Raw genomic sequence first — 71,576 nt, forward strand, 5'->3', positions numbered from 1 at the left:
CATTTTAAAGGAAAGATGTTAACCCCTGAAGTCTGAGGAAATCTCACTTAATCCCTACAACAACCTTGTGAAATAGGCATCTTTACATTTCTGAGATTGGAAGCCTGCAGGTCACAGAGATTAAAAACTTGCCTCAGGTCACAGACTTGATTTCAGAGAGGGAGAGTTGGAAACATCAATGATGAGAGAGAGTTCTTGATTGACTGCCTCCTGCATGCCTCACACTGGGGATTGAGCCCGAAATCCAAGAATCTCAACTGTGACCTCCTGGTTCAGAGGTTGATACTCAACCACTGAGCCAGCTAGCCGGGCAGGTTGCAGATTTTTCAGGAGGGGACAAAATGGCTCTCAGTTGGGTTATCTACTCCTCCTTCCCTATGAAATTCACACTGGCTCTGTGTGTTTGCATCTCTCTGTCTCTGGGCGGTGGAAGATCTTTGAAAGCAGGACCAGGCCTTCATTGTCTGCATGCCCCAGGCCCAGTGCCTTCCCAGGGCTCAGTTGGGTTTACTGAGGTTCAGTGGAAAGAATAAAGACCTGGAATGATTCCCAGGGCAAAGCATCTTCACCAGCATTTGCATTTAATTCTCTCAGCATTCCTGGAGAGAAAGGATTATCACTACCATTTCTGCTTCCCTAGTGCAAGCACTGATGAAGGTCAGTCTTGCCTTCGAGGAAGGGTAGAAGCTAGGGACATTCCTTGGGAATGGAATAAGAAAACTGAGACAGATTTCTGGACAATCTGGCTGAGCAGTTTACAGTCAGGTACAGAAGACCAGGAGGTGGAAAGCTCCCAAGGCCTAGCAAAGGACAGTCAGTTGAAGGGTGGGTTATGAATATATGATAAGACAGTAGGAGAAGAAGCCTCCTCCTTGAGCAAGGAAAGACTTGGGGCAAATCCAGTCCCCCAACTGACATACTTCCTGGGGGAAGGGGTCATTCCAGTTTGTTAGTGTTTTCCTTCATTACTTTTTTTTAATTTTATTTATTTTTTTTACTAGTGACAAAATAATGTAAGTCATGGTCAAAATATTGGGAGGAGAGTAGATTCATATACATGTAAATCATAATATAAATGGAGCCACTTCAAAATGGAGTCAGAGCTGCCATCCCCGAGGAATAGCCTTGCACAGCTAACTCCTCAAACCCTTAGCCGAAAGGACCTGTGGACAGGGCTAAAACAGCACTACATTCCAAACAGCTGCTGTTATAAATATGGGAGTGACAGAGGTGTCCTTGAGAATGGGCATCACTATGTTATCTTATCTGCACCCATAGAAAACCTTCCTTAGCTTCTCAGCCGTGGAAATTCTTTCCTTCTGTTCCTATAGTTGTCCCCCTCCCCTTTCTCCTAAACAATGCCTGCCTTCATCTCTGGATCAGAACACTGTTTGGCTTTCTGCCTGAATCACAACTTCCCCAACAGCTCCTGCTCAGCTCAACAAATGCTTCTGCCTCTCACTTTGCCATTTTAGTTTTAGGTTAATAAGATATATATATATATATATATATATATATATATATATATATATATATATATATAATTTACTTATTTATAATTATGTAATATATAAAAATGTATGATACATACATATAAAATTTCTATAAATATTTCTTACCACCCAGAAATGATAACATTTTTGCGAGTGTGTAGAATATGGAGGATAAGTAGAATGGAGGGCTAGGGAGGAAGAGAGAAGAGGAGGAGGAAGGGAGAGAGGCTTAATATTTGCTCTTTCCCATGGCAGAGTTCTTATAAACATGAGTTAGTGATCACCTGCATCAGAATTGTGGTTGCTATGCATTATTTTTAAAAATGCAGATTCCTGCCCAGTTGGTATTGCTCAGTGGTTGAGCATCAACCCATGAACCAAGCGGTTACCATTCAATTCCCCATCAGGGCACATGTCCAGGTTGTGGGCTTAATCCCCAGCGGGGGGCGTGGAGGCAACTGGTCAATGATTCCCTCTCATCGTTGATGTTTCTATCTCTCTCTCCCTCTCTGTCTCTCTGAAATCAATAAAAGCATATTTTAAAAATGCAGGTTCTTGCCCTCAAGCTACTGAAATGCAGTCTCTAGGAGGAGCCTGGAGCTCCACAGCTGAGAATATTCTGGAACAAGTGCCTCACAAAAGTCATCCTGGGGAGAGGGGGGTGGAGGGGATTTTTCGTGGTGAAAACCCTCCTCAATGTTTATTCCCAGGCCTGCCTGGCCACCTGCAGTTTTGAAGAAAGAGTCCATTATTCTTCACAGGAAAGGGTAGGTGTGCTGCCATGGCCTGCTAGGATGTTCGCAGATTTGGGGCTTCCTCCCTGGACACCGGGGATAGAGTGTTTGGAGATCCTTGGGGCTGAGGGTAGGGGAAATTGAAAGGAGGCTGAGATCTGAGAGGCTGAGCACCAGGGAGGTGAGCTGAGGAGAAAGCCGGACATTTGCAATGCCGGAGGACAGAATTCCTGGAGACTCACATCAGTGGGAACACAGCAGGACTCAAGTACAAGGTGAGTGTGTCAGGTCTGCAACTGAGTATGCTGACAGCCCCACGGCCATGCTTTCCATTCAAACCAAACCTGTCTTTGCAGGAAACAAAAGAACACAGAAGCCCTACCACATCTTCTCTCTTACTTCCTTACTTTTGTGCATTAGTCACCTGCCTGGGCTGAAAGTGAGGATGTTGAAGCAAAGGCAGCCATAGTTCCTTCACCGCTCTTCCTTACTCCTCAGTGAGGTCAAATATCCATACAAATGTGCACGCACCAGGGAATGAAATCAAACAACTGAGTGAGTTCTGTGCAATGTCCCTGCTGCTCCGGTAGCAATGAAATACGAGCAATGTGATTTTATCAAGTCTGCATGTAAAACTGGCCTCACACAACACAAACAGAAAAATCCATGCTAATATGTAAATTTTATAAAGAATAGTCTTACAGATGCTCAATGGTGTGGCTTGCGGTTTTCTGACTTATGGTTGTGCGGAAGCAGTATGCCTTCAATAGAAACCAGACGTGGAACTCTTGAGTTTGGATCTGGCCAGATGCAGGGAGCTACAGCTCTGTCAGCCACACGACCATGAGAGTAACCAACCCTCCACAGTACACTTAGTGTGTTGCCGAGTTTTATGGAAATTGTGTTGAGCATATATATGAGGCTAAGCTAGGCTGTTCGGTAGGTTAGGTGCATTAAATGCATTTTTCAACTCATAACAAACTTTTAAAAAGTCAAAAAACTAGAAAAAGAGAAAAAAATAAAAGGACTAGGCCAGAGAGACCACAGAGGAGCCTGTAGAGCATTGCAGTAAGTGAAATAAGCCAGTCAGAGAGACGAGTACCACATGACTTCACACATATGTGGAATTAATGAGCGAACTGAAAAAACAAAATAAAGCAGGCAGACAGCTGATGGGGGAGCTGCTGGAGGGACTGAGGGGAAAAAAAAAAAAAAAGGCCATGGAGAGGCTGGAGGAAAGGACAGCTTTCTACCTGTCATGCCTGTAAGGGCACTTTACTCCTGCCTTTTGACCAAGGGGACCAACAAATTATGTAGCTGGCCCTGGGGGTGAGTAGTAACATTTGAGGGGGAAATGGCCTCACATGTTTAGTAAACAGTTCAAGTGGGACCTTATTTCCCAGTAATTGAAAGCAACACACTCTTTGGGGGTTTGATCACCTTTATTTTTCCCTTCCCACAACCAGTTAAAAAAAATACAATCAATACAGGTACAAGGATCCAATTTGTAGAATACAAAGAGGGCCGCAGTTTTTGTATTTACAGGGAGGCATGGGCAGAGCTAACAGAGACGTGTTGAAAAGCCAGCATTACAAAATACAGAGGGTCTTGTTTCCCTTGACATTTCCAAATGAGAGCCCCAAACAAGTCCCACTACTATTACTACATAACTTATAAAAACGCTGTACAGGTGCACGGCTATAAATATGGCGTAGAAATGGCTGTTAGTTAGGGAATTGGTATCTACACGGGGGAAGGCCAGGGGAGGGCTTGGTTTGGTGTCCCGGCCTGTCATGACAGATGCGCTGTGGCATAGCTCCCCCTCCCCGGACCTGGCTGAAGCTTCCTCTCCAGGGAGAACTAGAGGTGAGGGATGAGGAGGGCAAAGGGGTAAATACTGGAGCGCTAGAAGGCACAGAGGGCATGTGGAGCAAGAAGGAGCACTTCCCTTGGACACACACACACACACACACACACACACACACACACACACGGACCCTGCTGACACCTGATCTCAAGAGGCAACAGGTGGGTCAAAGTGCATCCTGACTCCTGGAAACTCAAAGACTCAGCAGGTAAAAATGCTTGGACTAGCCAGACCTGCCCAGGAGAGGGGGCTTTGGGGGCCACTGGGAAGAGAGCAAGGTCCATGCCTGTGTCCTCCTCCAAGGCCTCTTGCCCTGAACTGGCCTGCTCTGGGGTGAGGACGCCTGGGTGGCAGCTGCTCTGGGTTGCAGCCAGGCTTTGGTGAAGGAGAATTTTATCACAATAAGAAAAGCCTAGGTGTGTGCATCTTTGAGAACCTTCCATAAATTCTTCCCTTGGGACTTCAGAAGATGGTTCCGTCTGAGAATAAGTCCCATTGGCCGGCCCATCAGGAGTGGGTGGGTGGGTGGGTGGATGGGTGGGTGGAGGGGATCGTTATCTAGCCAGGTGTCATTGTCTAATTCTTTCTGCACCTTCCTGGGAGTGGGAGACCCAGGGAGAAGGGGTGGAGCCAGAGTGACCAGGCAGGCTGACACATGCGCAAAGGGGAACGAGAGTCAGAGTTGATGTTGATGCCATTTCTCAGCAAAGTGGAGAATGGCGTTGCAGAACCAAGGAGGGAGCCAGGGAGACTTGGGGCCCCTCCTCCTACCTAAGGGCAGCCCCTACAAGGCTGTGAGGCTGGAGGTGGTGTTTGTGTTCAGGGTGTCCTCTTGGGACTTGGGTTCCTCTGGGGACTTGAGGACCCCTTCCGGGACCTCCACAACCACAGAGATGGTACGAAAGGACTCGGGGACCTTGATTTGGGTTTCCTCCTCCTCCTCTGTGGGCTCCCGGCAGCACTTGCTGCAGCGGCAGCACCTGGGGCAGCAGAGCGAGCAGCAGAAGCGGCAGCAGATGCGGCAGCAGCAGCAGCAGTTCCTCATGCAGCAGCCGGTGGCCAGGGAGATGGCAACGTCCCAGGGCTTCAGCGAGCGCATGCACATGGGCAGGAAGTTCCAGGTCTGGAACACCTTGGGCAGGATGCGGGGGCAGCTGGCCTGCAGGAGCTTGAGCACCAGCACCAGAAGGATCACGAGGACGATGGGCACCCCCACGCCCACTAGCACTGGCCAGCCAGCCAGCGAGAGGCCAAACACGGCCAGCGGGAACAGGAAGAATAAGATGACCAGGTAGAAGACGGCAAACCAGCGGTACTTAGCTGAGATGTTGCCCAGTCCCTTGGCCAGGCGGATGGGCAGGCGAGTGTACGGGATTGGGTACCACAGAAGGATACCCGTGACATTGAAGAAAAAGTGGCACAGGGCGATCTGAAATACAAAAGGTTGAACAGGTGAATGGTCTGTCGCATGGTGGTGTTTGGGGAAGGTCGGGGGGTAAAGGGATGTCACCAAGCTGGCTGAGGTAGTAGAGTCAAGGGGTCTGTATTGCCTGAGGGCCTGCCATATGTCAGGTTGAGGGGAGGAGTGTGTGTGTGTAGGGGTCGGGGGGAGTGGAGAGGAAGGTTTACTAGTTTAATTACAGCACAGTTTTCAGAAACTGAAGTCCTTTAGGCAAACTAACAATGCACCTCATGCATGTGCCCACTGCTAGCCTGTGCATTGGCCCTGCAGTTTCCAGCTGGGCAGTTAAGAGCTGGAGGGGCAGAGGGCAAGGCTTGCAGGATAGCTGGGTTCCTTGGCTCAAAGCCTCATTCCAGGGAGAGGGGAGGAAAGGAGGAATGGGGACAGTTAGCAGCATCAGCAGCTGAAGTTTATAATGTTTACCAGGAGCGAAACAGCTGTTCCAAGCACGTTGTGTGGATTCCTTCAATCCTCAAACAATATCCTATGAGGTGGCTATCAATATTGTCCCCATGTGATATTAGCAATAATGGAGGCACCTTGGGATTAAGCTCATTTTCCCAAAGTCAAACAGATGAGAGAAGGTAGAGATGGGTTTCAAACCCAGGAAGCCTGACTTCAGAGGCCACTCACTGTCCTATGTCCTCCCACAAGGTGCCAGCCATCATGCTAGGGACTTGAACCAGCCCTGGCTAATAGAGTAGACACGTGTGGCAACTGAGCGCTTGAAATGTGGAAGACTTAGTCCAAAAGAGAATGTAAAATATTACATTTAAAAATAATGATTACATGTTGAATTGGTAATGGTTAAATAAATACATCATTAAAATTGATCTTCCTGGTTTTTTGTTGGTTTTTTTTTTCCTCATTTTTTAAATGTAGCTACTAAAAATTTCAAATTACATGGGTGACTTGAATTTGTATACTACACGCACATTATATTTCTATTGGACATCATGGCTTTAGCCAGAACCTCAGGTCTTGATAATGCCTATGATTCCAAAATACTCCTTCTGTCTCTATCATGTGGCCATCCCACTTTTGTTTAATCAACTGCCAGTGACAGGAGTCTCACGGCCTCTCAAAGGAGCAGATGGCTTCTCCTCCACATTACCATTTTAGACTTAGGAGAAGCAGGTTCTTGTTAGAAACCATCTGCTTGCAAGACCACAGATATTCTTGCATCCCACCCCTAGAGCCCCTGTCCCACAGCATTTCCTGACCTGGAGTGCAGACTTCAAGGTCTTGCCTGGACTGGCCAAGGCGGCCATGATAGCAGTGGTGGTGGTGCCGATGTTGGCCCCCAGTGTGAGTGGATACGCCCTCTCAATACTTATCACTCCAACACCTGGGGGGAAATACAAAGTCCATCACATCAGTTCCAGAGGATGACAGGAGATGGTGACGGTGCCAGGGGGAGAAGCCAGAGAGAAACTCACCGATCAGTGGGGTCAAAGTAGACGTGAACACTGAGCTGCTCTGCACAATGAAGGTCATTCCTGCCCCCACTAAGATAGCCAGGTAGCCAGTCAGCCAGGAAAAGGGGAAAGGGAAATCTGGAAGACAGAAGGAAAAGTGATCTGTCACAAGCCTTCTAGGAAGGTATGGGATGGAGGCCTGGGGGAGGGAGGGGAGGTGGCATCTCCACAGGAACAGAGTGGGTGCACGTGCTAGGGTAATAAACCTGTGGGAAGGCTGGTTTCACAGTTCTGGATTTGAGCTGGAGTTTTCAGGATCTTGCAAACATGAGATGCAAGTTTGTTCTTGCTCCACAGGTCCCACCCAAGACACCAAGAAAGATTTTAAGGGCCAAGGGTGTCTTAGTTTCTGCAGCTTTTCAAATCCAAAGATAAAATCCATGCAGAGGCCACTGCTAGATAAGAATCTAAAGGAGCTTCCCTGAGGTGGCAACAGTGATGCCACACCTAAAAAGCCTAGAATGGGGGAGAGTTCACCTACCAGTATTGATGGTCTTCTTGATGACAATGGCTACTTGTCCCTTAAGCACAGAAGCCAGGAGCCTGACGATCATGATCAAACAGCCACAGAGCATCAGCACGGAGATAACCAGAAGGATGACGCCAACAACAGCATCCATGAGATTGGCATTCACAAAGAGGTGCTGGCCTGAAGAAACCAGGGTAAGACCTTATTAGAAGAGTCCCCCAAGCCACAGATTGTTATTAGGCCCTAGCTTTACTCCTTCTGTCTTATAGTGACATAATCTTGGTTGTTCACCACAAGCACTCCAGACAGCCCGTCCCAATGGCTGATGCTCTGAGTTCTACTCACACTTGGCAATATTCTCCTTGATGGTCACATTCTTGATGGTCCAGGTGTAGATACCATCTGTCCAACAGAGGTTGGGCGAGGTGCAGTTCTGAATCGAGGGGACGGTGACATTCACCTGAGTCTAGATGGCAAACATAACACTCAATTTTAGTGGGGAGAATGGGGAGACCATTAGTGGGGAGAATGAAGACAGAAGCAGCCAGAAAGTCGAGGGACATGAAAATTCCAAGTGAAGATAATAAATCTGTGTTGTGGGATGGGGCAAAATCTACTGCATTCTGTCTGTCCATCCAGCATGCAAGGACTTATTTCCTTATGGACGCTCACAGGCCAATTTTGATTTTTCAGGAATCCCATATTTTCTTTTGCCTGACCTTTTATTTTCCCACTTCGAATGAAAGAACTTGCTTAAAAGTACAAATGAAAGAGTCCACCCACACATCAATATTCTTAGAAACTTACCACGTTGGTCAAAGTTTTGCACCAAATCTTGATCAGACTCTTGTTCTTAGCTGTTGAGTCATTCAATGCAATCTGGTTGATAACCTTTTTATCCAGCTGAGGAAGGCAATAGACAGAAGAGAGTCAGCACATGCTCAGCCCAAACATGGGAGGGACTCGCAAGGGCTGCTGCAAACAGGGCCTCAGAGGAGGTGAACAGACGGTGAGGCCCTGCAGAGGTGGGCTGGGACTCGCCCTCTCAGCATCTAGACATCAGCAAGTGCTTTATAAATGAGTGAAGATGTGAATAATGAACTGGTACCTAGAAAGTGTGTATGTATTCAATGGGTGACAGATGGCAGAGAAAACCAGAAGTGAGAGTGAGAGGGCAAGGTCTAAGCTTGCCCCTTCTCCAAAGGCAACATTCACAAAGCCTTCTTTCATTTTAATAATATGGACAGACTCTGGTGACTAGAGGGGAAGATGGATGGGAAGGGCAGTAGCCTTTCTTTTTTGCTAGAAGTAGGATAATACTTTTCCAGTGATCCCACTGGTGCTTAGGTCAGTACTGAGACCAAAGTGGCCCCAGGTATCCAGTGGGGAGTACTTGAGCCTTGAGAAGACTCACCCTCTCCCTCCACCCTCCAGCATGACACACATGTGGAGGTCAAGGAAACAAGAAAGGTCTGTTACTCTCCCTAGTGTTTCCCCAGTTTCGTGGCTACTTTCAGAGGCAGCCAAATAGCAGTGTTCAGAGACTCCCTCCTGTCCATCCCAGGCTGAGCGGGGTGAAGGGCAAGGGGGAGGGAGTTGGCACTTGGCCCTTACCCGGATAATGAGATTTGTAAGGGGTTTCGTGATAACTCTAAGAAGTTCCGGGGCATCTTCTCCACTTCTGAAATTGAAGGAGTCCACTATCAGGTTGGTCAGGGCCTCCAGGTAATGGGTGGAAACCTCCACGGGCAGAAGCACCAGCACGGAGAGCCAGTTGAAGAAGTCATGAATGGTGGCCCCTGCAAAAGCCCTACAGAAGGGAACCCCAAGCCAACAGCCAGATTAGTCAATGAGCAAGTGGGCACCAGTCTAGGAAGGTCAACCTATTGAAATATCTCCCACAGGTAGAGCGTCAGTCTGCAGACTGAAAGATCCTGGGTTCGATTCCAGTCAAGTGCATGTACATTGGTTGTGGGCACATCCCTGGTGCGGGGTGTGCAGGAGGCAGCTGGTCGATGTTTCTCTCTCATCGACATTTCTAGCTCTCTATCTCTCTCCCTTCCTCTCTGTAAAAAATCAATAAAATATATTAAAAAAAAGAAAAATATCTCCCACAGGGGTGAGCAAAGTCAACCACATTCCTATGAGCAGGCACCGCCATAGATCACATGCTTATGTTTATGTGTCATGGGTCATCCAGAGGCCAAAAATCTGAATAAGAAAACCTTGAATCCCAGCCATGCCCCTCAGCAAAGTTACTTAGCCTCTTTGCATCGCTACATTAATAAGATGAGGCATAGGAATGCCCACTTGGCTCCTTGAGAAGATCAGATTAGCAAAAAACACCCTGGTAGTGTTTCATCTACTACTACTACTGCCCTCAACCAGTCTGCCCAAGGCCATCTGCCTAACCCACAGCACAAGCATCATTCAGGCAAGCTGAAAACTGCCTCTCCATCTTAGAAGGTTTTTTTAAAAAAAGAAGAAGCTGTTATCTGTTAGAAGAGAGGCCAGGAAATGTGCTTATTTTTTACATTAAACTTTTGGAAGACCAGGGTTCCCTTTGCCTGGTTCCAGCCCGCCCCATTTCATATCTCACACAGCCAGATCCACAAAAGCTACGTTTTGCCTTTCAGTAGCAGGTGAGTGAAGAACAAAGAAAAAGTGGCATGGGTTGAGCTGGCCAAGAATGAAAGCTTCGGGTTATAATTATTTCTGACCAAACAGGACAGGAAACCACCGCCTAGCTGGCCTTGTCTTCACTGCACCACGTTGCAAGTAAGCTTCCACCGTGGGTATTTAGGGAACCCTGCCTCTGTGCCAGGCACCTTGCTAAGTGTTAACCTGTATGGCTGTGTTTACTCCTTTAGACACACCACAGTGATGGTGTTTCCATTCATGAGCCCTACCCTCAGCTGCACTCTGTTATGGCCAGGAATAAGCGACCCAGGTCTGACAAGCACATTCTCAGTGGTGATCTAAAGGTAGCTATGACAAGCTGGCCAACCAACACCGAAGGGCCCGTAGGTGACAAGGGCTGGTTCTGAGCCTCCTACCTTCGGAACACATTCCGGTCTCCCACCTGCATGAGCGCCACGAGGGTGTTGGTGATCGAAGTTCCAATGTTGGCTCCCATGACATAGGGGATGGCAGTCCGCACCGACAGCACTGGGTAGAAAACAGGAAGTCAGCAGGGCAGCGAGGGTAGGTAGGCAGCCTGGCCAGGTTCCTGGTGTGCCAGGGGCAGGCTGAACCCATCAGGCTAGTCGCTGCCTAGAACTGCAGCTCTTTCCCTGTATGCACCTTGCGAAGAATCTGATAAAAGCTAGGGCAACTCATGTAGAAATACTAACATGGATCAAAAAGATTTCTTAGCACATAATTCCAGGGAATCCACAGATCCCCCAAGAATCCACAGCTCCCTCCTGATCTCTACTTTAAAGTGTCTTTCTCAATTTACTCATATGCAAGGCCATCTTCAAGGAGACTAGAAAACAAATAACAAGCATGGCAAATTCCTTTTTCTAAACAAGATTAATATAGTGCCTCAATGTTCTGGCACATAGTTATTTTAAAGAAATAATATCTATTTCTAACTGGGCCCAGAAAAGGCTTCAGTTAATGTTGGCTAACACGCTGGTTTGGGTTGAAAATTCATAGGTTCACACTTGTCCCACTCAGGGAATCTGTCTCCACTGTTAGTCAAGTTCAAGTTTGGAATGGCAGCTGCTAGCCACATATGACTACTGACCATACAGCTAGTGCAACTGAGCAGCCGGGCTATCTATTGTATTTTCAATTAAAATAATTAAGGTTAAATAAAATTAAATAGCCACATATCGCAAGTGTCTGCCGGACCAGACAGCATAGCACCAGATAATTCAGGGTCTATTCTCAGTCTGGGCTGTAGAAATAAAAACAGGAGGCTGCCTGAGGTTCAGGCGAACACATCATAGTAGGACACGATGGGGAAATCATGGTGACAAAAGCCGGGACACATGCAGAGTAAATCCTGGGCTACCAGCTGCTAGGGAAATGCCTGGAATACATCTGGGTTCATGGGTACTCACGTGAGGAGGCCACCATGCTGACGATGATGGATGTGGAGGTGCTCGAGCTTTGCACCAAAGCAGTCACCAGCACGCCGATCATCAGACCCGTCAGGGGGTTGGATATTATAGTGTTGTTGCTGAAGATCTTCCCAGCCATTTTTCCTGGAAAAACAAAACAAATCATGGCCACATGATAGGGGGTTAGGTGGGCACCAAGTGGCCAACATTGGCTGTGGGTTGTGGATCTCTGCCTCCAGCTCTGTTGGCACCTGTGGCAGCTTGCTCTCTCACACATTTCCCCTGTACTGCCTTGATGCCAGGAGACATGCCCCACTCACCCCCAGACCCTGTTCCTCTTGTGGCTTCATCCTGCACCCTCCCTTCAGCTACTAGCCTTCTGGTCTCAATTCTGTACTTGGCCCTATGGGTGCCAGTGAATTTCCTGTCTCAATTCCTATCTCCGGGATGTATTCTCAATTCATAAGATTTGTCCTCCAGGAGGGGATCTTCTCCTCTTTCCACTCTCCCTTTCCCAAGCCCTAGACCTAGCCCCAGCCCCAGCCTGTAATTGAATGCTGAAGGTGTCATTTCTGTGTGTGCCTCTGAGACCACCAATCCATTTTTTAAAGAAGACTGAAGCCCAGAATGTAGAGGTGAATTGTCTTGAGATATTGACAACAAAGCCTCTCCCTGCTATTGCCTCGGACCAGGGGGACAGAAGTGGCATCCAGAAAGTTAGTAAGTCACTTTACCCCAATTCTCCCAGGACACAAAGATGAGTTCTCAAGAGAAGCACCAAGGAGTGCAAAAGTCCACGTGCCAGGTGTCATCCAGAATGCTGTTATGAATGCTGTTATGCCAATTACAGGCTGTGAGCCTTAGGACCTCTTTGAGCCTGGGCCCTCTCCTCTATAAATAGGGAGGGCTTGGGAAGGAATGTTCAAGACAGTCCCCACCCCCTGAAAATGCCCGGACCCAGGAGGGATTCAAAGTGCTAGCTGTCAGTGTCATTGCCCATTTTGGGTACAAAGGTGACCAAACCAGTGGTGATTTCACACTTCAGGGCCACACAGGGCCATTCTCAGTGCTGGATAAAGGTTCTCCCAGTCTGGGGACCCTGTCCTTCTCCAGCAAAAGTCCAGCTTTGATTCCCTTAGTTGCTTTGGCCTAAGATGATTCTTATCCAATACTCCCCTCAGATGGCCGTCACCAAGGGGAAAAAAAAAAGAAAAAAGAGATCCCTTTCAGGCGTCCTCAAACTTTTTAAAGTGGGGGCCAGCTCACGGTCCCTCAGAGAGCTGGAGAGCCGGACTATATGAACTACTAATTCCTACTGTAACACCTCGGCTGCACTCACTGCCCAAAAAACCTGGCAGGCCGGATCAGACTCCTCTGCGGGCCGCATGTGGCCCGCGGGCCGTAGTTTGAAGACGCCTGCTAGATAAACCTATGTCAAACAGCTTCCTGTCTAAGGTTTGTGCACAAACACAAGGCGTTGGGTGCCTGGAACTGGCTCCAGCCCTGGCTCCTGGCCTTGGCCTCCTAAGCCAGCCAGATTCCTGGAGGCCTTAGCTTTCTCCTCTGTAAAATGGAAGATGAGCTGAGGTGGCTCCCAGCCCTAAAATGCAGCTGGAGAGGGCTTGATGCCTTGTGAGGATCTGAACCAAATGAGAGCACCCTTACCCCAGCCCTCCAACCCTTCCATCCATACCTCCAAGCAGCTGGAAGGCACTGCTGAGGATGTCCAAGGAGCACACGAACAGGTAGAGAAACATCAGGAGCAGAACGAGCCTCCCGATCTGTCTCAGGGAACACAGAATCTTCCCTTTGGTGTCTCTCTCTGGGGGAGGGAAAAAACACAAAGACTTTCAGTATCTGAAACCCTGAGGAGTTTGGCAATGAACTCTGAACCTCCCATCCCCCCTCCCCTAGCCAGGGGCCTGTGAGCACTTATGGACAGCTAGGCCCAGAGATGGTGGGCAGCTGTGGCTGCAGTTTCAGAGAAATTACCACTATCGCCCACTTAGTTGAAACCCCTGAAGTGTCTCCATGGAATGTGCACTGGCGAGGAGGGGTTCCGTGTAGTCTGGGACAAGCAAAGCAGGCTCCATGCTCAGCTGAGCCCGTGTCCCTGAACGAGGCGGTGAAGAGCACTTACCACCTGCTAAGTGTGGGGTCAGAGATAATGGCTCTCCTAAGCTCCTCTGAACAGCAGACTCTTTTCTAGGCTGTGGCTGCAAGGTAGCAATCACCGCCTCCATTTGGGGAGTGCTGGGGCAATGCTATGCCCTTAATGGCTATTTTCTCCTCTCTTAAAGTGGTTTGCACTCCCCCCCACCCCAGTCCTGTGAGCCACACATCACCTTACACCCTGAACCAGGAAAACAATGCAACATTTGCTTGCCCGGAAATGCTGACTATACTACCTCTGTCTTCTACAAGACTGCTCTGATGCTTGCATTTAGGAAAGGGGACCCCCCCACCCCTCCCATCCAGCTTTCAGAGCAGGAACCTAACTAACTGCTCACTGCTGCAGCCACAGCACCATGACAGTACCCAGGAGCTGGTCAGCACACAACAGGTAATTAAGGAGCAGCACCGGTGTCCAGCATGGTTATAACCCCAGCAAATGGCACGTCTGCCAAATGAACAAAAGTACAAAAGGGTTCCCTAACCATCACTTTGTGCTTTCACTCCACGCCTCCTAGACTGTCGGGTGACAACCCTGGCCAGGCCCTTTGTTCGAAGGGCATCAGGAGTGGGAAGAGAAGCGATGCTGTCCTGGTGATGAGCTCACTCCCTTGCCCAGCTCTTGACCACTTACCCGACCACCTGATCCCCTTGGGCTGAAGCTCGGGCAGGTCCCAGGGGTCTTCAACGCCAGAGTGCTCCTCTATCAGGGTGGCGGTGGAGTGGTATGACTGAAGTTCAACCTTTGTGTCAGCGGTCCCTGCGACATCTGGCCAAACAAACAACAAAGGTCAAGGAGAAAGGCGGAGGATCAGCCCGGCGTTTCTTGGGGTGCCCACAGGAGGCCCCTTGGGGCTGGATGAGCAGCACTTACTTTTGTTGGGATCCTTTCCTTTTCCATCTGTGGGGGGCTGTTGGCCATCTGTGATGCCTCCGATATATTTACCTGGGTTGGGCTGGGCGTTTTCCACCTCAGGCCAAGGAGCCATGGTCTGCGGGGGGGAACAGAACTTAAAGAAGCAGCCACTGAAAGGAGGCCACTCAGATGTCATGGCTGGGAGAGCTAGCAGCTGCAAGATTTGGATAGAGTGGATGAGTGTTGTGCTTACACCTCTAAGTGTGGGCTCTTCGGCACCATATTACACTCCTCTGCAGGCCTCCTTCAACCACTTCTTAACCTGTGCTTCTTCCATGTCAGCCTCAAATCTCCATTTCAATCTACCCATCTTTGATTTCCCTATGCCCTGTCTTGTTCTGTCTTGAATGTCCCCTTCAGTCAGAAAGAGAATGCAAACTCATCCATCCTCATTGAATCTCCATCTGCCAAGTCCTCACGACCCTCCAAGGTGCCCCCAGTGGACTAACATATATGCTCATATACATTTCACCTGCTTTTACCAACCATCAGGTCTTCTGCGATAAGCAAGACACCTTGGACCAGGTTTAAATCCTAGAGCACATGTGTCAAACACAAGGCCTGCGGGCCAAATCTGTCCCGCCAGGCCTTGCAATGTGGCCCGCACCGCGCTGTCATCACTGCACTCCGCTGCGTTTCCATCACAATGACAGTTTATGACTGTTCAGTAAACCATTCGGCCCGCGATTTAGGCTGGATTTTAGATTTTGGCCCCTTCTCTGATTGAGTTCGACACCCCTATTAGAGCATGCTCGCGCTACCTGCCACAGGGGCCGAGAAGAGTGAAGGCATCTATGTTGGCAGTTCTGATACCCAGAAAGGTGCTTTTGATGGCTGAGCATGAGGCTAGGGTTTATCACATAACCACTCCTTTACTTCGCACCACTAGTCCCTACAGCCAATCTGGCTGTGTTGATAGTCCTTTTGGCTCACCTTCCTGCATCTACCCGTGCTCCCCATGCCAAGAGGAAGTCTTGCAGGCTAGGAAAGGAAACGTCCTGGCTCTCTCAGACCTGGGTAACCAGGAAATGTAGGGCACCTGGCAGTCACCCAACCCCTACACTCTGCTTTGTTTGGGTCTTTCCAACCCGGACCTGCTCTGGGGCTGCCTGTGCTCAGCCCAAGGACATCTGAAAAGGTGGAGAGAGGAGGCATGAGGCAGCGCCCTGAAGACAGGCCAAGATACTCACACCTTCTTCCCCTGCGCGGAGGCCCCAAGCACAGGGAGAATGAGCTCTGCAGCCCAGCACGCAGGGCACTTAGTAGGCTGCTTGCTGAGTGCACTGTGCCAGGCTCTGCTGCAAGCCTCGTACACAAGTTAACCCCATGCATCTCACCCGCACTTCAAGGGACTTATGTTCTTATACTTTGAAAAAATGATCAAGACTTCAAAAATTCCCAAGAGGGTGGTGGCTACTTTTCTTTAGCTTCCTTTAGCCACCACAAGGCAAAATAACCCCAAGGACCCGGTAGTGGTGGGAGGGAGGGGTGTGGGGCAGGTGACAGGGAAGCAATTGGCCTGGTTTTATGTTGTTGAATAGCTTTAGACTTTTAATATGCACTAAAATGATGTTTAAAGACATTTGCCCTCTCTTTGAAGTAGGGCCCATGACCATACCACGCTCCCAGTGTACTTTAAATTTGGATTTAGAGCATTTTAAATAAATCCTTGTAATGATAACTATATCAATTATTTTGCATTGCATTGGGGAGGGGTTAAAGAGCTAATTTATAATGATAAACATTTAAAAACACATTTCAATCATTTTGCAGCCCTCTTTTTTGAACTCTTCTGCATGTTTGAAGTCCGTTGGGATGACTTAACTCACTGGGACAGCCTGCTTGCTCCCTGCTGATACAGCCATTCTGTCCCAAGGGTGGGGGTGGGTTGGTATGGGAGGAGGGGGGTGAGGAAGGTGAGGTGGAAGGTGGCTGCCTTCTTTCTTAAGTTGAACTCGGGCTATTTTTGTCAACTTTGTATCTAACAGTAATAACCCCCAGGTTCCCCTACCACTGGGGGCTTTTTTAATGAGTGGTTGAGTGATTTGGGGTGGATTTTGGAAGCATGCCCTTCTTGCCAGCAGATCATTATCAGCTGGTTGGCTGGCACAAACCAAGAGATTCAAGCATGTTTAGCACTCCGGAACAACGGTCTCCTAGGAGGCACACAACTTTGCAAGACTTCCCAACAAAGAGCAGCCAATGAACTTCAGCAAAGGAGGGCTAACAAACCCAACACGGGGGCGGGGGGGGGGGGGTAGGAGTGCGGGCAGGAAGAGGACTATACGTGATGACGTGATGAAACAGACAAGCTGCCTCCTTGCTAAGGAGCAGGAGAGGTTCTACTCTGTTCACCTGAGTGCCAGTGACCCAGGCAGGCATCCCCCAGGGGATCTGAAGACTGAATTAATGCCAGTCCACCGCCGCCCTCTTTCCGGCCTGGAGAGCCTGGGTTTCTCCCCCGTTCAAACCCCCCCCACACACACACCCTAAGCTGCACCCGTGCACACCTATCTCCTGGTTAGCCATTCCCCTGGTTATCTGGCCCAACACCCTCAAAACCTTGAAAAATTGTGGGCTCTGTTTTTCCAAGACAAGATGAAGGACAGGCCAGCCCTCTCCTGATTCTGGCCACCTGCCCCGTGAACAAGTTTGCACTATATCTAGCAGACACTTAAAGAAACAACAGCTTAGCAGGGGAAGTCGTGCTTGGAGGTGGGGGGGGGGGGGTGTGGGGAGGGGGCGTGCAGCATTGGACAACCACACAGACCTACAATTTCAGCTCAAATCTCAGATGCCTGTTCTTGTAAAGAAGGGGACACAGAGGCCCAGCGACTGATAGACTTGCCTTGGGTCACACAGAGAATCAGTTACTACACAGAACACCTAGCCCTCCTGATGCCGCGTAATACTTTCATTCCCCACCCCCTTTTCCTCCCCAAAACCAGGAGCCCCAATACATCTACTATTTTAAAACTCCCCACGTGTGGCTCATTCATAACTACCAGTTAGCAGGAGTATACTCAGGAGCTGAGAAAGAAATCTGAAAAATTGGAAGCTTATCTTACCCCCCCCACACCCCCTTTTCCTCAGCCCAAAACCAGCAAAGTTCCTTGAGGTCTTGCAGGGAGGGATAGCTAAAAGAATTCAGGAGTTTAAGGTGCTCTCTCCAGGGTGAGATGGGGCGGAAAGTGCCCTGGCCGGGCGCGGTACTCACCAGCGCTCCCTGCGCAGGCAGTGGACCAGGCAGTCACCCAGGTGCAGTGCGGCGGCCGGTTATATAGCCAAGGTGTTGCGCAAAGAGGCCAGTGGCAGGGGCTGTCACCACGCCCCTCGGCACATTCCAGGACCGCCTGTGGCCGCCAAGGCTCTGCCTACCTGCTGGCTTAATGAGCCCAACGTGACTCGCCCAGCTGCTCTGCTCAGCCTTTCCCAGGAGCCGGCGGGCAGGGCAGCGAGCGCGCTCTGCTTGCGCTCTGCTCTTCCCCAACGCAGGACACAGAAGATCCCGGCACATGGGCGCTAGTGGGGCTCCGGGTTCCCACCTGTCCCCTCCCCAAGAACCTGAATCTGCTAGTTTAGCTGCTCTGGAGCAGAGGAAGCCAGATAAAGACCAGCTAGAAAACTCAGGGACAAAAACCTTTCAAAACAAAGCCAGGATTGTTCGGCCCCACGGGTCTTGGGGATGCTTTCTGCATTAGTAGCCCGGGCTGAGCCATGGACACTAGGAGCCCTGGGTCTGAGGCGGGACTTGGCTGGATGAGGTAGGTTGAGGAAGCAACCCATGGCCCTGTTTCACCACCTGAGCTGCCTGTGTGTACCCTATGTCGTCCCTCCTCTTTTCCATTCTAACCCGCGCCAGGGAGAGCCCATCACCACACTTATCCTAACAGCAACCGACCAGGCAGACACGTTTCCAATGTGTACACAAGCTCCTTCCCTGGGCTCAAAGTAGCCCCTAAGGAGGGTTTAGCGTGGTGGGAGGCATGACATGGGATTGCTCGGGATTTGCTGAGCCAGGATCAAACCTGGGTCTCATTGCAAAACCCAGGTCTTACTCCCTCTGCCACAGGGCCCTGGTTTTACAACCGAAGAAAATGAAGCTTAGCAGCTAACTAGCGGACGGGCTGCCCACAGCTAATATGTAGTGGGCGTGCCTTATGGGAGGTAGGCTGGTTTCACTCCACAGCCAATAGCTCTCTCCGCCTCCCCCCCACCCCCCTCCCGCTCCGGGGAGAAGTCGGGAGTACTGCTTCCAGGAACCTGCCGAGCAAGCCAGGATCTCCCTGGGGCTGACTGGCATCACACTGCCTGAGATCAGTCCCATCAGTCCCGGGTCTTGCCCTTTGCTCCCCCTGCCTTCTCTTGCTCCTGTGTGAAATAGAAATGCTGGTCCCTATCTGAATAAGATGAGCTAAAGTACCTTAGCACATAGAACAGTACTGGCTCCGGATGAGTGCTCAGTGCTAACCATGTCAGTTTCCCTGGGAAACTCCCATGTTGGGAGATGAATGGAAAGCTTTGATTAGACTCATCTAGAACCTTGAGGCCATTTATTACACAGCCTCAGATGCTGGTTACATCGGTCCAGAGGCCAGGACATACTGCTTGGAGAGTGGGCATTTCACATCTTTTTTTTTGTTGTTTTTTGTTTGTTTGTTTGTTTGTTTGTTTTTGTGATTGTCTGAAATTTCTATGACCTTGCTCCGGATGCAGCAGAGCAAGGCCTCAAATCATTCCAAAATGTTCTCGCAAGCACTGTAGGAATGCACAGGGTCACCCCAGACTCAAGCACGCTGGAGGCTTGCAGTTCACATCTCCTTTATCACCCCCAACAAGGAGCTAATAGACCAAAATTTCAAAAAACTTGGAAAAAGAAAGGCTTCCCTTTTATGTCCCAATTGAAAAGGCGAAATGCTGGTCCAATCAGGAGACCTTTTTAAAAAGGTGTATGGATCTTGATAATAGCTCAGGGCTGATGTCTGTCTGACTCTCGTTTTGAATTGTAGTTTTTGTATTGCTTTTTGTACTGCGTTGGGGAAAAGTATACTGTGTGTAGACTCTCTCCCTTAGTTTGATGCAGAATATTTTTGTCTTTATTCCATCTCAGACACAGAACCCTATCACCTCACGTTCATACTTGTTTGTGCCTACTGCCATCCAATAAGGCAGAATTGGTTGAATTAAATGGTATCATTAATTTGATCTTGAGCATCTTGCCTCCAGGCTATAAAACTGTGAGCTAATTAGTATAGGCCCACACTCCTTACTGAGCTCCTGGGGCCAGGCATGCTCCACATTTGAGAACTTTCCCATTCTGGAAAGTAAGATGCTGTGAGGAACTTCCTGAGTTATCACTATAACTATATGTAGCAGTGACCTCCCTGCTTTAGCACCCATCATTATTATATTGGTATTTCTAACCTGTTGTGGATTAAGAGAATAGCTCACCTTTCTCAAGTCATAAAAGCTGTAAAGCAAAAGTAAGTAAACCCAAAAGGTCTGATAGGTCTATTAGGTCTATTTCTGTGCAGCTTTGACAGCCTAGACTAAAATCAGGGCATTCCCAAATGATGTATACACATTTTAACAACTGGTAGCTCAATTGGTGTTTCTTCCTTTTCAGATTAGCCTATTGGGATGAATAATGGCAGCCAACGTGTGCATCCATTTTTTGAGGGACACCCCATATTTACTATTAAACTACTATTTACTATTATAAGCAGGAAACTTTCTTACTACATAATGCTGGGCTAGGTTCTAAATAATTGAAGCCATTGGCACTAAACTCCCACTTCCCAAGGACACACATATTAGAAACAAGACTAACAAGTTGGGCTCTGCAGAGGGCTGTGATAACCAGGATGGATCGGTCTCACAACTTGGGTGAAGACCAGGAGTCCACGGTGAAGAAAGGTGATTTCTATGCCATTTGGACCTTTTGCTTCTGTCACTGTGTTCTTGCTATTCCTGTACCTGGGACATTCTCACATTTTTACATGGACATTCCTGTCCTTCAGGTCTCAGAGAGCTTCACTGAGGATGTCTCTTCCCCACAGTCATTATCACCCTATTTGTTTTTCCTTCATAAATTATGGTATGACCTTTGCAATGACAGACTTCCAAATACATTGTCTCTTCATGGGTTGGGGGGTTGAAATATAAAGGTCTCAATTGTTCCCTCAATATTTCACTTTCTACTTCAACATTTTTAACTTTAAGTTACTAGAATATATAATTTTTATCACAATTCCTAATCACGTAATCAAAGTCAGAAGATGTAGTAAAATTAAGCAGTGACTCACAACTCTGAACATCTCCCCAGAGGCTGAAATCCTCTCGCTTCTGTTCTCCGTGGAGTCTGGGTCCAGCAAGCCTGTTGGAGAGGTTAAAGGAAGACATGTTGAGTGACTCCAAAGCACCTCACCTCACAGCCCTTTAGCTTCTTCGGGGTCCTGCGACAGTGCTGGTAATTCTAGGGGTGCTTAGTCAGGCCTACTGACAAGCTATGGACCCCCTTGGATGCAGCCAGAACTCAGGAAATGTCAAATAACGTTACCTCGCCGTGAAAAAGCACAGGTTTAGATAGAGAATGGAACTTGGGCTGACATAATTATAGGCTGTTTTCAACTTGACTTAAATATGTACACAACATTCAGGGAAAAGCAATACACAAAAATGTTCACAGTGGTTATCTCTGGCAGTGGGAGCTGGTGGCTCTATTTCCTATCTATTTGTATAAGGCTCCAAAAAGAATTCAAGACAGTTTACAGATTGACAAAGAAAATTAATTCAAAAATAAGTGCAGAGGTCAGAGGGGGGGGGGGGGGGGGGGGGGGGGGAACTGGGTGAAAGGTTAAGGGATTAGCCAAAGAGCATATATGCATAACCCAAGGCACAGACAATAGCATGGTGATGGCCAAGGAAAAGGGGGAGGGGGCCTAACAGGAGGGGGGCAAAACTCAGGGAGGGATGAGAACATCAGCAATAATGTCAATTTTTTTTTTTTAATAAAAGAAAAAGTGAAAAGAGGCAGAGAAATGTAGGGAGGTGAGAGGCAGGATCCACACCACAGCCAGGCTGGACGTGAGAGGAAGGCCAGGTGTAACCGAAGGCCTCAGAACAGTGGACTGACCCACTTACTCCCCCTCAAAGGGGCAGCAGATGCTGCTGCTGGAAATGAGGGCCAGGGCTGCTGTTCCACATTTCAGAAGCCAGAAGGTAAGACCTCTAGGTAAGATTTCAGAATGTCTGATGTTGGTTCAAAACTTTCTTTAAAACCAGCTGGTGTTGTTCAGTGGTTGAGCATCGACCTTTGAACCAGGAGGTCACAGTTTGATTCCCAGCCAGGGCACAGGCTCAGGTTGCAGGCTCGATCCCCAGGGTGGGGCGTGCAAGAGGCAGTTGATCAATGATTATCTCTCATCACTGATGTTTCTAAATCTCTCTCCTTCTCCCTTCCTCTCTGAAATCAATGAACATATATTTAAAACTCCAAGAAACCAAATGAAATTTCATCTCAGGCCAAATGCACTAGCTACTCCCTTGTTCTCTCTCCACCAGCATCACTGTTTAAATCTCCCTAGAACCTAGGATCTCGAGAACAATACAGTATGAGCAGCATGAAGCCAGGGGTGTTTTGTCTCCTGCCGCTGTGTTCCACAAACCTTAGAGGGATGCCCAACTCAGAGCACAACTGACATTGTGGAATGAATGGCAGAGGACATCCTACACCAGCATCATCGTGACCTGCCCCTTTGTGCCTGTTCCCTCTATCAGGTCCTGGCTCTCAGCAGGAGGAAGGCCCCCAGGAGCTACCTGACCGCAAGCATCACACTCCCACCCTCCCTCCAAAGCACCTGATGCTTCCCACGATTAATGATCATTAGCCTCGGAGGGTGAGGAGGGGCTCCGTGCCCCGTGTTCATGTTTACACTGGGCAGGTGTCCAGCGGACTGTAAGCTGGGAGCAGCCGCTAGTTATCAGAACAATGCAAGCTTCTGTCCTTAAGGGAACTCAATAAAACAGATCTCATAACCTCTGAGAAAGGGCAAGCAGGTTTGCCATTTTTAACTGCTACCTTAGCTGTTATTTATTCTTTGGGGTCTGTAGGAATGGGGAGGGGCACAATTGAATGTGACTCAGAAAAAATGCAAAGGCAACCTGGCCAAGGCAAAAGTGGGCCCCTCCCAATTTGGGGTCAATTCCCACGATCCCTCCTTTATGGTAAATCTGGCCAAATTTCACTTCTTCCCTTCTGAGATGGTCTATGGAGATGTGAGTAGACCTGCTATCATGTGATATATTTGCTTTGATTTCCCCGTTCCTCCCGTTATTAATGTTGTGAGCAACCGAAACCGGTTTGGCGCATCAGCTTGGGGACTGAAAGGTCCTGGGTTCGATTCCGGTCAAGGGTATGTACCTTGGTTGCGGGCATATCCCCAGTAGGGGGTGTGCAAGAGGCAGCTGATCGATGACTTTCTCATCGATGTTTCTAACTCTCTATCTCTCTCCCTTCCTCTCTGTACAAAATCAATAAAATATATATTTTTTAAAATGTTGTGAGCATTTGTGTTTGTCCTTAAAATTTCTTGGAAGTGATTGACTCTAAAACTTGGAAATGCCTCATGGATAGGACCCGTCACCCTGGTCTTTGGGAAGAGCTGTTTATGGGGATCTCTGAACCTGGTGGTTCCACTCTCATCCTAAATCCAGAGGAGTAAAAAAATAAAGAACACATAATATAGCCTGGAGGCAATGCTGTGAGCACCTTCCAGGCCCCAATTTCCTTCCACCATGTGCCTGGGGGAGGTGGATGGAACATCTCAGTAAACGGATTAGCCCCGAGGCTCTGGAAATCACTATTAGCCAAGTGTGGAGTGACATATGATAGCCTAGGTCAGTGGTTGGCAAACTCATTAGACAACAGAGCCAAATATAAACAGTACGACAACTGGAATTTCTTTTGAAAGCCAATTTTTTTTTTAAATATATTTTATTGATTTTGTACAGAGAGGAAGGGAGAGAGATAGATAGGAACATCGATGAGAGTCATCGATCAGCTGCCTCTTGCACACCCCTACTGGGGATGTGCCCTCAACCAAGGTACATGCCCTTGACCGGAATCGAACCTGGGTCCCTTCAGTCCCCAAGCCGACGCTCTATCCATTGAGCCAAACCAGTTTCGGCTGAGAGCCAAATTTTTTAAACTTAAACTTCTAACACAACTACTTCAAAATACTTGCTCAGGCTGTGGTATTTTGTGGAAGAGCCACACTCAAGGGGCCAAAGAGCCGCATGTGGCTCTCGAGCTGCAGTTTGCCAACCACGGGCCCAGGTTAAGCCTTTATCGGTTTGGGCTAATGTCTTTTTTCATGAGTCCTCTTTTTCTCTTTTGCTTGCTCCCTCCACCCTGCCCCGACCAGAAGATGTTTGATTTTGATTTGAGACAGAGGAAAGGGGGGGGGGGGGGGGAAAAGAAAAAGATAGAGAGGGAGAGGGAGAGAGAGAGAGAGAGAGAGAGAGAGAGAGAGAGAGAGAGAGAGCTATCAGTGGGAGAGAGAAATATCAATCCATAAGCACTCTGACCTGGAATAGAACCTAAAACTTTTTGTTGTTTGGGACAACCTGGCAGTTAATCTCATTGAGGTTATCTCATTTAACCTCCTAAGTCACCTTAAACCTTGATCCTATCAATAACCACATTTTTTCTGATTACCGAAATCACACAGCTAGCAAGTGGCAAAGCACCCAGGATACCCAAGGCTATGATTTTTCCTCTCTTAACTGCAGCAAGCCCCAAGACTCACTGCTTAATTCTCACAACAATCCTAGGAAATCTGCTCACTTAAATCCCCACTTTACAGATAAGGAGCTCAGACAGGCTTCTGATATTTCGCTCAAAGTCACAAATGTAATTTCTTGTCTCTTCAGGATTTAAACCCCGATTAAACATAACCACTGTTCCACGGCACCTCTCACAGCCTAGTATGAATCTCTGCACCCATCTGTCCATGGGACCCAAGGTCTCCAGCAGGCAGCCCTAGCGGGGAGCTCAATGACACCCAACAACACCCATTCCAATGAGCACAGGAACCCACCCACCTTCTTGCTCTACTTCAGTGTTTCCCAAACTTTTGACATATGTGTACCCCTTCTATAATTTTCCTAACGCTGAGTACCTCTTGTACTCATGAGAACGTAGAATTAGGCGCAGCTAAGCACGTTGCAGTGCATATCCCCACCAAACTCCGGTGCAACGCGTACCCCCACCAAACTCTTCCCGTACCCCTGAGGGTACGTGTACCACACTTTGGGAAACACTGCAGTCCCACCACACAGAACCTGCTAGGGCTACAAATTGGAATCGCTGACTTTTTCTTTCTTTTTCTTTTTTCTTTTTTCTTCTTTTTTTTTTTTTTGTAATCCGCACATGATTTTAGAGAGGGTGAGAGGTAGAGACAGAAACATCGATTGGTTGCCTCCTGCTTGCGCTCCAACCAGGGCCTGGGCCGGGGAGAAGCCTGCAACCAAAACACATGCCCTTGACCAGAACTTGAACCTGGGGCCCTCTGGTCCGCACGCCCGACACTCTATCCAGTGGAGCCAAACCTGCTAGGAACTTTTTTTGTTGTTAAACCTCATTTTTCCATGGACTTTTAGAGTAGAAGTGAGGGGGAAAGGCAGAGAGACACATCCATTGGTTGCCTCACACATCTGCCCCAACCAGGGCAGAGGATTGAGCCTGCAACTGACAAACGTGCCCTTGACTAGAATCAAACCCGGGACCCCTCAGTCCGATGCTCTATCCGCGGAACCAACCTGACTAGAGCTCATTGACTTCCTTCATCACTCCCTGCCAACCGGGAGCATCGACACCCCACCACCACCCTCCCAGAGCCCAGCTCTGTTCACCAGGGACTGGAGGATTCTAAGTCGACTGTGGCGAAGACTCTTAGATCCCTCGGACCCCACCGCAGTCCCCTTCCTTACGTTGGGAGGTTGCAATCTGGAAGAGCTGCTCTCAGAGGAAGGAGAGGCCAGAATGAGCCAGGAGATAGCGTAGGCTGCAGTATGTGAGCCTTTTTATATCTACCCTGCCAAGCTCCTCTTTAGGGCGGGACAGCCCCTCTCATACCAGCTCCTCCTTAAGCCTATTATTGCAGCCCCCTCCCAGGGCGGATTTCCTCCTCTCCTCAGGCTTAGAAACCTGGCCTTGGGGCTTATTTTGGGGCCTGTTCATACCCTCCCCCCTTGCTCTAAGGACCCTAACTGAACAGGCCAGTCTGGCTCACACACTGCTAATGGGGGCATTAAAGACCTAAGCCACTTGGTCACCTAGACATCCCCTACCCGGGGAGAAGTTACGGACATTGGCAAGAAAATTCTAAAACTCATGGGAGGAATAGCAAAAGCAAGAATAAGGAAAAAAGTTCAGAAGAAAGAATTGAGATGGAACAGGCTCTGAAAGATATTAAAACATACTAAAAGACCACAGTTATCAAAACAGTATGCTAAAAGAGAACAGGAAGGAAAAAAGGGGTTGGCGGGGGGGGGGGGGGGGGGGGGGACAAATAAAACCCAGTATGACAATAGTCTAAAAGCAACAAAATCGATTAAATAAAATAGCCCAGAAACATAAAGAAGGAATGTCAGCCCTAGCTGATTTGGCTCAGTGAATAGAGCATTGGCCCGTGGACTGAAGAGTCCCAGGTTCAATTTCAATCAAGGGCACATGCCCAGGTTGCAGGCTTCAGACACAGGAGGGGGCCTGCAGGTGCGGGAGGCAGCTGATCAATGATTTTTCTCATTATTGTTGTTTTCGTCTCTCTCTCCCACTCCCTTCCTCTGTGAAATCAATAAAATTATATTTTTTTAAAAAGAAACACAACTCTATTTTTATTCTTTGGCCTAGTCATTATACTTACAGAGAGACCCATCATATTTTCAGGCTTTAATAACATATGATAATAACCTGAAAGCTTATTGTTTCTTAGAAGAGCAGGTACCTTCCAATGGGAATTCAAGCACCTTTTTCTCTCTTATGCTGTAGTTAGCATCAAAGAGCATTACTTTCAAGGAAGAAGAAAAAAATAGAACAATCTTGTATTTTGAGACAACTGGTTGGAATTTTTACCTTCAGGCTTTTCTAGGTCTAATCTTGTTTAGGCTGTGAGGTTATTTTATGTTGATCCATGAGTCCTATGATTTTCTGGTGAGAAATGTGGTGAGGTGGGTGAATATGTGTGCAGGAAGCTAAATAGTCTAAGGGTTGTAGTCAGCAAACTGCGGCTCTCAAGCCACATGCGGCTCTTTGGCCCCTTGAGTGTGGCTCTTACACAAAATATCACAGCCTGGGCATTAGAAGAAGATTAATTTTTAAAAATTTGCTCTCAAAAGATATATCAACAGTATTTGGCTCTGTTGATATTTGGCTCTGTTGACTAATGAGTTTGCCAACCACTGGTCTAGGGTGTATCTCCTTGATTCTCAATGAGTCATTGAATTTTTCTGGTCTTCCATTTCTTTTCTTTCTTTTTTTTAATATATATTTTATTGATTTTTTACATAGAGGAAGGAAAAGAGATAGTTAGAAACATCAATGAGAGAGAGTCATCTATCAGCTGCCTCTTGCACACTCCCCACTGGGGATATGCCCTCAACCAAGGTTCATGCCCTTGACCAGAATCAAACCCGGGACCCTTCAGTCCCCAAGCCGACGCTCTATCCATTGAGCCAAACCGGCTTTGGCTGGTCTTCCATTTCTTAATCCTATATAATAAAAGAGTAATATACAAATTGACTGTACACCCACAAAACACACCCACAAGCCATGCCCACAAGCCAATTAGGACTGAGTATGCAAATTAACCCAACCAAGATGGCTGCAGCCACAGAGAGAGCAGGAGGGAGGCTTGGGTTTCCCTGGCAATGGAGGAAGCCAAACTTTCCACACACCCTGGCTGGCGGAGGCCTCCACTCCAGGGCTACAAAGTTTCAATTATATGAGATAAATAATCTCATATAATTGAAACTTTGGTGGCAACCAACAGAAATGGTTGCCACCAAGGAGCAAGCAGGAGGCTTGGCTTCATTCCAGGCTACAAAGTTTCAATTGTAGAAGATAAATAAATCCCAGATACCAGGGCCTTTACTTGGGTTGCCGGGGGGCATGGCCAGCCTGCAAACCACCACAGGCCCCTTGCCCAGGCCACCCCATACCCCAAGGGAACCCCCACCCTGATCTGGGACACCCTTCAGGGCAAACCATCCAACCCCCACCCATGCACCAGTCCTCTATCCCATCTAACCCTATACAATTCTATCTAATAAAAGAATAATATACAAATTGACCATCACTTCAACACACAAGATGGCTTCCTCCATCTGGTCAAAGATCCTGCCCCCATGTGGAGGACACAAGATGGCCACCACAAATGGCCAGCAGGGGAGGGCAGTTGGGAGGGACCAGACCTGCAAGGGAGGGCAGTTAGGGATGAATTTCGTGCACTGGGCCTCTAGTTGTAAAATAAAGATGCTAATACTGAAAAAATATATATATATATTCATCAGAGTGAAAAGAATAAAAGCAGGACCATACTATGAGTCCAAAATGAGAGCATGACAAATAAGTTATGACACTTTATCGATAAATGAGACTATTTGAGACCACTCTAAACACTAGCATGTGGAATATGACATAGCAAGATCAAAGTGTTTGATACAATACAACAAAAAAATGCTGAATTCAAAACAGAAACAGATGGTAAGAGAAAACAGGGTAAAATCAGCTAAGTCAAAAAAGCTAATCATATTCAGATTTATAAGACTGGTTGGTTGTAAGGGGAGAGAGGTAGTACTATAGTGAAAAATGGAGCAGAGAAATAAAATGGAGTCAATCTAGTCATGCTGCTTTCGATTGAATGAGGTAGGAGGAAACATTTCTATTCTTGTTTTAACTAAACTGGGGATTTCAACAGTTGAACTTTCCAGTCCTGAAACCATCTGATTATGCCCTGAAGGACTAAGGAAGGGAGCACATTCACCTACCCAGACCCCCTTATCTCCAGCATCGAGACCGCCTGCCACATGGCATGCAGACCCTCAGTCATCTAGAGGAACACCACCCTACAGGCTAAGAATGTAGAACTGACTCTTCTCAAGAATGTTCTTTTTGCTATGCAAACCTGTAATTATGCACAGACCCAGTGTCAAGCCCAGAGACTGAAAACCTGCCTCCATAAGGTAAGGCAGGGAAAACAGAAGAAAGAAGACTCCAGTCTAGCAACTAAGAGAGTTTATTAAGGGAAACATACATATGAGGTGCATCTTGGGGGCTGCAAACAAGGTGAATATTCGCTGCACTCCTTGGCAGGGGCCTGAGAGTGAACCAGAGTAAAGGGGGGAATGGTCATGGGTACTAGTGAGTGAAAGCTGCCGAGTGCGGAAATTACATGCTTGAGCAGGACAGGACAATCTGTTCCAGGAACCAGCACATGACAGGAGGTAGGAAAAGGGTGCTGATTTATGTCAGAATGAACACCGACTACAGAGTCTCTAAGGAGGCCTTGGGAGTGAGAAATCTCCATTCTGGCCTGGTCCAGCTTGCAGGTCTGACCATGATCAAGTCATAGAACAGTGTCTGCCCTCAACCATTAGCTTTTCTTTCTTCCATGGAATAGACTGGAACACTTGGGTATTGCCTATTGTGATTCCTGTTTGCAAGCCCTAAGAGTCTTGAATAACTCTTTTTTTTTTTTAAATCCTCACCAGAGGATATTTTTCTATTAGAAACCCAGTGCACATATTCGTGCACAGTGGGGTCCCTCAGCCTGGCTTGCACCCTCTCACGCTCCGGGACCCCTTGGGGGATGTCAGACTGCTGGTTTCATCCCGATCCCCGCAGGCCAGGCCTGTAGTAGTGCACGAAGCAGCAGGCAGCCAGGGAGGAGCCCAAGCCCTGGCTGGGTGCTGCACTGCTCCACTCATCCCAGACCTGCTACACCTACTGCAGCTGCTGCTCTGTAGCACTGCTGCAGAGGCGGCAGAGGCTCCTGCCTCCTCAGTTGCACTCACCAGCGGTGAGCCCAGCATCTGGCACCCATTGGTTAGCTGAGCAGGGCTCCCACTGTGGGAACGCACTGACCACCAGGGGACAGCCCCTGCATTGAGCATCTGCCCTCTGATTGTCAGTGAGCATTATAGCAACTATTCAAATGGTTGTTTGGTCATTCGGTCAACCAGCCACTTAGGGTTTTATATATACTATCAGTCTGGTGCACGGCATTCCTTCACTGGGGGTGGGGAGGAGGGATCCCCCTCAGCCCGGCCTGAGCCCTCTTGCAGTCTGGAATGCCTCAGGATTATCTGACTGCTGGCTTAGGCACACTCCCCATGGGCCTAAACCAGTAGTCAGACATCCCTGAGGGATCCTTACTGCTGCCACAAAGGCACAAGAGGCTCCCACCACCATTGCACTCACCAGCCATAAGCCTGGCTTCTGGCTGGGGGGCACTCCCCCTGTGGGAGTGCACTGACCACCAGGGGATGCTCCTGCATTGAGCATCTGCCCCCCTTGGTGGTCACTGTGTGTCATAACAACCAGTTGTTTGGCTGTTTGGTTCATTTGCATATTATGGTTTTATTATGTAGGATAGATTGATGTTTTGAGAGAGTGGAAGAGAGGGAGGAGGGAGAGAGAGAGAGAGAGAGAGAGAGAGAGAGAGAGAGAGAGAGAGAGATGAGAGATACATATTGATTGGTTTCCTCCTTCACAAACCTTGACCAGGGCCAGAGACCAAGCCTGCAACCAAGGTATGTGCTCTTGATGCAGAATCTAACCCTCAACCCTTTGGTCTGAGAGCCAATGCTCTAACACTGAGCTATTAGCTCGGGTTGAATAAACCTTTATCATTCATTTCTAGTAAAGCCTCTATACACTGTTTGTTTGTTTGCTTGCTTGCTTGCTTGTTTTAATCCTCACCAGAGGACATGCTTAGAGAAAGGAAGGGAGTGAGAGAAAACATCAATGAGAGAGAGAGAGAGAGAGAGAGAGAGAGAGAGAGAGAGAGAGAGAGAGAGAGAGAAACATCACCTGGTTGCCTCCTATACATGCTCAACCAAGGATTCAATCAGCAAACCAGGTAAGTGCCCTAACCAGGAATTGAGCCAGCAACCTTTTCGTGCACAGGACAATGCTCAGTCAACTGAGCCACTCTGGCCAGGGAATCTCCAGACTCTTTTTGAGTTTGTTCAACAAAGGGAACTTTTTTTTAAATATATATTTTATTGTTTATTTACAGAGAGGAAGAGAGAGAGACACAAAGAGTTAGAAATATCAACGAGCGAGAGACATCGATCAGCTGCCTCTTGCACACCCCCTACTGGGGATGTGCCCGCAACCAAGGTACATGCCCTTGACAGGAATCAAACCTGGGACCTTTCAGTCCGCAGGCCGACGCTCTATCCACTGAGCCAAACCGGTCTTGGCAACAAAGGGAACTTTTAAAGCATCCCTTATTTTTCCAAATTTTCTTTGATAGAATTTTTGCTTTGCGATTTGATAGTTTTTAAAGAATGTACCATAAATCTTTTATTAGGTAAATGTACCTCAGCAAATAAATGCCAAAAAATGGCCAGGAAAACAAAGGATGAAGAGCAAAAGAAAAAGGGGTTGAGATGCTAAGAGACAAAAGCAGGCAGAGAGGAGATGCAAGAGAGAAAGATGCCCGGGGGAGTGAGACCAACTTGTAAGGCAGGGAAGGTGCAGGCAGGTCGGACAGATACTGTGATGGAGCCACTGAGATGTGGAGAAATGAGCGGGATCCAAGGACAGAGGTTGAAAGAAAGTGAAGCAGAGGAGCGAAGAGTCCATTTGGCTATCATATCTATAAGTAGGACTTAAAAAAAAATGGCCCTCCAGATTAAAAAAACTGAGTGGGTAGTTGCTATCAAGTTTTAGACATAATAATTCATTCATTCTTATTTAAAGTAATTGAGCATCAACCTATGAACAGGGAGACCCAGCTAATCTGTCCCCAGTGCCGAGGCTGAGGGAACCCCTCAGGTGTGTCCTGTTTTCTTCAAACCCAAGAGGCCTGTCGCTTTCCCATGTGTGCCCTAAATCTGTGATCTGTCTACTTTGTGGCACCGCCCTCACTACTGCTCAGGAAACTGACAGTGCTGAGGTTAATGAATTCCTCTCTGCAAGAGACACAGACATGACCTGAAGGAGAGTCATGGTCCATTTCTGCTTCCGTTCCCTCAAATAACGGACTGAGGGAGTTTGAAATTTGAACTACCTGGTACAATAATATGGAGCCTGTCTCTTTCACTCTAATAATTGCTCGGAAGATCGAGAAATTCTAACAGCTTTCTGGCAAAGGAGCTCCGTGACCCAAAGAATATTGGCCTTTGTGCCTGGGATCAGAGAAGCCTCAGCTAGCGGTCAAGTTCAGGCACCAGGCTCTTGTAATCCAAGAGATTTCTGGTCTTTCTGACACTCACCCATCTCAACCTTTCTGTGGTTTTAACGTCTTTTATAAATGCTCCCTGTTTGAGACTCTGTAATCTTGGCTTCTGTGACCTTGTTGTTCTGGTGTGTTGATCGCTGCCTCTGGGTTGCCACTGTGGTTTTGTGAGACCTGTGAGAATAAACAAGCAATCTTTTCTATCAAAGAAGGGCTTTTAGGCAACTACCATCTTGAAACTGCAAAGTCCAACCCTGTGTTGGTGGACACCCTCCTGAAGGAGTAAAGATATGTGCCTTAGTGTCTGGCTCCTTAGCATCCTTTGTGTTTTGGAAGGCTTGCCTTTTTTTTTTTTTTTAAATATATTTTTATTGATTTCAGAGAGAGAGAAACAACAATGATGAGAGAGAATCATTGACCAGCTGCCTCCTGCATGCCCCACCCTTGGGATTGAGCCTGAAACCTGGGAATGGGCCCTTGACTGGAATTGAACCCAAAACCCGTCAGTCATCAGGCCATAGCTCTATCCACTGAGGCAAACCAGCTAGAGTGGGGGTTGCCTTCTTTCTAACAGTTTGACCCCTACCCTGACCTCCCTAACCCCCTTTGAACAAGTTGCCTTCTCTGCTTTCTCTACATTCAGCTGTTAACACCATGCAGGAGCCATAACTGGGGATCCATGGGCCTCATACAGCCCGTTGCTCTCAGGCCTGGCTCTAGCTGCACGTGACCCTGGGCTCCTGGAAGCCTTGAGAGAGCCCATGGGACATGACTGGGCTTTCTGTGAGCTCTGGGTGCCATCAGATGTGAGCAACACAAAGGAAGGAAGAATCCCATCAAATTCAAGGTCTTCAGGGTTAGACAGAAAAGACATTTAAATATCCTAAGAAGAAAGACACAAAAACCCACAAAAATCAAATCCACTTTAAAAATGTAATAGGATAATGTAGAACCATGGGTGAAGCTGCAGACTTCTGGGACTAGATTAGAGGACACTTCCTTAAGAGTTTTAGAGCCCTTGGCATAATGACAAAAGGTTTATTACTGAAGGGATTTCCCCCCTTAGATGAGTAAGCAAAATTAAACCCAGGGAGACCCAAGATTAAGAAGAGCTGCAAATTCAATCAAGCCTACAATGTCCATATTTTTGTGATACATTTAGAAGTAATCTGTACATATCTATTATTCTAATTTCTTGACATGATAAGGAAAATTTAGCATGATAGTATTTATAATAGATCCACTTAGTCATTTTGCTATAAAATAGGTAATTGCATAATTGATTTAGACTTGAGAAATTAAACTGAAGTTGTATTAAGTTTGTAAACCACATTGAAACACTTGAGAGAACTGAAATTCAACACTTTAAGGTTTAATTTGCTAGATTTACACAAACTATTTAGCTATTTTGGGCAGTTCGATGTTATATTTAACAACTGCAATAATTCAAAGAAACAAAATATATTGAAAGCATAAATGAATTTTAACATGTAAACAAAGCATTTTTTAAATTGGTTGTTTAAACTTTGGTAGATTTATAAATAGTGCAAAGACACTTGTAAAAGGAATTTAAGAAGATGAGAGAAGAGAAGTTTTTAACAATTGGAACTTGAACAAATTTAAAATGATTTTTAAATATATTCAGAAGAACCCTTTCCATGTAGAAAAAAGCCTACACGTAAAGAAAAAACAAAGAGCCAAAATTGGTTTGGCTCAGTGGATAGAGCATTAGCCTGCGGACTGAGGGGTCCCAGGTTAGATTCCAGTCAAGGGAATGTACCTTGTTTATGGGCTTGTCCCCAGTGGGGGGGTGCAGGAGGCAGCTGATCAATGTTTCTCTCTCGTCGATGTTTCTAGCTCTCTAACTCTCTCCCTTTTTCTCTGTAAAAAATCAATAAAAATATATATTTTTTAAAGAAAAAAATAAAGAACACTCACTTGACCTCTGTGTTGATCTTGAATGTAAGTTTTTTAGTATGTGACCCAAAGAAGTTTAGAGCTTCCTGATGAGGCAAGAGTGCCTTGTACCTCTCTCTCCAGTCCCACGAGCCTAGTGGCTGACATAAAGCACCCACATGCTATTGCACCAGCACCCCACTCACAACAGTCTACAAAACCACTGTGTTGGAGTGACCCTCCCACCCAGGTCCCTCTCACAGAGATCCCCCTCCACCCAGCAGACTGTCAGCTTTCCTATGCCTTCTCCTTTGCCAAAAACATCTGACCAACTACCTTATTCAATTGCTCTTCCTATTGAATTTCCAAATCCTATTGATTTCTGCATTTGCCTACTTCATTGCTCAATTCAAATGGATTCTATTAGAAATCAACATGAATTAGGTGATAGGTTGGATAGTTCCTCCCACTTTGCCACGAAGCTCCAAACCACCACAAAGCCCTAGAATTTCTTCCCTCTGAATGGTCCTTGCATTTGGACCATTCCTTTCTCCCAGTCTGATCTTCTTCCCCTTGCTGCTCACACTAGCGTAGGCTCTTCGGGGAAGGCACTGGGACACCATGACAGCCCATCTGATAACCACGCCAGCTGCTAAGTGATGAATGACGGGAGCGTCTGCACTGTGCAGCCGCTGGACAAAGGGATGTGTCACCTCCTGGGGAAGGACAGAGCTGATGGCACAAGATCACACTACTCAGAATAGCACACAATTTAAAAAGCACACATTGTTTGTTTCTGGAAGTTTCCATTTAATATTTTCAGACCACGGTTGACCCCAGGTAACCAACACCAGGGCAGGTGAAACCACGGATGGGGGAGACCACTACAATGCATGTTGGACTGGTGTGGCCATAGCAGGTTAGAGTGATCACTCACTCACCCTATTTGCCTGAAATGAGGGGCTTCCTGGGATGTGAGACCATTAGTGCTGAAATGGGACAATTCCTGGCAAGCCAGACTTCCCTGGCCAAGAAGGTGAGCCGCCTCCCCAGGGTTAATTCTCCTTGGGGTCTGAATTCCAGATTCCACTGACAAGCGGCTTTCTGATCACCTCAGATAGGCCAGGAGACCCTAGGCCTGGGAGTTTTTCCCTCCAGGCCTCACGTGGTTCAGGTTCAAGAATAAGCATCACAGGACAGCTCGCTCCAGGGGAAGGCAAAGGAGTTGTAACCAGCCTGACCACTCTCTCCTCTCGGTTCACTGGAGGGGAAGAAGGACTATCACAGGCAATCGCTCATATCTGGGATTAACTATGGAATCCAAGGTGACACCAAACCCAAGGCCATTCTGAGGGAAGCTCATTTTTTTCCCTTCTGGTCGGGTGACCAAACTCACAATAAAGCACTATTTCATTTTGTTTTTAATTAATTTCATTTTTTAACTTAAAAAAAAAACTCTAAATTGATTTTTTTTTTTTAATGTGTGTTTATTGATTTCAGAGAGGGAAGGAGAGGGAGAGATGGGAACATCAGTGAATCAGTGATTGGCTGCTTCCTGCACGCCTCCTATTGGGGGTCGAGCCCGCAACCAGGGCATGTGCCCTTGACTGGAAGCAAACCTGGGACCCTTCAGTCCACAGGCTGATGCTCTATCCACTGAACCAAACTGACTAGGGCAGTGGTCGGCAAACTCATTAGTCAACAGAGCCAAATATCAGCAGTACAACAATTGAAATTTCTTTTGAGAGCCAAATTTTTTAAACTAAAACTTTCTTCTAATGCCACTTCTTCAAAATAGTCTCGCCCAGGCCGTGGTATTTTGTGGAAGAGCCACACTTAAGGGGCCAAAGAGCCGCATGTAGCTCGTGAGCCGCAGTTTGCCGACCACTGGACTAGGGCCTTTATATTGATGAGAGAGAGAGAGAGAGAGAGAGAGAGAGAGAGAGAGAGAGAGAGAGAGAGAGAGAGAGAGAGAAAGAGAGAGAAAGAGAGAGAAAGAGAGAGAGAGAGAGAAAGAGAGAGAGAGAGAGAGAGATTTGTTGTTTCACTTATTTATTATGCATTCATCGGTTGATTTTTGTATGTGCCCTAGGGACCAGCTGTTTGAACCTATAATCTTGAGGATCAGAACAATGCTCTGACCAAGAGAGACACTTAGCCAGAGCCAAAAGCATTGTTTTGAAAAGCAAACGTGGAGATGGTACCCTGGAGTGGGGAATGCCCTAGGCAAAGAATTCAGAGACTAAGGTGCAGGTCTTGGCCTTGTCACCCTCCCCGGGCATTGGGTAAGGTTCCACATCTCTGAACCTCTGAATCTGGAAAATGAAGTTGCCCCCTCAGTCCCCTCCTGAGCTTTGACATCTCTGTTCTGGGCTTGTCCGCTAATATTCTCCTCCCTCCTGGATCCACAATCTCGCACCCCAAGAACTGGAGTCCCCACCAATTGGCAGTGTGTGGGAGCACTGCTCCCCGAGACAGGGAACAGGGCCTGCTTTCCTTTGAACGTCACCTCACGGAACACATAGTCCCCAGTTCTGCCCAGACTGCCTCTCCCTCACTCTCCCTCCTCCCTCAAAATCTCTAGGATGTTCGCTTCTGCCTCTAGCTTCACAGTACCTGCTGGGGATGCAGCCCGCAACCCAGGCATGTGCCCTGTCTGGGAATCAAACTGTGACCTCCCGGTTTATAGGTCAACGCTCAACCTTCGAGTCATGCTGGCCGGTGGTGACAAGTGTCTTGTGGTCATCTCTTTTATGCTGAGCTGGGAGAGTCTGGAGACTGTTGATACTGGAGATGACCCCAGGGTGGGGACTGGTCTGGAGACCCAGCAAGCTGAGATGTTATCAAAAGGCACATTAGTACAGTCCTGTCAAGTGATCCCCTCCCTCATTCCACATTCCTAGAGTGCTCATGTGGTCTCCACCCGATGGCCTCAACAGATTGGGCCAGAAGTAGACACATGATCTGAGTTGGACCGATCAGTGGCTTGCCTCAAACAGTTTTTGTTGTTATTTGTTGTTGTTGTTTTTGTTTTCTTGCCTGGAAACACTGTGATGAGGTAGCCCTGCTGTGGTTGAATGGGCCAGGAAACCCTGAGGCTGTGCACAGCCATTTTCTACCCAGGAGGCAGAGAAAGTCCATTTTCCGGGAAAGAGAGAGATGGATGAAGCAGGGCTCAAAATGACATTTGGGGCCAGCATGGCTCTGTGGTTGAGCATGGGCCCATAACTAGGAGGTCATGGTTAGATTCTCGGTCAGGGCACATATCCCAATTTCCAGCTGGATCCCCAGTAGGGAGCATGCAGAAGGCCGCTAATCAATGATTCTCTCATTGATGTTTCTATCCTTCTCTCCCTCTCCCTTCCTCTCTGAAATAAATAAAAACATATTTTAAACATGATATTTGGAGGAAGTCTTGTGGGCATTCCTGTTCCTGGTCAGTTCATGGTCAAGAGCTGGTGAAGTGCAGGCTTGTGTGTTTTCGGATGTCCAGAACTCATCATCTTCCGAAATATCTTTCCTTTTCCTCACGGGGAGTGACCTTTCTTCACTGTGAGTCACTTTGCAGGGACCAGTCACTTCAGGGGCCTGCCTCACTATGTTAGATTCCCTGCCCACCCCAGGAACCGCCGTGTACCGGAGCATGTCCTCGGCCAGATGAGCACAGAGGCCTCTCCCAGGACATGGATCTGGGCAAATGACTGATGGATCCATTCACCCCAGTGACCGAGAAGGTGGCTTCCTGCCCATGCAGTCCCTGCCAGACCCCCTGACTTTGTCCCTCCAGGCTGCTGTGGGGCCCGCACCATCTGCAGTTGGACACAAGCTCCCTGTGCCACATCAACCTTCCTTATATTCCCTTTGTGTTAGCAAAACTGGAGCTGGGCCGAAACCGGTTTGGCTCAGTGGATAGTGTGTCAGCCTGTTGACCGAAGGGTCTCAGGTTCTATTCCGATTAAGGGCATGCACCTTGGTTGTGGGCACATCCCGGTGCAGGGAGATGTGTGTGCAGGAGGCAGCTGGTTGATGTTTCTGGCTCTCTATCCCTCTCCCTTCCTCTCTGTAAAAAAATCAATAAAATATATATTTTTAAAAACAAAGAAATTGGAGTTGGTTTCTCTTATTTGCAACTGAGAGACCCTGACAACAGTTGTATCACTTGTGTGTGTTTCATGAGAAATCCCGTATACACCCCTTTAAATGAGCCCCAGTGGATTTCCATTTCTTATGACCAAGAGTCCTTACAGGTTAGGGGTGGGCCCTGGACAAATCCCTTTCCCTCTCTGAGCCTGTGTCTTCATGCTGAAAACGAAGCTACCGATTCCTGCTGTGCAGAGAAGTTGGAAGGATGAAATGCAGCAACAGTAGTAAAGGTACTAAAGAACAAGTGTTAGGTAGTTCTTAACATGCTCCATGAGTTCCTCTAGTCACTGCACGCAGTGACTCATTCAACCCTCACAGCAACCCTGAAAAGGAGACACTTTCAGCGCATTTGACAGGTTAGGAAAGTGAGGAACAAAGAGGCTCAGTCACTTTCCCAAAGCCAGGCAGCTAACCAGGGCCAGGCCGCCTCAGTAAATGCGTTTTGTTCTTCAGTAAATGGCAGCACTTATGTGTTCTTGTTAAACGATTTCATGAGTCCAGAAAGTCAGTTTATGACTTGGGTAACAGTCCCACATGAGGAGGAGGGCCTGGCTGTTCAGGCTCCCACGAGAACAATGGCCAATTGACTGTGGAAGGTAGTTGCAAATCGTAAAATCACTCTCTCCCTCTCCTTTTATAGAATCCTGCCAGAGCTCTCCCAACTGCCATGAAGCTTTCACTGTTCTCTCTCTCTCTCTCTCTCTCTCTCTCTCTCTCTCTCTCTCTCTCTCTCTCTCTCTCTCTCTCTCTTAATATATTTTATTGATTTTCCACAGAGAGGAAGGGAGAGGGATAGAGAGCTAGAAACATCAATGAGAGAGAAACATCGACCAGCTGCCTCCTGCACACCCCCCATCAGAAACTCAGCGAGCTCATCCTCTCACTGCCTGCTGCGCTATGTCAGTGGCCCATGGGCACCACAAACTCAGCATGGCCAAAGATAAACACTGCATCTGTACCCCAAGTCTGCTCTGCTTCTCAAGTCTCCTGTTTCTGTGAATAATGTCAATGTCATCATCTGCTAAGCTTCCTAAACCAGCTGCCCAGAGGCCTCTCACTTCTTCCTTCACCCCAAATCCAATCAACCCACCACTAACCCCAATCTACCCTGCCTGGACTATTCTCATCTCTCCACTCTCCTAGAGCAGACCCTCATTCTTGCCCCATCACAAACCACTGATCTCCAGTCTCTCAAGCCACCCCTCCTCCCCTCCCCCCCTCCCTACAGACACACAGACACATACTACAAACCGCATTGCAACTGAAGTGATGCTTCTGAAATACAAACCTGGCCAGTCAAGGCTCTGCCTAATTGTCAGTGGCTTCCTCTTGACCCCAAGATAACGTCCAAATTCCTTTCTATACGTCCTAAGAGACTCCCCGATATGGGCCCTGCCTACCCTCCCATTTAAGCCTTGAGGCTTTTTCCCTCTGACACTCCCTATTTCAGGCAGAGAATGCTCAACATTCCCCTGGGCTTTTCACTATTCATTCACTTATTTATTCAGTCAACAAAAATTTACAGGCACCTGCTGGGAGCCAGGCACAGGGAGAACAATAAGACAAACATGACTTTTGCTTTTATGAGGCCTACACTGGCTGGTGGATCTGTTTCATCATTGAGATCTCAGCTTAAATGTCAGTTCCTGAAGAAAAGGTGTCCCGCCCCCTGAACCAGGCTAAGCCCCTTGGTATGTGTTCTTAGCATGTTTCTTTTTCCTCTGTTATAACATATATTACACCTTACCATTGTTTAACCTCTTTCCTGCCAGGTTGTCAACCCACAAGTATGGGCACTGGCTATCTTGCTCATCCCCAAGCCTGGTACAAAATAGACACTCAATAAATCATTGATGAATGGATACATGAATGAATAGCATTATATTCAGCAAATCCTCATACTCTTGATTTTCCTAAATGATGGTAAGCTTTGTCTTTTAAAACAAGAAAGATAATATCGTGTCTATATTTTTCTCCAAATAGCCTCCACCTTCGCACTTAATGAGTCTTGGTTGAATGGATGGACAGTGTGTCTCCATGTAGGAAAATGGAGTTAGTGAGGATGGCTAAAGCAGGAAGATAGATCTTTGGAAGGCTGAGGCTTGTGGGGAACCCCAGGAATGTGCAGTTACATGGTCTGATTGTTCTACAGAGGGGCATGGAGTTCCTTGGGTCTCTGCTTGCTGGACAGTGGTGTCATGCAGGGAGGTTGACAAAAGACTGGCACACAGGCCTCTTCCCAAGACTGCAATCCGATCAGGCTGGGTTGAGGCCTGGGCAATGGGAGCTTTTTTTATTTTATTTTATTTTTTTTTATTTTTTTAACATTTTATTGATTTTTTACAGAGAGAGGGGTAGAGAGTTGGAAACATTGATGAGAGATAATCATCAATCAGCTGCCTTCTGCACACCCCCTACTGGGGATGTGCCTGCAACCAAGGCACATACCCCTGACTGGAATCAAATCCGGGTCCCTTCAGTCTGCAGGCCGATGCTCTATCCACTGAGCCAAACGGGTTTCAGCTGGAAGTTTTTTAAAAAAGCTTCTCAGGTGGTTCTAACTATAGCCAGGTCTGGGAAAGTGTGGAGCCTCCTGGAATTTATAAGGCCTTGGCCAGATCTAGGTCCTCAGGTGTATAGGTAATCTGTTAGAAATTTCTGGGTATTGGATATAGACTAAGACTTATAATTAGAGGTGAAACCAAGAAATGAAGACAGAAGAAAAAAAAAGCCAGGACTGCCCAACTGGCATGGATCAGTGGTTGAGTGTTGACCTATGAAATAGGATGTCACGGTTCAATTCCCGGTCAGGGCACATGCCCAGGTTGTGATTCAATCCCCAGTAGGTGGTGTGAAGGGGGCAGTCAATCAATCAATGATTCTCTCTTATCATTGATGTTTCTATCTCTCTCCCCCCCTCCCTTCCTCTCTGAAATCAATAAGAATACATACATATATATCTATATATCTATATATCTATCTATCTATCTATATATATATTTTTTTTATTATTATTATTTTTTTTTAAGAAAAGAAAAGAAAAAGCATCCAGGACCAATTAACCATCCCTCCTAGCTGTACACTTCTATGAGCCTTTATACTGTGAGTTCACTGGGAATAACTTTATGGATAATTGAGCTAGTACCTAGTCAAAGGCAACCATGAAAAAGTTCCTGAAAAGATTAAACAAATTTTAACCATTAGAATCTTCTGATATCATAGAACCCCCTCAAGGGCTGCAGGGGCATCCTCTCATCCTCTCATCCTCTCATTCAACAAGCATTAATCAAGCACCTACTATGTGCCAAGCACTATTCTAGATAGCAGGAAGGATGCAGCTTGTTTGAGGCCAAATTGTGTTCACCGGGAACTCATATGTTGAAATTCTAACCACCAGTATCTCAGAATGTAATTGTATTTAGAGACAGGGATTTTGAAGATGTGATTAAATTAAAAATGAGCTCATAGGGTTGACCCTCTCCCAATGTAATTGGTGTCCTTATATGAAGAGGAGGTTAGGACACAGAGAAAGACCATGTGAAGACACAGGAAGAAGATGGCCATCCACAAGCCAAGGAGAGAGGCCTCTGAAGAAACCAACCTGCCAACATTTTGATTTCAGACTTCCAGCCTCCAGAAATGTGAGACAATAAATTTGTGCTATTTAAACAAGACAGTCTGTAGTCCTTTATTTGGCAGCCCTAGAAGTCTGATAGACAGCTAGCTGTAAACAAGACCATGTCCCTGTTTCCTAAAGCAATGTTTCTGGGGGCTCAAGGAATGCCTTGGGTCTCAGTGCTTGCTGTACAGTGGAATCATCTGACAAAATATGATGGCCAGACCTCTCCTCCTGAGACTTCCATCCAGTCAGGCTGGGTTGAGTTTACCTATTGCTATTTTTCAAAGCTCTGTAGCCCCTGTTGACTTTAATAAAATCCACATTCATTGAAAGAGTTTCTTAATTCTAAGTGGCATGTACTTTGTACTCCACAAACTCTCAGGTTATATAGTTTAACCTAGCTTGTCCTTAACAATTCTCTAAGACTTGCTAAGCTCCTTGTATGAACAATAGAAAAGAGGCCTCAGGCTCAGAACCTTCCCCCTGCAGAAATATCTGGCTAGTACTGAATAAGATGGCTACTTTATTTCCCCCATTATAAGTAGTTTCAGGGTTACTTATATTTAATAGCAAGTTTAATGAGGTTCCATTTTTAACAGTAATGAGATGTTTTCATTTCAGAAAAAAAATTAGGCAAAGAATAAGTGATTAGACGTTGAAAATAAATATTCAATAAGTCATAGCAATGTAGTTTGTACATAAGGCAAAAAAAAAAAATGATGTTGGTTTGTAAATGATAAAAGCTTGAAAACCACCCAATGAAGTGATTTCATAAAAATTACTAGTTTTACTATTTTCATTAATTCACTCACTTTTTAATTCTACCAACACTGAGCACATACTAGCTTCTAGGCATTGTGCTAAGCATTTTCTCATAAAATATTTTACTTAATTGCAGAAATATATGAGAAGACGGGAACCACATCTGCCCATGCATTGCTGTAGCCCCAGCACTTACCACAGCTCAAAGGCACTGAAAACATTGCCTTTGATGATACACACATATTTTTGAGGCAAGATCTAAAGTACTAGAGGATGAATATTCCAACCCAAAGTGCAGGTCACTAAGAATTGCTTGAAATGAAGGGTCAGTTATTGATTATATAATTAGTTCCCTAATTATAGTCTCTTTAAAAATATATATTGTTGTAGGGAGAGTGTTATTCAACAAGAGTTTGGTGCTTTCTTGAAATATTAGATGAGCTTCCCTATAACCTACAATGGGTCTCTTTCTATCCATCAGTCATCCACCATCCATCCATCTCTCCACCATATATCCCTCTACCATCCATCCATCCATCCAATAAAAAACTTTGGGGGAAATAAATCACAGGAAACTGACATTTTTCTCCTAAGAAAACTTGGTTGTCATCTGCAAAACAATTGATAGAATTCTGCCAATTGCCAGGTGGGGAAAGGTGAAACTGGCTACTACTTCTCCCTTTTTTCACCTCTAAGGAACTGGTCCAGTTCCCACACAATCCTCAAGCACTGTGGGGCCTCCATCCTGCTAATTAAGAGTTTGGAATTTGTAACAGGGATAGGGGTTGGATTTCCAAGTCTACCAAAGACTAGCTGTGGCCTCCTGTCCCTACATTTTCTCACCCATAAAACTGGAAATATCCTATATAATAATGGCCAGCAGGGGAGGGTAGTTGTGGGAAACCAGGCCAGCAAGGGAGGGCAGTGGGAGGTGACTGGGCTAGCAGGGGAGGGCAGTTAGGAGTGAACAGGCCAGCAGGGGAGGACAGTTAGGGGGGACCAGGCCTGCAGGGGAGGGCAGTTGGGGGCAACCAGGCCAGCACAGGAGAGCAGTTGGAGGCGACCAGCCTGGCAGGGGAGAGCAGTTGGAGCAATCAAGCCAGCAGGGGAGCAGTTAGGCATTAATCAGGCTGGCAGAGTAGTGGTTAGGATGATCAGGCTGGCAGGCAGGCAAGCAGTTTAGAGCTAGCAGTTCCAGATTGTGAAAGGAATGTCCCCCGAGGGGTCTCAGATTGGAGGGGTGCAGGCTGGGATGATGGACAACCCCTCTACCCCCCATCCCCCGCCGCCCCCCCACACACACACCCCCACCCGCCACCCAGTGCACAAATTTCATGTACTGGACCTCTAATGATAACATAAAAGAGGATTAAGAAAAGATGCATAAGCTACTAGACGTATACCTGGCATATGATCAGTGTTCAACAAATTTCATTCATCCTTATTGCAGTATGCAATAACAATAATATTGCTATGGAATGACTGGCCTGCAGGCTCACTTCATCTGGGATTTAGCATTTAGGCACATTTCTAATTGGATTATAGGTTTCAAAACAAGATTATGGCATTTTCACAAAGAAATAACAGCAGACCTGCCTGTGGTCACTTTCTATTTGGAAGGTAAAGAAGATAAGTCACACCTTCAAGACCAGGTCCTTCTGCACTACCTATAGTAAGTATTGATTAAACATTGCTGATTGATTTCTGCTCTTCCTACTAGGTCAACTGTTCAGATGTGGATGTCACTCTAAGTCCCTCACTTGGCTCATACAAGGCTCAACCTAATTTGGCCTGACCTGCTTGAGGCATCCAGCTTTACCTCTTACTACTCCCTTTCTGGAAACTTCTACTACAGACAGACCCCTTTACTTACTTGCCCCTGAAAATGTCACACAGGATCCTGCTTCATTCTTTTGCTCATGTTGTTCCCTGAGGTTTGATCACCTTCTCACACACACTGCTCTCTTCTTAGATGAATTATAAGCACCCCCTGGGGCTCTAAATCCAATCACACCTTTCTTACAGCCTAATGTGGTGTCCTCAGTGGACAGGGATCTCTCCAGCTTCAGAATTCCTCATTTGTAGTCTACTTAATTAATTTGGAAACTCAGAAGAAAGAACATTATGGTGCCACTTGTATTATTGCCTGTGACCGTTTATTTTTTCTGACAGCTTGACTGGGCTCAGAAATGCCCCGATAGCTGGTAAAACTTTATTTCTGAGTATGTCTGTGAAGGTGCCTCCTGGAGAGATTAACTTTTGAATTGGTAGACCGGATGGAGAAGGTCACCTTCACTCATATGAGTGGACATCACCCAGTCTTCTGAGAACAAAAAGGCAGAAAAAGGGACAATTTGCTTTTACTGCTTGAGCTGAGACATCTATTTTCTTCAGAGATCAGCATTCCTGGCTCTCAGGCCTTCAGACTTCTACTAAATTAAACCAATAACTTTCTTTTTTTAAATGTATTTTTTATTTTTGTTGTTGTTATTATTCATCCCAGGGTATTTTTTCCATTGGTTTTTAGAGTGAAAGGGAAGGAGGGAAGGAAGGAGGGAAAGAGAGGTAGAGGGAGAGAGAGAGAGAGAGATCAATGTGAATGAGACATCCATTGGTTGCCTTGCAAATACAATAGGGATTTAACAAGCAACCTTTCGGTGTGCGGGGCTAACACTCCAGCCATTGTGGCCAAGGCCAATGACTTTATTGGTTCTCCAGCAATGTGCAGATCCAGTGTTTCCTCTGCCTCCATAATCACATGAGCCAACTCTTAGAGTAAATATTTCTTATCTGTCTATCTACCTATCTATCTATCCACCCTATTGGTTCTGTTTCTCTGGAGAACCTTGACTAGTAATTACCTCAAACTAGTTTTATCTAATTTCTTAATGTAAACAGTAAACTCCTTGATGACATGGAATTCTTTTAATTCTATGAGCTCTCGCACTGGGTTCCAAAAAATTCACCCTTTTCTTTTCTTTCTTTCTTTCTTCTTTGTTTTCCAAACACTATTTATTTATTTATAAAGTCACAGACAGAGGTAGAAAAGGTGAGCAAGCAGGGTTTCATGGGCTGAGGAAATGAGTTACAGAGGCAAAAGAAGAACCCTTGGAACTTAGGAGAGAGAGAGAGCAAGAGAACAAAGGTGTGCTCCTTGAAGGAAGAAGAGATTCCCCTTTATTCTTGAGATAACCAACATCATTTTTTTTTGTGGTTGCTTGCAATCAAAATACACTTAATTTATCATCCATTAATTAGTCATGGATTAAGTAAAATAAATGCCACCAAGGACATTTTTAAAAAATATATTTTTATTGATTTCAGAGAGGAAGGGAGAGGGGGAGAGGAATAGAAACATCAATGATGAGGGAACTATTGATTGGCTGCCTCCTGCATGCCCCTTACTGGGGATCAAGCCTGAAATCCAGGCATGTGCCCTGAATGAGAATCAAATCATGACCTCCTGATTCATAGGTCAATGCTCAACCACTGAGCCATGCCAGCCAGGCCCAAGGACATTTTAACATTTGTATGTAGCCAAGAGATTCTCTTACTTCTAGGCAGGACCTATTTACTTGTGTGTGTATGTGTGTGATTTTTAATTGATGAAGGAGAGAAAGAGAAATGAGAGAAAGAGAAAGAGAGAGAGAGAGAGAGAGAGAGAGAGAGAGAGAGAGAGAGAGAAATGGACTTGTTGTTCCACTTATTTATGCATTAAATAGTTGATTCTTGTATGTGACCTGTCCAAGAATCAAAACCTCAACCTTGGACTATCAGGACGATGCTCTTACCCACTGAGCTACCAGGCCAGGGCATTGTATTTTACATTCATCTCTCCTAAGTTAAACTGTACAGTTTCAGCAGTTACAAATGAATATTAGGGGAATGGTTGTTGTAGGTCTCAGTGATAGAAAGAAAAGAGCTGATAGCCAAGCCAAAATGAAGTGAGAAAAGCCAAGAACCAAAGCTTCATCACAATGGATTGACTAAATGCAAATTCAACAAATCATGCTCCCTGTAGGATGGGATGAGAGCCCAGGACTAACAGCCAGCATGCATAATGATGCCCTCCTTTATTTAGAGTAGGCTTCATTTTCTGATATCATCTATCTATAGAAGGCACGAAACCAAATAATGCCTTTTCATAAAATTTCTAACCCAAATGTCTACATTTAAAGAAAAATGAGGCTCTGTAGAATATTTATACCCTATGAATTCATACCCTCATTCAAGAAATATTTATTGAGCACTGCCATAGACCAGGCACTGTCTAGCTGGTGAGGAAAGAGAGGTGAACAAGACATATGGGATCCTTGTTCTGTTGGAATTTACATTCTAGGTGGGGAAGAGACCTTAAGCAAGGAAATAGTTTTTAAATATATATTTTATTGATTTTTTTTTTTTTTTTACAGAGAGGAAGAGAGAGGGATAGAGAGTTAGAAACATCAATGAGAGAGAATCATCGACCAGCTGCCTCTTGCACAGCCCCCACTGGGAATGTGTCAGCAACCAAGGTACATGCCCTTGACCGGAATCTAACCTGGGGCCTTTCAGTTCACAGGCCGACACTCTATCCACTGAGCCAAAGGGGTTTCGGCAGGAAATATTTATTTATTTGAAATAATTCTTTATTGTTGAAAGTATTACATATGTCCCTCTTTTCCTCCCACTGACCCCCTCCAGCCTGCCCCCACCTCTTACTCCACACAGGAAATATTTAAACAAACAAGTTAATTTTAGGTAGTAAGAAGTGCTATAATATGTACGGAAATGTATCAGAATGACTTGGTAAACAAGGGGTGGGGAACAAATTACCGTGGGTGGCCCTGAGAGGCCTCGTAGAGGAAGGAATATGTGAGGTCAGTCCCATCCTCCATTCCTGCATTTGCATCCCACGCACCAGGCTCCCTCGCTGTCCCTTTCAGCTGGGAGACCCCTTGCCTCAGAGCCACTGACCAGCTTCCCTGAAGTGGTGAGAAGAAAATGAAACATTCCTTTCCTGAAGGGGCATTTCAGTAACCCTATGAGTTTTGGTTTCAGAAGGAAGTTTTTCCAAAACCTGATGACTCCCTGGCACCAACCAATCAGTGGAGATCACGAGGGGGCACCCTGGAAAGCTGATGGATATTCTATTGGGATTCTCCCCTAAGGACTTCAGATAAAAGCCCTTGGTATAGGGACTCAGCATGTGCACTCTCTTTTTTCTGGAGCACACCAAGAAGGTACCCAGAAAAGGCCAGCAATGGATCAATGCCTTTCAATGGAGAAGGTCATTTAATTTCCCTAGGTTTAGCCACAAAGGCTCTGCGTCCCCCCAACTCCCCATCCCCAAGCCCCTTACATACACCCAGGAGTTGGTAATCAGTGACTGCCACTAATTCAGCCAGAGGTTTGAAGCTAGTTTAGCCTTGATGCACTCTACACCAGTCATCCAGAAATTACCTGGGCCAAGGCTTTCATGGCCTGACACTTTGATACCTCGACACAGCCTCTGAGTGGTTCCTCCAGAGCTAGCCACGGTCCCACTCTCCTCCAAAGTACAATCTGTGACTCCATTCATGCTTTTCGACTGCCAGCCTGCCTGGGAAGCTTACTTCTCTGCCCATCTGGACATCTGGCATCTTCCAAGAAGGGCTGGTTACAAAACTGCCACCTGCTTCCAGCAAAAAATGTTGGAGCCGATTTCAGCTTTGCTTCACATGCCTCAGGAATGTGAGTAATCCCATTTAAGAAGATGCTTGATTAAGTGTTTAGAACCCGAATCAATTTGGTCATTCTTCAATCCCTAGAGCAGAGCCCGTCTGAAATGGAAACGTCTCGATCAAACATTGTCCCTGAGAGAAGCCTGGTTTAGCTGGTTCAGAGCACACAGGGATGGCTTCCTGTAAAGAATAATAACAGCAATTGCAACATAATAAGTCTCCCTGGCCAGCTTGGACCCTTTGGCGGAAGGGGACTCATATGCCACTAGACACCTAGCCTATGAGAGAAACGCCATGTACAAGTCAGAGAGAAAGGAAGAGAAATATCATCAGGCCTCATTATGTAATTCACTCTCTCTCCCCGCTCGGCTGCCCAGCCCCACAGGTGGAAGTACTTAGAGACCAACTTCACTGAGCAATTACTTATATAAAAGTTATTTCACAGGCCAGTAGAAAAATCTCTTTCTTGATGTGCTCCCGCCAACTACAGGCAGAAGCAGCACTGTGGGAGCCACACCAGAGATGCCTGATAATTGAGGCCAATGAAAACACAGAAGCCTTGTTGTCAATACACCGGATGTCCAAGGTCACTCTGTGCCTAGGCTAAGATACCATAAGCAGGTGCAAGGGCACAAGCACAACAATCCCACAGTATACTGTGCATGCATGCCCTTCTGTTGCCACAATATGATCGATATAACTATTGGCATGAAGCCTTCTTTGTCTCTGGAATATTATACAAGTTACTGACCAGCTAGTCTGCTGGAGAGACGGAGCTGAGAGAGAAGCTTGGAGGTAGTTACTATGTGAGGCCACAGAGACCAGCCGCTGTGCTGGGCAGAGGAGAGTGCTAGAGAAGAGAGGCAGACTCAGAGGATGTAGATCCTATGTGTGCAGGGGTAACAGGAGAAGCTGCTGAGCCAGAGAGGCTGGAGAAACTGCTGAAGCAGAGAGCTCAGGTGCCACTACTTTGTGAGGTGGTGAGTCTAGGGGGCAGCATGTGGCTGCTCAGATAATAATTGTGGGGACAGAGACTGATGCTGTTTTTATGGGAAAGATATGTATTTACCAGCCAGTGTCTGGCAGCCTGCCTGTCTAGGACTGCTTTGTCTAATGGCTAAATGACCAATGGCTTCTATACACCCGGAGTCCAAGAAATTCCAGCCCTAGGCAGAGGGGCTCAGACCCAACAGTTAGTGTAGCGAGTAGGGTTTGTGAAGGAACCTACTCTGGCATAGTCGAGAAGAACAACATAGACTGATGAACAATATCAGACCCAGAGATAAGGAGCCATGGGTCAGACTGTTGGACCTCAAAGGGAGGGTGGGGATAAAAGGGAGAGATCAACCAAAGGACTTATGTGCACACATATGAGCCTAGCCAGTGGTCAAGGACAATAGGGGTGTGGGGGCAAGAGTGGGGGGTAGGGTTTGGGATGGGGGGTTGAGGACAAATATGTGATACCTTAATCAATAAAGAAATTAATTTTAGAAAAATATATGGACTCAGAGCACCTGTGCTCAGGCTGTGCTCCCCCCTCCCCCCCAGCTGTGTTCTGACAAGCACCCACCCACAGAAGCAAGCAGAGAGAGCAGGAGCACTGAGAATGGGAATCTCAGCCATTGTGGTTCCCACACCTGTCACCCAAAGCCACACTAAGAAAAGCACATGGCTTGGGAGGAGGCAGACCAAGGTGTCCTCATGACACCAAGGAAGGAAAGAAAAGGAGTGGCTTGAAGACCAACTCTGTGGAACTTGAAAACTGGTGTGTATTTCAACAGACAAGAACTCACTGACTCAGTTCTACCAGAAGCATATGTCCCCCCTCAGGGCACTGGGTGTGACCTGGCATACATGAATACCTGAGTAGTTTCCTTCCATTACTGCTGAGGTGGAACCAAAGGGTCTATAAAATGTGAAATGACAAGTGGATATGGTGTGACTTAATGCTCAGATGATGTTGTAGTAGGAATAATAGGCCAGGTGCAGAGGGTTACCATGGCAGAGAGCCCCGGGTGCCTAGCAACAGGCAAAACAATAAGCCCTTGCAGGACCACTCTCTTAAGCATTAACCCCTGGAAGATGACATCTAGGTTTTAGCTCCATCCCCAGAAAAACAGCAAAACCAGATGGAGTGACACCATGACCAACATCAGGAACAGCCGCATTGACTGTTGACCCCATTCTTGTCCGCCAATCAGTGGAGATCATGAAGGGGCACATACCTGGAAAGCTGATGAATGTTCTATTGGGATTCTCGCCTAAGGTCTTCAGATAAAAGCCTTAGGTACAGGGACTCTACATGACTCTCTCTTTTCCGGAGCACGGCGTGTCTCTCTTCCCTCTTTCACCCTCAAGGTGCGTGTCTCTCTCCCTCGTTCTCCTAAGCTCAAAGGGCCCTTCTTCTACCTCTGTAACTTTCTAAGTAAACTTTCCCTTATAATTTGAGTTTCTTGGCTCTGAATTCTTTCAAGCCAAACTCAAGTATGGAGGTTAAAGAATGTATTTCCTTTATTGCATCCTCCACAGTTGGTTGCTGTTGCCTGCTCTGGACAAGTCCCTTTCCCCACCAGGCATACAGCACACCTTCTCCCTGAGTCCTGCTCTGCTTTTGTTCTTTACTAACACTCCAGTTTCAAATTCCTCCTACAACCAGACTTATCTAAAAATACGGTTTCATTACATTGGAATTCAGCTTCAAATGCCATGGTTTATCGGTCCCATTTCCTGAGTCCCTGTTCTCTCACTGTGTCAGTTAACACCAACCCCAACCTGGTGTTAGCTCCAGAATACCTGTGTGCTGGCTTCTTCCCTGAGGCCGAGCCCTTCAAGGTGGAGACAGGTGGGAATCAGAAGAGTTGGCCCTCTACTTCCTCCTCAGCTGAGACAGGGCGGAATCAGAGCTCTGGTGTCTCAGTCGATTCCATGGAAGTGACAGAATCTGAGTCAGGGTCTTTCCAACTGCCACTTGGGTAGGAAGAGGAGTCCAATGTGTGACCTTTGTGTCCTTAAGTGAAGAACTTGTATGAGAGTTCCTGTAACTGGTGAAGAGCCTTATTTCCAAAATGGGATTGTGCCTGCTTTTCTTTCATGGCAGAGAGAGGTTCGAGTCATAGTCACATTTACTGTTTTTTGGAATGGAGGGATGAGAGGGTGCTGGCCCCTTTTGATGTGGAGAAGTTTTGCTAGAGGCTCTTTCTGGGGTTTTACTGGTTTGGGTTCTGGGCAGTGCGTGAGGAATACTAGGATCCAAATCAGAGGAATTATGTCAGGTTCTCCTAAGTTTCCATGTGTCAAAGAGTCCTTCTGGGTAAGATGTGTCAGGGGAGCTGTCATGAGCCCTTTGGTGAAGAGAAATATCTGAGGGCCTGTGCTGGGCCCTTCTAGGAGGAGATGAATTGGGGAGTCATGACTGAAATGTCAGTGTGAAGGTAGAGCCTCATGGTGGCCTCCCATAAGCTTCCAGTTGGTACTGAAATGAAAGGTTTACACCTGGTTTATATCTTCTGGTTGCTCATCCACAAATTCATCCATTTTCTTGAATCCACCTTGCCCTTTCTTAGAAGAGTAGCAGGCACCGCTGCTCTCTCTCTGGACCCAGTTATTCCTCACCAGGACAGTGAGCACTCCCACTACTGGGCTTCCAGTACCAGTGTGGCCTTGAACAAATCCAGCCTCTGCCCTGGCCCCCAGGTCTGCAAAGTCCTTTGAAAGTGTCTATCAGGATCTTTTCCTGCCTCCCCAAGGATGACCAATGGTCCTTTAAAATATATATTTTTTTATTGATTTCAGAGGAAGGGAGAGGGAGAGAGAGAAGCATCACTGACTAGAGAGAATCATTGACCAGCTACCTCCTACATGCCCCCTACTCAAAATTGAGCCCACAACCCAGGCATGTGCCCTGATGAAGAATTGAACTGTGACTTCCTGGTTCATAGGTCACCCTCAGCCACTGAGCCACACCATCCTGGCTAAAACTACCTTCTTCAGTAGAGTGAGCATCCTGAATGTTGAAATCATGTCTTGGGGGGAAGGGAGGGGAAAGAAAAAAAAGAAACGAAAAAGAAATCATGTTTTTCCCAGAACCCCAGCCACCGAAAAAGTGCTCAATAAATGTTTGTAGAAAGAAGAAAGGAAAGAGGGGTGATAGAAAGCTCTTTGAGCTTCCTGTGTTGTCCTACACCACTAAATCACGTCACCCTGCTCAGCTAACTGCTTAGACCACATGTGTCAAATACAAGGCCCGCGGGCCAAATCCATCCTGCCAGGCCTTGCAATGTGGCCCGCACCGCGCTGTCATCACTGCACTCCGCTGCGTTTCCATCACAATGACAGTTTATGACTGTTCAGTAAACCATTCGGCCCGCGATTTAGGCTGGATTTTAGATTTTGGCCCCTTCTCTGATTGAGTTCGACACCCCTAGCTTAGACTGTAAAAAGGTCACTATGGTTGAAAAGTCATGGTTTAGCATCTACTCTACTCCTCCATTTGGGGGGAATCTCTTCGTGGTAAGACCAGCTTCCTATACATGTGATCTGTGCAGTCTCACAGGACCCTCAAGGAGAGGGTGCCTGCACTTGCATTAATGTTCTTCTATTGGTGTGTTAAAACTCTTAATAGATTTCTAATGAGGGATCCACCCCACACTTTTCTTTTTGCACTTAGCCTTGCAAATTATGAGCTTCTCCTGCCTAGTGGGTGTGGAAATCATGAAGGCTAGAGCTCAAATCTTCCTACTTTTCAACCCCTGGGAATAAGACAAAGATCAAGTCCTTGTCCTCTGAAATCTTTATTTACCAAACATTCATTATCTGAAGGCTGACTGAATACTTTTTGCATATCTCTCTGCTGCTATTTTTGCTTTTTGCATATCTATCTGACGCGATTTTTCAAAGCTACATAGTCATTGATGAATTTAAGAAAGTACACACATATTTGAAAGAGTGCCCTGGATGTCATTGAAGTGGCATTTTAACATTATGTATAGTTTGTCTCAGAGAAAGTCTGTTGGATTTTTTCCTTTTTTTTTTCTTGTTTCATTTATATTTCTTTCTTTTATTTTATTTTTTTATTGATTAAGGTAGTAGTATACCTTTTTTTGTTTTAATCCTTACCCAAGGTTGAGAGAGAGAGAGAGAGAGAGAGAGAGAGAGAGAGAGAGAGAGAGAGAAACAACTGGGGATTTAACTCAAAATGCAGTATATGTCCTGACCAGGAATCAAACCAGCACAATGGCTTTTGCTGTAGACTCTTCTCCTTTCCACTAATCCTGAAATGAGATTTACAGTAACACTAGAGGCCCAGTGCACAAACTTCATGCACTGGTATGGTCCCTAGCAGCTGCTGGCTGCCAGCCAGGGCCTTCCTTCGTTCCTCACCAGCCCCTGGTGGTTAGCGCATGTCTTGGTGAGTGGTCGAGCTCCCAGTTCATTAAACTCCCGCTCAAGGGGACAATGTGTATATTAGGCTTTTATATAGAGAGATATGACATACCTGCCTCAGGGCACTCTGCCTAGCTGTGCCCTATCCTGGGCCTGCAAGTAGCACATTTTCCATTTGACCTAATTCAGTATTGTAATTGGTTGGTTATATACCCACCTCTCTCTCTAGCTGTTCTCCTGACAATAATGGCTAAGGACTATTTCAGACTCACCCAGTACTCAGTCTGTCCTGAGCCCTGTATATATCCTGAGAGGAGCATTGTGGAGCGATCATGACCACAGAGCCAGAATGTTGGGTTTGAATGCCAATTTCCAACTTTGTGAGCCATGAACAACAAAAATACCCATATCTGCAGCCTTTCTGTGAAGTTAAATGCGTTAAAGTAAGTGTTAAATTTAGTCCAGTGCCTGGTAAACTCTGTATTTGCTATAATTGTTATTTCTTTAGCATGAGGGATATTTTATCACCATCATCATCATCATTATCTACTTTTTTGTTGATGAGAAAACTTAAGGGCATTTGTCCAATGGCACTCTTTAATAAATGATGGGGCCATAAAAAAAATGGCCTGAGATGTTTGGATCCAAGTCAGGGCACCAAAAATTATGGCTGAGATGGCTGGTCTGAATCCAGAGCTGGACTTTTTCACCACTAAGTACCACCACTTTTCCTCTGGGACCACCTAGCTGACTGTGATCCACTCAGACCCCAGTGTTGTTGTTTTGTGGGTTTTTTTCCAGGTCTAATGCATTCTTTGCAATCCTGTGCCTGGGTCTTATATGCATAAAGTTGCAATATTATAACAGTGCCTACAGAACTTCATCTTGTTTTTTTCACTGTGTCTTCTGACTACGAATCTCTAATCTATTATGGAGGCTGGGGTTGGAATTCAAAGTGGGAGTGAAGGTAGGAGTAAAGGCTGGGCCCAGGAGGTGAAGGGCAGGAAGAGATGGTGTGAACAATACAGTTCCCGTGACATGGTGGATTAACATTTCCTCCTTTTCCTCACGTGTCGTCCTGCACTGCAGAGTCTGGGAGGTTACAAACTACAATTCCCAGATGCACAGGAGGATCACCAACTGGGGAAAGTGGGGGAGGAGAGGCACATATCTCCTGTTTCTTCTGGCAAGCCCCATTGCTGCAGAGTCTGGCCTTTCCAAGTAGCGTCTTTTTTCTAATTGATTTGAGAGAAAGAAGAAGTGGGGGTGAGGAAAGAGAGAACTATTTATTGGTTGCCTCCCATATCAGGAATCAAACCCAAAAACTAGATATGTGCCCTCACTGGGAATCAAACCTGAGACCTTTCAGTGCATGGGATGAAACTCCAACTACTGAGCAACACTGGCCAGGGCACAGTTGGTAACATCTTGATTGTAAAGGACAGTCATGCCCTTGATGCCCCCTCATTCTGTAGTGTGGCTCTCTCAAAGCTATTCTTGAAATCTCAGTGGGTGCCTTCAGCCTCCTGAGTAATTCTATTCTTTTTTTTTTTTCCTTTCTTTTTTTGAAGAAATTCTACTAACAGTATTGAATTTTTTGTCAGACTAAATCAGGAGCTAGAGTGGATTATGTCTCTGCCTTTGAATCCTGGCCAAATACAGCATCTGAAAGGTGGAAACTGGACCATGACTGAGGGGAACATGTCTCATTATCAAATATTTTTTTTTAAGTATAGAAAATACTGAGATAACATCTCTGTATCTGCCACCCAGCTTAAGAAATAAAGTATCTATATAAAAGCCTAAGCGACTGTTCACCCAGTAGCTATGATGCACACTGACCAGTAGGGGGCAGATGCTCAATGCACAGGCATGGAAACATGGGAATAGACTGATGAATCTCAGAGGGAAGAGGGATGGGGGAGGAAGGAAAAATATTAACCAAAGATCTATGCATACTAGAGGCCTATTGCATGGATTTGTTCACCTGTGGGGTCCCTAGGCCTGACCTGCAGGGATAGGGCCAAAACCAGCAGTCTGACATCCCCTGAGGGGACCCAGATTGTGAGAGGCCAGGCCGAGGGAGGGACCCACAGGCCTCTAGTTACAAATAAAATTGATGATGCCACCCTAGCCAGTTTGACTCAGTGGACAGAGCATCAGCCTGTGGACTAAAGGGTCCCAGGTTCGATTCCAATCAAGAGCACATGCCCAGGTTTTGGATACAGTCCCTAGTAAGGGGCATGCAGGAGGCAGCCAATCAATGTTTCTCTCTCATCATTGATGTTTCTGTCTCACTCTCCCTTTCCCTTCCTCTCTGAAATCAATCAATCAATCAATCAATCAATATATAAAAGATTGATGATGCCTGTTTCCCTTTTTCATTTGAAACCCCTTCCATGTACCCCAGAAAACCACCACCATACAATGAATTTGCATGTGTTTATACCTTTACTTTTCGTGCAGCCTACACCACATACAGCATGATTTTACGTGTGTCCTTCTACATTGCTTCTTGTTGCTCCACATTACCTTTATGGTGGGTAGTATCTCATGCATATATTTCATGCATAATCCCATCACAGTTTATTCTGATATTGAGAAGGGACATCATTTATCTTTCTAAAGTCTATCTGGGGTGGCATTTCAAATGTCACAAGTTAGAGAAATATGTGAAATGTTCTGCTGATAATGGGGACTAAGCCCCACAATGACCAAATCATCACATTTGCATCTTGAAATAGTGCAAAGGTCAACCAAGTCTCATCTCTGGGGCAGGATGCCCAAGGGGTCCCACTCTGGTGTCCCCAAGACGCACCATTGAGGCTGTCCATGTGGGCAAGACCAGACTTGCTACCAGGAAATGAAAATCAGGATGCCATGGGTGATTGGCTTCTCAAGTCCCCCCAGCTGTGACCCCTCACTCCCCCTACCCCCATTCTGGGAAGATGCTGATGAACTCACTGACCAATCATGGAGAAATTCCAACACCTTTGCCAGGAATCCTAACTGAAACTGTAGCTTATTTCAAACAATTCAGGAAAGTCCATGAATCACCAGAGCTAAAAATTACTTTGTCACCCAAATCACTGAATCATAAAAAGTAGAAATGCTAGTTATGTTCCATTCCGGCTAGCAGAACTCCCCTGGACACTGCTGTGGGGAGCAAGTATGCACACAAAAATCCCCGCCCCTCCCAATACTTTTCAGGTGTGTGACCTTGGACAAACTGCTTCCAGTCTCTGAGCTTTGGTTCCCTTGTTTCTAAATAGGAGATTAAAATAATAATAAATGCATAAGTCTGACTTAGTGCTTCATTCCCACCTCTTTGGTATATCGGGGCCCGCGACAGACCACCTTGGGATATTTCAAATTAAAATCACTTGAGAAGCAGGGAGTGGGGGGAAGCATTCTCTGACTCTCCTCTGTCTCTAAAAGCAGGAAATAACTCTTCCTTCTCAGGTACCCTGCTTCCTCTGATAGACAAGCTTATCACAAGAGTTAAAAAAAAAAATCTGGAATGAAAAGAAGAAGAAGAAGAAGAGAAGAAGAAGAAGAAGAAGAAGAAGAAGAAGAAGAAGAAGAAGAAGAAGAAGAAGAGAGAAGAAGGAGAGGAGGAGGAGGAGGAGGAGGAGGAGGAGGAGGAGGAGGAGGAGGAGGAAGGAGAAGGAGGAGAAGAAGGAGAAGAGAAGAGAGAAGAAGGAGAAAGAGAGAGGAGGAGAAGAAGGAGGAGGAGGAGGAGGAGGAGGAGGAGAAGGAGGAAGAGGAGGAGGAGGAGGAGAAGAAGAAGAAAGAGAAGAAGAAGAAAAAGGAGAAGAAGAAGAAGAAGAAGAAGAAGAAGAAGAAGAAGAAGAAGAAGAAGAAGAAATGCAGCAGAAGGACAAAGCTTGTATCAATAAACCTTGAGCATCTTTATAGATTTTTACCTCAGCCCATACCTTGCTTAAATTCCTTTTTCATTAGCACTAACTTTCTTTGTCTTGTCAATTTCTCATAAATGTATTGCTTCTTTGTGTGAAAAGATGCCTGGTTTTATCATTGAGCCTCGTTTTATGACCTTATATGACCTTAGCTTCATATAATGAGTCTCCCTTGCTCTTATATTAAACTAGAGGCCTGGTACATGAATTCATACCACTTGGAGGGGGGTGCCTTGGGTGGTTGATGGGCCAGCCACCCCTTGGTCAAACTCCCGGTCAAACTCCCCGTTGAGGGGACAATTTGCATATTAACCTTTTATTATATAGGATTGGTTTGTCTCCTGTTAATCTAGTCTTATATCTATTTTATTATCAGTCCAGCCATGAGAACTAAAGAAGGGTAGAGGGGGTGAATCCTCCCTCTTCTGACAAGTAACAGTATCCAAATTACTTTCTAGAGAACCACCCCAATACCACTCATGATTTATATATTTTGGATGGTGCCTCTACCCTTAACTTCAGAGGTGGGTGGAGGTCTCAGGCCTGGGTAACAAGGTTACCCATGTTTCCGACCCAACCATTGGTTCATAAGCAGGCACATGAACAGTTACAGCCAATAAAATGCAATGAGACTTTTATTGGAACTTAAGGGGCTCTTTCCTGCTGAACTTGAACTTGGGAGGATGTAAGCCTGGAGTTACAGCAAGTCACCATATTTTCAACCAAGAGATTGATTTTTCTGACTGTTTTTGTTTTTATGTCACTGAGAGATGCAAAGAAGCCAAGTCCTAGTGTCTTTATTTGAGTTCCTGGACCAAGTTATACCGAAGGCCAAGATCTACTCTTGGGATTTTTCAGTTTCTTATTAACCTATTTGTTTTGCCTCAGCCAGTGTGAGTTTGCTTTCTTTTCTTCTTCTTCTTCTTCTTCTTCTTCTTCTTCTTCTTCTTCTTCTTCTTCTTCTTCTTCTGTCACTTGCAGGATAGTAAATCTTAACCAGCATTGTCTCATTGGGTAACTACCAGAATTAATCAAGATGGTACGAAAGATACCGACTATGGGCCAGATTCCCTTTCCTAGTCTTGTTCTTGTTCTAATCCAAAGCTATCTTCATTTTACTGCTTTTTTATTTTATGTAATTCTAAATTTCTTCTGAGTTTCTAGAAATATCTCGAAACTATATTAGAAAGTTAAAATTAAAGATGCTTACCTTAAAGGAAAAAATGATTATTTGGCAAAGCAATCCCTTCCTAGAAATATTTAAAAGGCTGTCATATAAAAATAATCAGATTTCAATTTGGAGAGTGGAGTTGGGTGGCTGGGTGAAAGTTAGCAGAAGACACTTTACTTCAATGGAAAGAAAAACTTTAGTAACAACAACAAGCTCTGACTGTCTCCACTGAGGCATTAGGGTTTCCCATCACATTGACCTTCGTGTTGAGAATGGGCAATCACGGATTGTGATCTGTGGAGGGGACTCCTCCTTCAAGAAGACAGTTACATGAGTGGCCACCAAAGCCCTGTCACTTATAAAATACTAGGATTCTAAATAAAGTGTCAAATACAACTCATGCCCCCAAAGTGAGAGTATCTTCAGTGTTTCCAATGAAAAAGGATTTCTGAGCAATTTGAAAATATAAACTTTTAGAAATACAAAAATGAAATAATCTGTTGACATCAGAATGTCTGAACCCATAAAAAATGTTATAAACCCTAGCTGGTTTTGGCTCAGTGGATAGAGTGTCAGGCTGTGGACTGAAAGATCTCAGGTTCTATTCTGGTCAAGGGCACATGCCTGGGTTGCAGGCTCAATCCCCTTTAGGAGGCATGCAGGAGGCAACTGATCAATTATTCTCTCTCATCATTGATGTTGCAATCTCTCTCTCCCTATCCTTTCCTCTTTGAAGTCAATATATATATATATATATATATATATATATATATATATATATATATATTTTTTTTTTTTTTTTTTTTTTTTTTTTTTTTAATTATAAGATTTCATTTGAGCCAACATTGTTGGGAAGCAAGATCTCAAACGTGTAGGAGAATGACAGGTTTTCAGTTTATTTTACACATTTGACATTAAGGAGGGAAGGGGAGGGGAGGGGAGGAGAGGGGAAGGGAGAGGAGGGAAACTCACAGTGACAGAAGTGAGTCAATGTGGGGCTGCTATTAGCTCACTGAAAAGTCAGAAAAAAGGCGCCCTTGGAGACAGGTTCAGATAATTAGCCAGGACCAGCTGTCACTGCCCATTGCTCCCCTGGGCTCCAGTATCGAGTTTAGGAGATGCATGCCTGAGAAGACGGAAGGTGTGGGTGAGCTCCTGGGAAGGAGGGGTGCCTACACTAGTATCTTAAAGTTCCTGAGGAGGCCTGCAGTTGTCTAAGCAGGTAAACTTTGCTTAGTCTAGCATATCCCAAACTCCCTTGGCCATGGAATCCTTTGGGAGCATTAACTGTTGTTAATACATTATGCTACACGTGTAGTGAACCATGGAACACAATTTGAGTAACACAGCTCTAGGTTATTTGGAGTTCTTGGTGAAGAAAATAATCTAAGCTAAATAAATGTCAAATTTTTTCCTGGTAGAGGAAATGATTGTAGTGTTACAATAAATAAATAAATAAATAAATAAATAAATAAATAAATAAATAAAGTGAAAGATACTGAGTGGCCAAATTCTGCTAATTCTAGTAGCGTGACCTTGGTTGAGCAAGTTACTTAACTTCTCTGTGTTTCAGCTTCCTCTACATAAGATGGAAATAATTATAGTGACCATCTCAAGGCATTGTACAGAATGAGTAGTGTGAAATGTAGAAGCATTCCTGGTATATGGTCAGTAATAAGTGTTAGTTATTGAGGGGAGCAGACACACAGCCTGTGAGGACACAGAAAGAAAATGGCCATCTACACACCACAGAGAGAGGCCTCAGGAGAAACCAGCACTGCTGACACCTTAATCTTGGATTTTTCAGTTTCCAGAATCATAAAAAAATAATTTTAATTTAATTTTTAAAATAATAAGTAAATAAACAATAAATACTAATTCCCATTGTGCTCACTTCCTGGCTCACCACATTTGCTTCGCATAGATCAGGGGTGGGGAACCTTTTAGCTGCCAAGGACCATTTGGATATTTATAACATCATTCACTTAATAGAATTCCCTTAATATAAATGTACACTGCTATGAATGAAGCTCCTACACTTATTGAATTTCAAATCCCATTTGCAGTTGCCTTGGCAGGGCCAGACCAAATAACATATATGGCCTGGAGGCTAACCATTCCCCACCCCTGGCTAAGTAATAATAGATAAGGCCTAACTGCCTTCCTTTTCTTGAGACCCTTGTGTACAAGTAAAACAAGAAATATTTTTAAAATCAATTAGTGAATGAGCAGGCAACTGATACTTACATCGTTGCAGTTTAGTTTCCCATCTCCTTCACTCAGCAGGTATTTGTATTAGACAGCATTGGTTGCAGGCCTGCGGTGTATAAGTCAAGATCACACACAGCCCACTTTCTTAGAACGTGCTATCTGAGACATTTCTACCAAATCTTATTGTGTGTTTTTTTTTTAATATCTTTTTATTTTATTTTTTTAGATTGAGGGAAAGAGAGAGAAACATCAATGTAAGAGAGAAACATTGATCAGTTGCCTTCGAGGGAGCAAACCCACAACCTGGGTATGTGCCCTGACTAGGAATTGAACCCTGTGACCTTTTGGGGTACACTCCAACCAAATGAGTCACACGGGCCAGCGCATCTACCACATTTTATATAGAGCTGTTTGGTTCCAGGGAGCAGGGAGAGAATCTTTCCATGATCAAATTCTGGGTTCCAGCTTTCAGTGGGGCTACTACCGGCGTGCACTGCCTGATGCCAGGGAGAGGAGAAACCGGTTTGCTCATTCACATGAGACTTATTCATGGAAAGCTTACTCCATAGCCAAGAAGACAAGGAGGGTGTTGTGTCTGTCCAGCTGGGGCAGTTGGAATAAAGAAAACTGAAAACCAATCCTTCTTCGCAGCCTCATTTGACAAAACTGGATGCCCCAAACCAAGCGCAGACACCCTCACCTCAGGTACCCTCGTTTGAGAAGGCATGGCTGCTGTGGACGTGAACCTGACAGCCAGATAAAATACAGGGCACCCAGTGAAAGTCCAAGTTCAGGTACATAAGGAATAAATGTACGGTGTAAGTAGGCCCCACACATTGCATAGGACATACTTATGCTACAAAAAAATTACTCGTCGTTGACCTGAAAATCAGATTGAACTGAGCATCGTGCATTTTATCCACTACACCTGGCAACTGGGAATAAGCTTGCAGGTTGCGATTTTGAGAGAGCGTGTGCCCAGCAGGCACTTTCTGCTGTTGGGCTGCCCAGGGACAACAGATGAGTGCCAGGGCCTGGAGGAGGCATTTGAGCTATCAGATGGCTGTCTTTGTTCAGGGTCCTGTGTCACGTGGTCATGGGAGACAGCAAGGGGTTCTCAATCTCAGCTGCACATTAGAATTACTTTTTTTAAAAAATATATATTTTTATTGATTTCAAAGAGGAAGAGGGAGGGTGAGAGAGATAAAAACATCAATAAGAGAATCATTGATCAACTGACTCCTGCACTCCCCCTAGTGAAAATTGAGCCTGCAACCCAGGCATGTGCCTTTGACCAAAATCGAACCCTGGGCTGTTCAGTCCACAGGCAGATGCTCTATCCACCAAGCCAAACCAGCTAGAGCTAGAATAACTTTTAAAACATTTCAACCCCTTGGTGGATAGAGTGTTGGCCTGCAGACTGAAGGGTCTGGGGTGTGATTCGGTCATGCTGGGTTACAGGTTTGATCCTCCGTGGGTGACATGCAGAAGGCAGCCAATCAGTGATTCACTCTCATCACTGATTGATGTTTCTATCTCTCTTCCTTTCCCTTCCTCTTTGAAATCAATAAAAATATATATATTTTTAAAAAATAAATAAATGGTCAGTAACAAGTGTTAGTTATTGAGAGGTGCAGACACACAGCATTTGAGCCAACATTTCAAAGCACAGACCATGTCTAGATCAGTTAAATTCGAGTTGCCGAGCTGGGACACAGGGTTGGGTGTTTTTCAAAGATCCCCTAGAAGATTCCATTGTGTAGCCAAGGTTGAGAAACCCTGGTCTATGACCCTTTCCGCCCGCGCACTAGTCTCATGCTAACCATGTCCCTTCGCAGGTAGGAAGCTGTCGATCAACCAGCAAGTAGTTTCGGGAGGCTTGCGACCCTAATCCATGTAGTCAGGTATCTGTAGTTCTAAGTCACAGCTTATTTGCTAGAGGGCCTTGTGCCAGGAAGGGGTGGCTTTACACTCTGAGCCTCAGCCCCCCTGAAATGGGGGGGAGGGGAGGGGGTGTTTGTGGTGCCTGGCCCGTCTGCTTTGCGGGGCGGCATAAGGATAAAAGCTGGACGAAGTGTGGTAAGTCACTGAGAGTGCCTGATGAGCTCCAAGTCATTGTGGAAAAGTCAGTCATCATACAGCGGACAACTAACTGGAGCTCAGGAAAATCTAAGTCAGAAGCAGAAACTCCATTTCAACGGGTTCCTGGGGGTGAAAGAAGCACTTAGGGTACAAATTTGGATTCGGTGAACTTTGAAGGGGCGGGGGCCTGAGAATCCACATTTCTAGCAAGTTTCCTGCTGCTGCCAGTGCTGTGGGGGACGAACCACAGCTTGAGAAGCAAGGGATTCAGAGCAATGATCCTGAGCTGCGGCTGTCCTCAAGGATCACATGGAGAGGCATATTGGGAAGGTGGGAGGATGGAGTGGGGTGGGGGCAAGTGGGTCCAGGCCTGGACCAAAATCTGGACCCTGAGCAGAAGCAAATTAAAAAATCTGCCAGGGTACAATCAAACCCCTGGACAACCAGGCTCAAGTCCAAGAAGGCAACTAGCATCTTCCAGCTGCCATGTTGCTTAATAATAGCTCTACAGCCGCCTTCCTTCCCCTTACCAAGTCCTAACAGATCACATCCAAGTCGCTCCAGGCCCAACCAGCCTGCTGGACCCTGACCCCTCTTTCCATCTGTTTTATGTTCAGGGTTAAGATCCATCATCCTGCAGCACCATGTTTCACTGGCTGAGAAATTCCCAGTGTCTCCCAAGCAGAGTGTGCTGGGAAATGCTTAAAAACTGCCCTCAGCCCTCGCACCCAAACAAGTCCTGTTGATCCAACAGGTACAGCGTTTCCCAGGGACTATGCTCACTGCATAGGAAGCACCCAGACCAAGTAGGTCCCATGATTATTCCATTTTAAGTCATATCCCCCAGGCTTCTTCTCCATCCCTAAATCCCTTGCTGGCTCCCTAGTTCCTGACAGACACACGCAGCCCCCTCGGGCAGCCAGGTCCCTGGAGGGGGAAATGGGCTCCCCCCTTCTCATATTATACTCCTCAGTCTCTGCCTACGCCTGCTCTTTCCAGGACTGCAGAGTGGCAAGAACAGAGGTGACTCCTCCTCTGGGACTTCTAATTACTGTGGGAGAGAGTCCTTTGGGATCCGCAAACGGAAGTCCACTCTCTAGGAGATGTCATTACGATGATGAGAGTCTGCCATCTGTAAAATGGGCTTTAATGAGGTTCTTTTTTAAAAAATATATATTTTATTGATTTTTTACAGAGAGAGAGGGATAGAGAGTTAGAAACATCGATGAGAGAGAATCATCGATCAGCTGCCTCTTGCACACCCCCTACTGGGGATGTGCCCGCAATCAAGGTACATGCCCTTGACCGGAATTGAACCCGGGACCTGTCAGTCCGCAGGCCGACGCTCTATCCACTGAGCCAAACTGGTTTCGGCTTAATGAGGTTCTTGTTTACAGAACTCCAGAGATGAAAAGGCTTGTGATGGGGCAGGATGCTGACCAGGCTGGCTCAGGGCCAGCCCTGTATTCCCTCCTGGGAGGCTTCCTCCTTCCCCTCACTCAGCTGGAATCTGATACAATACAGGAATGGGGTAGTGAGAGGGCGGAGTCCATATGTAAGAGTACGTGTGAGAGAATGCATTTGTGTGTGGGTGAGGGGAATACGTATATGTGTGCATCTGTGTGTGAATAACTGTGAGCATGCACACTTGCAGAGGTGAATGTATGAGTGTGTCGCATCAGGTGAGTATGTGAGTGTGTGTGTGTGTGTGCTCATTACCAGTCTTGAGGTCAGGGAGGTCCCAAATTCCAAGAACTTCTTAAGCCAAATTAACTATCACTCAGGTGATATTTCTCTTTGCTTTCAACCAGCACCCTGTGCAGCCCCTCTGGGACCTAGATTCCACAGTTGGGTGGAGGGGGAGGGGAAGCAGAGGAGGCCAGATTGTGGTTCACAGCTCCCCATTTTTAACCAAAATTGATCCATATGTACATCCTTTTGTTAGATTTCTTTACGACACTTTATTTGAGGAAGTGTATGGGGTAAGTAAAAAGAGCTCTTCGCAATTTCCCAATGTCAGGATAGCATGGAACACAAACTTTAGGGACAGATGACCTGGGTCTTAGCTGTGTGATTTTGGGCGAGTTGCTTCACATCTCTGTGCTATTTCCTGGACAGTAAAAAGTGGATAATAAAAGTAGCTGCCTCGCCCTGACCGGTTTGGCTCAGTGAATAGAGCGTCAGCCTGCAGACTGAAAGGTCCCAGGTTCGATTCCAGTCAAGGGCATGTACTTTGGTTGCAGGCACAACCCCAGGTGTTTCTAACTCTCTATCCTTCTCCCTTCCTCTCTGTAAAAAATCAATAAAGTATATATATATTTTAAAAAGTAGCTTCCTCACTGGGTTGGTATGAGAATAAAATGGGTTTGTTTATGTGCAGCACCAGGGGCTGTGCCTGGTACATGGTGAGGGCTCTGCAGAGTCATGATTTCCCCTGTCAAGCTTGCCAGGTGTACTGTCTGGTACTTCTAGGTAAATTTCTTTTAAATATATACTAGAAGCCTGGTGCATAAAAATTCATGCACTGGAAGGGAGGCCCCTCAGCCCAGCCTGCCTCCTCTCATAGTCCCAGAGCCCTTAGGGGTGGGAGGTGATCCGGCAATCAGGGAAAGGTGATGTCGCAATCACACCTCTGCTGCTGCCACTGCCAACAGCGTAAGCCTCAGATGGCCCTGGTAGCTGAGCCTCGGGTGGCCCTGAGCAGCTGGGCAGCCACTATCCAAGGCTTGTCTGCACCTTGGGCCAGCCCTGGGGATCTGGGGGGCTGAGGGGACTGGGGGACTTTGGAGGCAGGTGCACAGAGTGGCCATACCCACCTGGGGGCAGGCCCGACCATGCTACATGCCTGCCTTCCTGGCAGGGCTGAAGGGACTGGGTGCTGCCATCTTGTGGGTGTGGGCGCTGCCATCTTTGAGGGTGTGGCAGCAATTAGCATATTCTCTCCTTATTGACTGAGGGTGTGGCAGTCAACCAGCATATTCCCTCTTTATTAGATAGAATAGAAAGAGAGGGATAGAAACATCAATAATGAGAATCATCGATCGGTTGCCTCCCACACGCCCCACACTAGGGATCAAGCCTGCAACTCAGGCATGTGCCCTGCCCTGAATCCAACTGTGACCTCCTGGTTCATAGGTCAACTCTCAACCACTGAGCCATGCCAGCTGGACTCCATATACATTTTTTTTAGAATCTTCTCAGTGACCCTCTAATCTAAAAATACAAGTTGACCCATTTTACAGATCCTGATATCAAGGCTTGGGATCATCAGTTGGAGCCCCATCTTGAAGCTCCATGCCCAGCGCTTCCTGTGCTGCTCCCTAGTCCAGAGGGAGGGGCTGTGTCTCTGGCAGAAGTCCCCAAGGGCAGGCCCTTCTCCACAGCCTGGCATTCTCTATGGTGCTCTGTCCATCTGGGCAAATGGCCAGCTCCAGGGATAAGCTCTTCTCACTCCTACCCCCCAGAGAACACACAAACAGCAGGAGCGAAGCTTGACTGTGACTGCCTGTTTATCTCAGCCACTGGTTTGCAGCCAGCCTGGACATGTGAGATCAAGGAGGGCAATGTTCCTTCCCAGGCAGGTGTCCCCAGGCTGGGGTAGGTGAAACCCTGCAAGGGGCCTCCTGAGTGGGGAAGAGGTGAAGGGCAGAAGAGGGTGGTAGTGAATCGGAACCACTTAGTAAATTTTTTATTTTATTTTGTGGCCGATCTGGTCTCTGTTGCTATCACTCATAACTGCCACTATCATGAGAGTATAGACAATGTGTAAACAAATGGCTATGGCAGTGCTCAATAAAACTTTATTTACAAAAACAGGTGGTGGGCTGGATTTGCCGTGCAGGCTGTGGTTTACCGAACCCTGATGGAGGTAAATGGCATGTGGAAAGGAGTCGTGGAGTGTGGAAAGAGAACTGAAGGCGTGGTGTTCTGGAAGCCAAGTGCAGGAATTGTTACAAGAGGGAGTGATGCATTTTACCAAATGCAGGTCGAGTCAGAGGAAGAAAGAGAACTGCCCTCTGTCTATAGAAACACAGGGTCATGGATGGTCTGAACAAGAAACATCAGCTTCACTGGCTTGATGAGGGTGAAAGCCTGACTGCAATAGGCTCAGAGGAGGACAGGAGGAGAGCATGGGCATAAGCAATCCTTTTGAACAGTTTCTGATTCTTTTCTTTAAAAAAATATTTTTATTGATTTCAGAGAGAAAGAGAGAAAGGGAGAGAAAGATAGAAACATCAATAATGAGAGAAAATCCTTGACCAGCTACCTCTTGCATGCCCCCTACTGGAGATTGAGCCTGCAACCCAGGCATGTGCCCTTACTGGGAATAGAACCAGCAACTTTTCAGTGCACAGGATGATGCCCAACCAACCAAGACGCACTAATCAGGGTAATAAATGCTAATTTCTTGTACATGGACCCATGACACGGCAGTTATAATTTATACAGAACTGCAGTTTGCAAGGCACCTGCCCAGTATTTGGATCATTCAGTGATGGCAACTGCTGCACCTTTTCCATGTTTCAAGTAACTCGTATTGACATTTACTTGGAGTCACAAGGAAAACAGAAGCTTGGGGTCTAGCGTTGAGGTAGAAGCCACCAAAATATGGCTTGAAGTGGGTGGTGTGATCCCCAGGCACCATTTGCTATTGTATGACAGGTCCAAACAGGTGCCAGCATTCATAGATGCCTTGCTCTATGATGAAAAAGACTTGAGGCAGGCAGGTATCCATATCCTGGTTAGACCAAGGATGTGGATACCTCATTTTGAACCCTGACAGATACTGCATTCTGAACCCTGATAGCAGTCTGCACAGTCTACAGCGTGGTTGGCACACCATGGTTTGCCGCTCGGTTGACTAATGAGTTTGCCGACCACTGGTCTAGAGCCAAGTGAGTTTTTCATTAACTGGACTGAGTTATTGGCAGGGGGTCCATCCAGTGAAAAAGCCTAAATTTATGCCCTTCTGCCTCCAGGGGAGCCAAAACGATTTCATATAAATTACCTCATTGATCTCCACAGCCTTTGTGTAAGATTTAAGATTATTATTTGTTTCATCTTGACACCCAGTCTATGGGAGGGCCATAAATAATACATTCTGATCTTATGCTGTGGGGCTGAGGACTGTGCCAGCGAAGCTCAGATTGTGGTATGGTGAGAGAGTTCTGGAGTGGGGGCGTGGTAGAAGTTTGGTCTAACAGACTGTACTGGGCATGCTTCCTGGGCCCATCCACCCTCAGCTCCTCCCTGCTTCCTTCTGCAACCCCCTTCCCCAACCACAACTCATTGGGCCAGGAATGGATCCCACCCCCAGGACAGTCGATCTGTCAACTGACCTGCAGACTATGTCTGTGCTTGACATGACAGGATGAGCAGGGCTCATGCCACCCTCTCTTGGGGATTGTCCGCCACCAGACACAAGGAGACAGAGAGAAGTGGACACAGGAAGAGCCCCATCCACATTGGGGTGCAAACCTAAAGAGAAGATCCATGAATTTCTGGATATGAGAGGTCCCTGGCCCCATCTTAGATACAGATGACTGACACATTCATTCTCAGGGAGCCGTCCTCCATGGCAAGTCCAATTCTTACCTTTCTGGGTGACTCTGTTCCCACCATCCATCACTGCACAGGTAACCATGACACCAGCTCTCTTTCTTTCAGGGGGAAACCCCAGAAGCTCCTTGCTTCTTGTAGTTGAACACAAGCCCTGACAAAGCTGACCCACATTGGCCAAGCCTTGGGAACCCCAAATAAGAAATTATTCAAACACGCCATTGCTCTTAAGCTTCTGTCTAAGGTGATGGGGCAGAAGCAGTGTACCCAGAGGCCCTCTACTTTGGTCTTTCTTCTCCCCCCACCCCCAAGTTCTACATGGTTCTAGGTCTAGGCCATGTATGTTGCATCAGGCCCAGAGACTCACTCTGCCCCAACTCATCATTTGTTTGTGCATTTAACAAGCCTTCACTGGGTACCTACTATGAGCTCACCACCCTAAGCACTAGGGCTACAGGAGGGAGTAAGACAGACCCAACCCCCTGCCCTCCAGGGTTATAGTCTGGAAGGAGAAACAGACCATTAAACAAGTAAGTACATAAGAGGTCTAACAAAGGAAATTGTGGGTAGAGGGAACCACAGAGCTGACAAAGCAACTTCTTGTCTTGAAAAAAATCATGGGGGGCTTCCTGGAGAAAGTGGTACCTAAGCTGAAGCTTGAACTTCAATGCTAAGGGTTCTGGGGTTACACAAGGAGGAGACAGGAAGCCACACACACAAAGGCCAGGCCAGGCCAGGGCCCTTGAGCCACCAGATGAAGGTAAGACACAACCCCAGGGCCCAAGGCTACCTTAGAAGAAGGCCAGACTAGACACACTTTCGGTTCCTTCTCACCCAAAGTCCTGGGTTCTAGGTGAAACCCAGAATCCAGTCTGGGTCCACCTCAGAGCTCACCTAAGCTTCCTTACAGGGCCCAGAAAATCCTTCAGTCAGAAACCAAAGCAAACCCCAATAAGATCACTCATGAGGCCCCAGTCAACCAGCACCCACAGCAAAGAACAAGGGCACCGCTTCTGCAAGGGGCTGGGGACACCAAGGGTCCCCCAGAAGAGGGATAGTGACGCATTCCCTTCAAAGTTTTCCTCCCACCAACCCAGAATGGAGATACACAAGATCTAGACTTTCTAGACTCAGGGTGTATATATCAAGAGAATTCAGCTTTCTGCTCTGTTCTAGGGACAGCCAGCATCACACCCCCGCCCCGTTCTTTCCTGTCATGGTGCTAAGAGGGACGAAGGCTGAATCTGTATCATAAGTCTTTACTTCCTCCAGTGGTTAGTGAGGAGGAGATAGCCCAGGAGCCACACTAGGCTATAGGCTACAGAATTCAACTCATGCCCCCAAATAAGTGTTTTCCATGTGCCAGGTGAGTACTATTATTATTATTTTTTTTTAGAAGTGAGGAAACTGAGGCCAAAAGAGGTAAAGTAACTTACCCAAGGTCACCCAGCTAGGAAGTGGGGAAGCTGAGATATGGATCCAAAGGTTAGAGCTCAGGAACCACATCTATTGTATTTAACTTCCTCTGTGTAGCCCTTGTCTCAGCCCAGTTGGGGGCCCTTTATACGTGCCTTGTACATGGATTATAATGATGACTTCCCATTAGGTAGCTCTTTGCTTCTCCTCCACAGTTTGAGTTTGTGTGGCTGAGGCTCTGAGCAAATTTAACAGTATAAATTGCAAATGTTTGTCAAATGAAACACTGAATAAATGGGAGACTTCGCTTTGGCTTCCTTTTCCTTCTTTCCACCTCTTCTCTAGGCTCCTCTCTCAAAGAATCATATCCCCAGGACACTTCTTATGTCAGCAGAAGTTCCTCCTTTCGTCCTTCTGCCAACTACAACCATCCCACATTCCTCCCTCTCCCCACCTCTCCACAATTCCCAGCCCCAGTTGGACTCTGGGTTAAAATTGTGGCCCTGCCACTCACTTGTTCTGTGACTTTGTGGGATATTTTTTAACCTCCCGGAGTCTCCTCTTTCTTATCTGCTGAAAAGGAGCTACTAGCTCTAACTTCTTAGAGTGCTGTGGGTCAAAGGAAAAATGTAGAAAATTGTCTGACAGTGCCTGGATCACTGGGAATTTGTTCTCTTCTCTTTCCCTTTTAAGCATAAACCTTTGGACCTTCTCTCTATCACTCTCCATTCAAGGATAATAATTCCTTTTTTTTTCTTTTTCCTTTTTTTTCAAAGTATCTGGAAGGTACATGATTTCTTGATCTTGGCTGAGAACCAACAGAAGCCATCAAGTGTAGCTGCAAAACTGTAAAACAATTAGCAACAACTGCTATCCAACAGTTCTCAGGGAGTGGACTCTGTGCTCAGGCTCCAAAGTACAGGCTAAGAAGGTTTAGAAGCCTGCAGTTCCTTGAAGGCTTGAACCAAATGGTTTCCTGGAAACCTCAGAGGCAGAGAAGCACAGCTGGAGACCACTTCCACCTGCAGACCATGCTGCCAGCAAGTGGCCAGCAGGACCAGCCTGAGAAAGGAGAGACTGAATTCCAGTGATTGACATTCGGGACTGCTGATTTCTTAGCCGGGATCAACGCTCCCTGGAAAGATGGAGGGGCAAGGCCTTGTAAGTGGTTGAGTGGGAATCTGGAGAGATTAAGAGCCCAGGATGTTTTGAGGAATGAAATTTAAGAATTCTGTTTTTCAACCTTTGGCTACATGACCACAGTTAGAAGTCAGCAAGCCCTGTCTGGGTAGCTCAGTTGGTTGGAATGTTGTCCCATACACCAAAGAGGTTGTGGGTTCAATTCCCAGTCAAGGACATGTACGGGAGGCAACCGATCTGTGTGTTTCTCTCCCCGCCTTCTTCTCTCTCTAAAAATCCTCAGGGGACAATTCAAAAGAAAAGAAGTCAACAAATCTGACTTCTTCAGCTGTCTTACTGCTTAGATGGCAAAATCTTCAGTTCTTCCTTCATTTCTCTGCCAACTAAGAATTTACAGATCAGTAATAGGAATATTGGAAGGACTCTCTCCCCTCTGCTTCCAAG

The 71,576-nt window shown here is 46.4% G+C and overlaps 1 protein-coding gene, 1 non-coding gene and 1 pseudogene across 2 annotated transcripts; all 3 read right to left on the reverse strand.

The window, feature by feature from the left end:
* Nucleotides 1-3,655: 3,655 nt before the first annotated feature.
* Nucleotides 3,656-18,012, reverse strand: SLC34A2 (solute carrier family 34 member 2). The gene is made up of 13 exons (XM_036419159.2): nt 17,879-18,012; nt 14,620-14,737; nt 14,380-14,514; nt 13,267-13,395; nt 11,574-11,717; nt 10,560-10,671; nt 9,118-9,313; nt 8,311-8,406; nt 7,849-7,969; nt 7,516-7,683; nt 6,996-7,112; nt 6,780-6,904; nt 3,656-5,523 (listed from the first exon to the last, which is right to left on the reverse strand). Exons 2-13 carry the CDS (start codon nt 14,732-14,734, stop codon nt 4,879-4,881), a joined length of 2,103 nt encoding a protein of 700 aa, XP_036275052.1. The 5' UTR covers nt 14,735-14,737; nt 17,879-18,012; the 3' UTR covers nt 3,656-4,878.
* Nucleotides 18,013-19,339: 1,327 nt separating this feature from the next.
* LOC118710496 lies at nt 19,340-19,471 on the reverse strand. The gene has a single exon (XR_004985425.1). It is a non-coding gene; the product is annotated as a small nucleolar RNA SNORA9 (small nucleolar RNA).
* A 31,217-nt stretch (nt 19,472-50,688) lies between these two features.
* LOC118724916 lies at nt 50,689-51,654 on the reverse strand (annotated as a pseudogene).
* Nucleotides 51,655-71,576: the final 19,922 nt, after the last annotated feature.

The sequence above is a fragment of the Pipistrellus kuhlii genome, unplaced genomic scaffold (genome assembly GCF_014108245.1).
Source record: "Pipistrellus kuhlii isolate mPipKuh1 unplaced genomic scaffold, mPipKuh1.p scaffold_m20_p_1, whole genome shotgun sequence".
Classification (NCBI taxonomy): Eukaryota; Metazoa; Chordata; class Mammalia; order Chiroptera; family Vespertilionidae; genus Pipistrellus; species Pipistrellus kuhlii.

Coding starts and splice junctions, on each gene's coding strand:
- SLC34A2 (XM_036419159.2), bottom strand. CDS start 14,734: ATGGCTCCTTGGCCTGAGGTGGAAAACGCCCAGCCCAACCCAGGTAAA. Junction 13,396..14,379: donor CAAGGGGATCAGGTGGTCGG/GTAAGTGGTCAA, acceptor TCCCTCCCCCAG/AGAGAGACACCAAAGGGAAG. Junction 7,684..7,848: donor CAAGGAGAATATTGCCAAGT/GTGAGTAGAACT, acceptor TGGTTTCTTCAG/GCCAGCACCTCTTTGTGAAT.